At 38.1% G+C, this 72,089-nt stretch overlaps 3 long non-coding RNA genes and 1 other non-coding gene across 5 annotated transcripts; 1 reads left to right on the top strand and 3 right to left on the bottom strand.

Annotated features, from left to right (window-relative positions):
* Positions 1-19,097: 19,097 nt before the first annotated feature.
* On the bottom strand, positions 19,098-24,045 carry LOC131218339 (uncharacterized). Of its 2 annotated transcripts, none has more exons than XR_009157652.1 (4): positions 23,624-24,045; positions 21,884-22,022; positions 20,234-20,713; positions 19,098-19,169 (listed from the first exon to the last, which is right to left on the bottom strand). It is a non-coding gene; the product is annotated as an uncharacterized LOC131218339 (long non-coding RNA). The 2 variants fall into 2 exon arrangements; XR_009157653.1 differs by lacking the exon at positions 23,624-24,045 and adding an exon at positions 22,984-23,188 and having other exon boundaries at positions 21,884-21,999.
* A 6,736-nt stretch (positions 24,046-30,781) lies between these two features.
* LOC131219030 (uncharacterized) lies at positions 30,782-66,223 on the top strand. The gene is made up of 3 exons (XR_009157969.1): positions 30,782-31,042; positions 64,257-64,351; positions 65,589-66,223. It is a non-coding gene; the product is annotated as an uncharacterized LOC131219030 (long non-coding RNA).
* On the bottom strand, positions 46,186-46,292 carry LOC131219625 (small nucleolar RNA R71). Its single transcript, XR_009158274.1, has one exon. It is a non-coding gene; the product is annotated as a small nucleolar RNA R71 (small nucleolar RNA).
* LOC131219031 (uncharacterized) lies at positions 58,954-61,902 on the bottom strand. The gene is made up of 3 exons (XR_009157970.1): positions 61,799-61,902; positions 59,342-59,400; positions 58,954-58,979 (listed from the first exon to the last, which is right to left on the bottom strand). It is a non-coding gene; the product is annotated as an uncharacterized LOC131219031 (long non-coding RNA).
* Positions 66,224-72,089: the final 5,866 nt, after the last annotated feature.

Here is a 72,089-nt window from a genome sequence, read left to right as displayed (position 1 = left end):
ACAAGTGGAAGACTGTAATCAGAGTATAAAATATATAAATCATTGTAGGTCCCCAAAGTATGAACGTATTTCCAAGTTAAATAGTTACAAGTACTGTTTCAAGATACAGAATGTCCATAAGAAATGATGGTCCACTACAAGTATAAGCCCTGAGGTCCCGTCGATTAGAATGGTGTATATGAACCCGCCTGAATACTGCATATATGAGAATGCCTCCTCGTCATCCTCAAAATCCAGCTCTGCCTCGCAGGCTACACCATCATTTGATCCTACAACAGGGTCTGGTTGGTGTTTAAAACACTGTCCCGTAACATGGGAGTGAGTGATCAACTCAGTGGAACAATAAATCAAAGGTTAACATGTTATCAATTAAGTTAAGTAGTAATGATAAAATAATACAATCAAACATCCCTAAGTACTCTGATTAATGCAGGAATGGTATGTACAAATGATGCATGCCCTCTCCTGCACTCCCTCTGCGATCTTCATCTAACGGTTGCGCATGTCAATTACTACCTCAGTGCTTTGCCCAACGCCAAACGGCACATGCAGAGCGGCGCATGAACATGATTACCAAGTTCTTATTAGTCCTTTTCATACAGTAGAATTGGGAAGCTAAGGTACCTCCCTTATATCAATTCCCAAATAATGATCCATTCTAGGGTCGTCAGTCCTAGCAATTCTCATACGATGTTGCGGTTCCAAGTCACTGTAAAGGGCCCGTCACCTTATTAGTGCAGGCCTAGTTTGTACTCTAGTTGCTACGGAAAGACTCATCGCCTCAACGCGGTCTCAGAGTACACTCGAGGTCACTACCACCCACACCCTACTAACTGGTAGTCTATTTTCGAAGGCTCGTCACCAACCCGACTAGGGACCACAGCCAGGCTGCGCAAGGGTAGGCCGACAGCTCGAATATAGTGTCCCATACCACCGTATTTGGCTCACGAGTTTGGGTTGCTCACTGGTCACTACGGGGAGGCTCGTCACCCCAGCGTAGGCCGATAACTCGACCACGGTGTCCCATACCACCATGCTCGACTCATGAGTATTAGCGGATCGAGGTACCAAGGTTAAAGGGGTTTTCCACTGATGAGTATAGTACTTTAGATTCAAGCAGTAGCGTCCATACATGGTGAATATACATCGGGTCAATCGGGTTACTTGACGAGCTTGATTTATTCGAGCATACGTTAAATTAATCCGCGAGGTACCATTGTCGACGATCATCGCACGACTCGGATTCACCGAACGCATCAATTATGGCGAGACTAATGCAGCCACTCAAATAGGAATTGTTACCGATTACCTGGACTACATAGTAGTCCCAATCATATTCAGATAAAGCATATGGAGACATGTGATAATCATATAAGCATTTAGAAAATATTTCCAGCATGAATCTCATTCGATCATTGTATCAAACACATTGCACATATTTCCATATATTGCATTTCATCCATAAATTTGCATAATCGAAATTTAGGTTACATGAAGGAAACTATACATATAGATAAGGTAGCTGAGAATTCTATCTCAACACCCTTATTAAATACAGTTCAATGAACAATACCTCATTCAGACATTTTATCAATCACATAGAACATGTTATTATACATGTGCATTTTATACATAAACCACGTAGTTGAAATTAAGACTACATGAAGGAAATTATATACCTAGGTAAGGTAGTTGGGAAATCCTATCTCAACGCCCTAAATAAATACAATTCATTGGACCATTTCTCATTCAAACATTTCATCAAACACTTAGTCTACACATTCCACCATATATGAAATAAATTAGTTATAACCTATATTATAGCAAATCCTTCCACTAAGGAGTTGCCACCCATACAACAAGCATGTATTCTCAAACAATAATCATGGCAAGCAGAAATCATAATTTCATATTCATTTAAGCATTTCAACAAACACATGGAAGGCATTAAAATCAACATAGTTTACATATATGTGTAATATATGTGAAACATCGCATCTAATCTCATGTGACAATAATCAAGTCAGTCATAAACCATTACTGACATTGAAGGCCTTCAAAACCATAACCTAAATGTTTATAGTCCGCACCTTTCACCGGTAAATGCGTAACGAACTCAGTTTAAACACTAAGTCTTTGTTTACGGCACAACAGCAACTTATAGCATGAAACAGGTCAGCTATTTCACCATTTACTCTACCTGAATCCCTAAAACAGATTAGGGTTGGGATTTCTTACCCGAAAATGGAATTAGAATGGCCAGTATAGCGATACAGATAGGTCAGTTCAGCACGTGGAGCGATGGGCTCGGATACCAAGAACTCTCTCGCACTTTCTCTCTCACTTTCTCTCTCTTTCCTTCTCTCTTTGCTCTCTTCTTTCTCTTAGGGTTGCAAAATCGTATGGAATGAGAGAGAGAGAGAGGGTTTAAGGCCCTTATATAGGCCCAGGACTGATGGAAATGACCCCAGGGCCAAGGTATACTTAGGTTATATCCAAATACAGATTGTTCAGTCCAACGGAGCACTTCTGGTGGCCCCTTTTCTACGTGTGGTCAGACTTAAGCTCCCTGGCCATGGATCTAGGTCAAGCTGAGTTTTCGTTCCGATCGGATTTACAGATCAGCCGTGGCGGACCAGTTTCAGTTCAACGGTCAGAGGCACTCGATTAGGGTCACAAGTACATGGCTATGTATGAGACATTTCTCCTGATTTGAGGGTGTATTTGGGTCAGATTCTGATGGCTTGAATCCTTATATTTGGCCCGCAAGCGACAGGACTCAGATTACTTAAATTCGGATTTTATTTCTAAAGATATCCACATTTCTCACACACTTTGCTCTAGGCTCAAGTTGTACATTTCTAGACATAATTAAGAGTTGATTTCTGTAGGGGTTGTCAAGTCTAGTAATGCAGTCATAATTATATAGTTTTGTGGTTATCGGACTTTCGACGTGCAGTCCAGGTCCGATACGGAGTTTTGGTGCGCTCCTGAGAGCAACCGGGTTTAGGGATGGATTCTAAATTTCAGGGTAATGTAGCGTCAATGATACTTCACGGTTTGGGTCTTGCAGATCATATTTAAAGTGATTAGTGGTAATTACACAGAGAATCTAGTTTAGCGCTAAATTAATTCTCATTTAGTTTCTAAAGGATTTGGTCCTATTTGATTTTTGCCTAAGGTGGTACTTGAGCCTTTGTAGTTTGTATAGAAAGTGATCCAAGCTATTAATACTTAACTAAATTACGCCCTAATTACAACAGAATAAGGTCCTAGGGCAGTTCTACATCCAAGGACGTCCATTGCTAAGTTGGGAAAAAAATCCGGGATGTTACAATCTACCCCCCTTAAAAACCAATTTCGTCCCCGAAATTGCCTAAGAGGAAAAATAACGATTTGATTATTTCATTTGCCTAAGTTTTATTTATTTCAAGTGTATATGCGTAGTAGGGTGTACATTGTTCATGCTAGTCTAGTACATTTTAGTCTCTACCTCCCTTAAAAACTTATTTCTTTATCTCATACTTATACCCTGATGGTTTGTTACAATGGATTTCTTTCCCTATTTAGAGTCTTGACGATGATTCCCATCTATTTGGAGTAAGATATTTATTTTCAATGGTCAACCAATACGGAGAGACAGTTGTAATGGGCTTGATCCCGATACATCGATCATCTACCTGACCAGGGTAGAAGGCTCATGTATCCCTTCTTAGTCCTGGTGGATCCTGGTCTTCTGCTCGGTCAAAGCAGTGAGTCCATTGGTAGTCGCCCAGGATTGAGAATTGGGTCAAGTCGCAAATATTTTGCAGTTGTATATTTCAGTAACTCCGTAGTCCGATCACTCTAAAAGCTTAGGGAATGCTCATCACTGAAAGGTTCAAATTTCCTATTTCTAAGGTTGCCCTTTAAGTCTTGGTCTAAGAGAGTCCTCGTTTTAATCTATGTCCAAGGAAGGAGTAAATCAATATTGTAATAGATCATCCTAAAGAGGTTTCTAATAGTATAGAATTAGCTAGATCATCCTAAGGAGGTTTCTAATAGTATAGAATTGGCTAAGGTTTCTATTAACAGTTGCAGATACACTAACTTTGTTTATTCTGACTTATCTCATAATTATTGTTAAGTCTATTCTTTAATACGAAGGTTCAGCTCCTATTTAGTGACCATTTAGTGACCTATCATTTCATCTAACCTGGATCAATTTCCTTCGATCCTAGGCCAGTGGGGCAAGGGCCAACCACACTTCCGCTGCGCCACTTTGATTAAATGGAAGCATTAATTGACCTACCTAGATTGGGCTCATAATGTTCTACCCCCCTTAACAATTATTTTTACCCTCAAGGCTCAAGGATCTATGTCCTGATCCGTATGTCGGAACAAGGTGTTATTTAGGACCTATCCTTGACATGAAATGGGATACGATCTCCCAATACATTGGTCTTCCTTCCATCGATGAAGTGTGCTATGGTATTGGTACCTATGGTTATAGAAAGAAGTTAAAATGATGGGTGTTGTGGTTGATTACAGGGGTGGGGGTGAGTTTGTGGCAAGATGTCTAATTCTACCCAAGAAGGAACTTTTGCTGCGGTCCTGACTTACCCTCTTTAATCATGTCCAGTTTAATACCGTAAGATAATCTATACATTGGTAGTATATAAGGAAGTTAGACAAGACAAGTCAATGGGCAGACTATCCTTCAAGTTCATATGTAGGCCAGAATGGTCTGTGATTCGGGATCTAATTCATAACTGTCTGTTGCCCATTTAAGAAATTTCTTGGGCCTAAAGGGAAAAATCTTTATTGGCTATATATTTTCAACACCTCTCAAAGACAAAGTATAAAACTTGTGGTTGTAAGTGGTTGGGCCAACACGGAAGGAAAGTTGTGTAGTGGGTCTGAATCGGATACATGGACCTTCTGCCTAGCTATGACAGAAAGTTTGCTGTATCAGTTCTTAATCCTAATTGATCTCGACTTTCTGCTTGATCAGAGCATTGAGTTCATGGGCAACTACCAAGATTGAAAATTCGATTTAAACGGCGAATACTTCGCTCATATATAGTTCCTCTACTCCGTGTTCCCGAGTGTATCAAGTCCTTGAGAAGGCAATTCTAGGGGGTGTATTGATTTGACCTAACGTTCAATTCGATGAGTTGTTCTTGGAATGTGACTAATTTTGAATCAAAGAAAACTGCATAAGAGTTACTAAAGAAGCCTATAAGTATTAAGGGAATTCAACGAAGGAACGAGGTCTCACTCTAACTTAATCATGACAACTAACTAAGTCTATATTTCAATTACCTTAGCATAATCAGCCTTTTACATTCCTTAGTGTAACCAGTATCCTAGTCTTAACTTGGGAGTATCTGTACTCCAATAGTTATAATCCAAAGTCTATGCTCATACGCTAGATGATTTCATACCATTTCTAATATAAGAAGATGTTTTATCGCTTAGGGTCAAAAGTCGTCTACTTGAAATTGAGTTGCCCGAACTTGAATTTAACTGTGCTTGAGTACTACACATATTTCCATACTATCTAAAGAGGTCCTAGGGTTCAGGTTATTACATCAGTAGATTTCCTATACTGTCAGATTTTTCGAAATCTAGGAGTATCAACACTCAATGTCATCCTAGGGTAATTCTATGTCCTTTTTCTGAAACTTTTCATTCGCATATTATTTTAATTATTTTTCTAGTAGTTCTTCATCAAGCTTAATTCATCTCCATAAAATTTCATTATGTTTTGTATTGTAGAAAATCTCTAAAAATTCTAGAAGCAGCAGCTGTCCAAACTAATGATTTTCGGATAGTTGACCCAACGACCTACATTTAACTATCTTAACTATTTTATTATATTTTTCACTTATTTTTATATGAAACTAGACTTATCAAGCTTCAATCTGTTTTTTTAATCACCTAAATCTGAGTTATAACGAGAGAGATATGATTTTTCAAAATTGAACGTATATTGCAGAATTTTTCTGCCGAAAACGGGTCGCCGGCCCGCTGTACGGATGAGGCCTCGCCGAACCGACGAGGTCCTCGCCGGTCTCTGGACCTTCCAGTGAGGGGTCACCGGTGGGGCAAGGTCCTCCCCCCCAAGGGTGCCGGAAACATGCGGGGCCCACCTCGGGTCCCCCCGATTTGTGTCATTTGGCCCTCCGTGTCCGTGTGAGGCATTTTCAGGTCCAATTTGTAAATTAGAATGAGTTTATTTGATATGCAATATATGATTTTAGGGTAGGAGACTCTAATCTATCCAACTAACCTATTTATTTTGTTAGATTCCAAAAGTTTAAGGGTCAAAAACCTATTTTATCCATCAATTTACTATTTATGGTAAGTTTTAGTTTCGATATTGTTCTTCATCATTTATACCCTAGGATTGGTATGTATTATGAATGTTCTTAGAAAAATTTGAAGGATAGGATGGTGAAAGGTGAGATTTCGAAGGAAAAGGGTTAAAAAGGGACTTAATGCTTTGGGATTGAGTTCTGGAAAGTTAATTAGGTGTTATGATCAATTCATTGCCTAAGGACATCTATTTTTCGGTTTAGAATTTGTCAACTAATGATTCAAACTCGTCAACTGACGGCCTAGAGGCGACTTAGGTCGATTCACGTGATCAAAGATACATTATGGACTAAATTACAATATTCAGTCTCGCCTGTCGGTGAAACTTAGGATTCTAATGTGGATTCTAAATTCCATCGCCCCCTTCCTAAATCAGAGTGCGTCAAAGTGCGTCGTGTTACCAAAACCTAGGTCTAGTTTAATCCAAATCATGCTCTGATACCATCTTGTAACACCCTGAAAATCGGGGGTCGAGCAGGTGTCTAACTCCCGAGTTCCAACGCATCACTTATGCAATGTACATAATGATGATTTGATGTTGTCCATGTTAGTGCATAAAACATGAATGAGATTAAGCTAAATCAGCAGATCATACTCCAGGGACAGTTAAATTTACACAAGGGGAAGACTGTAATCAGAGTATAAAATATATAAATCATTGTAGGTCCCCAAAGTATGAACGCATTTCCAGGTTAAATAGTTACAAGTACTATTTCAAGATATAGAATGCCCATAAGAAATGATGGTCCACTATAAGCATAAGCCCTGAAGCTCCGTCAATCAGAGCGGTGTATATGAACCCACCTAAATACTGCATATATGAGAATGCCTCCTCGTCATCCTCAGAGTCCGGCTCTGCCTCGCAGGCTACGCCATCATTTGATCCTACAACAAGGTCTGGTTGGTGTTTAAAACACCATCCCATAACGTGAGAGTGAGTGATCAACTCAGTGGAACTATAAAGCAAAGGTTAACATGTTATCAATTCAGTTAAGCAGTAATGATAAAACAATACTATTAAACATCCCTAAGTACTCTGATTAATGCAGGAATGGTATGTATAAATGATGCATGCCCTCGCCTGCACTCCCTCTGCGTCTTCATCTAACGGTCGCGCATGTCAGTCACTTCCTTAGTGCTCTGCCCAACGTCAAACGGCACATGCACTGCAGTGCATGAACGTGATTACCAAGTTCTTATTAGTCATTTTTATACAGCAGGATTGGGAAGCTAAGGTACCTCCCTTATATCAATTCCCAAACAATGATCCATTCTAGGGTCGTCAGTCCTAGCAATTCTCATACGACGTTGCGGTTCTAGGTCACTGCAAAGGGCTCATCACCTTATCAATGCAGGCCTAGTTTGTACTCTGGTTGCTATGGAAAGACTCATCGCCTCAGCGCAGTCTCAGAGTACACTCGAGGTCACTACCACCCACATCCTACCAACTACTAGTCTATTTTTGAAGGCTCGTCACCAACCCAACTGGGGACCACAGCTAGGCTACGCAAGGGTAGGGCAATAGCTCGAATATAGTGTCCCATACCACCGTATTTGGCTCATGAGTTTGGGTTGCTCATTGGTCACTACGGGGAGGCTCGTCACCCCAGCGTAGGCCGACAGCTCGACCACGGTGTCCCATACCACCATGCCCGGCTCATGAGTCTTAGCGGATCAAGGTACCAAGGTTAAAGGGATTTTTTACTGGTGAGTTTAGTACCTTAAATTCAAGCAGTAGCGTCCATACATGGTGAACATACATTGAGTCAATCGGGTTACTTGACAAGCTCAACTTGTTCAAGCGTATGTTGAATTAATCGACAAGGTACTGTTGTCGACGATCATCGCACAACTCGGATTCACCGAACGCATCAATTGTGGTGAGACTAATGCAGCCACTCAAATAGGAATTGTTACCGATTGCCTGGACTACATAGTAGTCCCAATCATATTCAGATAAAGCATATGGAGACATGTGATAATCATATAAGCATTTAGCGAACATTTCCAACATGAATCTCATTCGAGCATTGCATCAAACACATTGCACATATTTCCATATATTGCATTTCATCCATAAATTTGCATAATCGAAATTTAGGTTACATGAAGGAAACTATACATATAGATAAGGTAGCTGAGAATTCTATCTCAACACCCTTATTAAATACAGTTCAACGAACAATACCTCATTCAGACATTTTATCAATCACATAGAACATGTTATTATACATGTGCATTTTATACATAAACCACGTAGTTGAAATTAAGACTACATGAAGGAAATTATATACCTAGGTAAGGTAGTTGGGAAATCCTATCTCAACGCCCTAAATAAATACAATTCATTGGACCATTTCTCATTCAAACATTTCATCAAACACTTAGTCTACACATTCCATCATATATGAAATAAATTAGTTATAACCTATATTATAGCAAATCCTTCCACCAAGGAGTTGCCACCCATACAACAAGCATGTATTCTCAAACAATAATCATGGCAAGCAGAAATCATAATTTCATATTCATTTAAGCATTTCAACGAACACATGGAAGGCATTAAAATCAACATAGTTTACATATTTGTGTAATATACGGGAAACATCGCATCTAATCAATGTGACAGTAATCAAGTCAGTCATAAACCATTACTGACATTGAAGGCCTTCAAAACCATAACCTAAATGTTTATACTCCGCACCTTTCTCCGGTAAATGCCTAACGAACTCAGTTTAAACACTAAGTCTTTGTTTACGGCACAACAATAACCTATAGCATGAAATAGGTTAGCTATTTCACCATTTACTCTACCTGAATCCCTAAAATAGATTAGGGTTAGGATTTCTTACCCGAAAATGGAATTAGAATCGCTAGTATAGAGATACAGATAGGTCGGTTCAGCACGTGGAGCGATGGGCTCGGATACCAGGAACTCTCTCCCACTTTCTCTCTCACTTTCTCTCTCTTTCCTTCTCTCTTTGCTCTCTTCTTTCTCCTAGGGTTGCAAAATCGTATGGACTGAGAGAGAGAGGGTTTAAGGCCCTTATATAAGCCTAAGACTGATGGAAATGACCCCAGGGCCAAGGTATACTTAGGTTATATCCAAATATGGACTGTTCCGATCCAACGGAGCACTTCTAGTGGCCCCTTTTCCCCGTGCGGTCAGACTTAAGCTCCCTGACCATGGATCTAGGTCAGGCTGAGTTTTCGTTCTGATCGGATTTACAGATCAGTAGTGGCGAACCAGTTTCAGTTCAACGGTCACGGGCACTCGATCAGGGCCACAAGTACATGGCCATGTATGAGACATTTTCCCTGATCCGAGGGTGTATTTGGGTCAGATTCTGATGGCTTAAATCCTTATATTTGGCCTGCAAACGACACGACTCAGATTAAAATTCAGATTTTATTTCTAAAGATATCCACATTTCTCACACACTTTGCTCCAGGCTCAAGTTGTGTATTTCTAGACATAATTAAGACTTGATTTTCGAAGGGGTTGTCAAGTCCAGTAATGCGGTCATAATTGTCTAGTTTTGTGGTTATCGAACTTTCGACGTGCGATCCAGGTCCGATACGGAGTTTCGGTGCACTCCCGAGGGCAACCAGGTTTAGGGATGGATTCTAGATTTCAGGGTAATGTAGCATCAATGATACTGCACGGTTTGGGTCTTACAAATCATATTTAAAGTAATTAGTACTAATTGCATGGAGAATCTAGTTTAGCGCTAAATTAATTCTCATTTAGTTTTTAAAGGATTTGGTCCTATTTGATTTCTGCCTAAGGTGGTACTTGGGCCTTTGTAGTTTGTATAGAAAGCGATTCAAGCTATTAATACTTAACTAAATTATACCCTAATTACAATAGAATAAGGTCCTAGGGCAGTTCTACATCCAAGGACGTCCATTACCAAGTTGGGAAAAAATCCGGGATGTTACAGAACTGCTGATATTCTCTGATCTGCACCGTCCATTTAATTTGTAACATTAAGAAACTCAAATAATGGTCAAAATATTCGAATCTAATGGACCACAATAGTCAAACCAATAGTTTTCGTAAAAGCCCATGATTTGTCATCTTTACGCAGTGTGGGCCACTGACGGCTCGATACGTTCCACTATACAATTTTTCAAATAAATCCATCATCCATGAATAATTCCAACGGATTAGATTCGATTTATGATGGGACCATAGACTTGGACCAAGTGATCGACGATTGATCTACTGCGTTTGGAACCGTAAGCGAACTTCCACCTTTTTGTGCCCCTAATATGTACATACATGCATATTATTCGGTACTTCTGCCTTTTTAGCATGCCTAATATTCGGTACGAACTAAGATGTGTGGGGTCCACAGTGATATATATGTCATCTAAACTGACCATCGTACTGTAATGACCGTGTATAAAGGCATTAGCATAGAAATAAGTTGACCAGGCTGATGTGCAGCCCACGTAGTTCTCAATGCCTTATAGTGGTTATTTCGGTGTGATCAACTACGCCTGTAAGGTTCATATTTTTTGATAAAGATTAGTACATACTCTAACAACCAACAATCGGTGTAGATCGATCGATAATTTACATAAGATTTGTCCCACAACCGATTGATAACCAAATCTTATGAGACATACAAGCACAGCACAAATACAATGCCGACCTCACCTTTCATCGTTACCTCTATTTACGTGTCGAGTGCATACTAGTCCGTAAAACAACGATCCATAACTGCAGCGATTACAATGAAAATGACGATATATATCGTCATGTCAACTGCGACACATCGAACATTAACACAATGACCTGTATAACATAATAACCACGATACGGAGTTCTGGGCTGAGGACTCGAACTTCAAATAGGATATGGTGAGGGCTTTCATTATCACAACTTACTCAAAGTCATATCTACCTTGCACAATGACAAACACGACCCTTCATAGATGACAACCACGATCCTTCATGTGGGCAAGAAACGACCAAGGAACATGATCGTTGTTGGCTCTGTTTTTTTTTCCATGTTTTTCATGTGAAATTGATGTGGTTGTTATGATATATGGATCGTGGTTGTCAAAGTTACATGGGTCGTGGTGTCCGTTGCTATTGGTCGTGGTTTTCATGTTTTCAGATCATTCTTGTCGTATTACATGGATGGTTGTTGTCATGCTACAAAATAACGAGTTCTTTTGTAGAGCTTTAACGTCAGCCTGGAACTCGGAAGAAGCCAGGTTACATCAGCCTAGAATCTCGAAGAAGCCATTACACACCAGGTTCGTTGACACCAAGTAGGTGCTCATCCATAAGATATCAAGTTCTTTTGAAGGCCTTTTACATCAGCCTGAGACTCAGCAATGCAGCGGCAAAAGAATTCAGACTATAAGGTCGTGGTTAGACACATACAAGCCCAGTGATCGCGGTAGAGGCAACATATATTGGTCGTGACTATCGTTGCATATTGGTCGTGGTTGTAATGTAGTAAAGGTCATGGTTGTCCTGATTTATGGTTCCCGAATTTAATTATATATGGGTCGTGGATGTCGTGTAATAAAAATCATGTTTGTCATGTTATATGGTTCGTGGTTGACGTGAAGTGTTGACCATAGTTGTAATTCGATATGGTCGTCGTGTTATACGAATCGTGGTTGTCATGTTGCATGGGTCGTATCGACATTTTTAATGAGTCGTCTTGTCAATATTTGGGTCGTGTTTTAAAAAAGGCACTGACTGAAAGTAAGCAAGACGCATTAACATGACAATCACGACCCATGAATCACAGAAACCACAACCTATTGTTACATAAACTATTTCCATATTTGGGTCGTGATTCAAATGCATAAATGCTCATGATAATCATCAATAACTTGGGTCATGATTAACATAATACATGGGTCGTGACTGTCATTGTGTTTGGGTCGTGGAAGCACGACCCTGAATGATATATCATATGGGTTGTTGTTGTCTTGTTATCTTGGTCGTGTTGTCATGTTATTAAATTTGTCGTGGTTCAAGGTTTGTAGTGGATCGTGGTTCTTGTCCATGTTGAATCGTACTCGACAACCGCAAGCGAATGAGGATGACGACCATCCAACATGGAAACCACGATCAATCTATCATGAGAAAAATGACGCGTTGGTAAGTTCATGATCCATTGTTGATGACAACCACAACCAATCAACTTGAAGAGCCTTGCACAACACAACAAACTATCCTACGTTGTCAATGGGTCGTGACACTCATGAGAGGTGGACTGTGGTTGTCATGTTGTATGGGTTGTGTTTCTCATTCTATCATGGTTGTTTGCGACGATCCAACACGAACGGAAACCACAAACCATATTAATGATAGTGAAATAGGACAAATTTAACGTGACAACCATGACCCAGATAAACTACGATGATTACTTCACGTAAACCACCATCAGAATTAAACGACGACAACGACATATGTATCAATCCATTCAGGGTCCATGTACCATACACATAAGACCCATATAATGACAGTCATGACCCATGTTTCATGTCAACCACGACCCAATGTGGACGATAATCACGAGCCACAAATAGGAAGATGGGTTGTGTGAAAAATCAGTTTAGGAACTAAGATCTTAACATATCAAATGACAACCACGTTCGATGCTTCGCATCAACTACGAACCATATAACACGACAACCACGATCGGTATAACAAGACAACCACGGCCCTTGATACCGACATGCAGGGTCCAAAATCATAACAGCCAAGACATATACAACATTGCAACAATGGCCCATATCAAACAATGCCGTGAAACTTTGATCAATAGTAAGTCGTGATTGTACATTGCGTTGTGTCGTGGTTATAATGAATTGTGGATCGTTGTTGTCAAATGAGAACATTGACCCATATCCAGTGACAGTCACAACCCATTATTCATGTGAAACACGACCCATGTCATCTTCACGACCAATCTTCTATAGAAACCACCCTAGGTGCCGGTTGAAGAGAATTGTTTATGGTAAGACAGCCACGACCGATCTAACATGACAAATATATCCCATATTGCATTACAAACCATGACCAATATAAAACCAATACCCATATAACACAGTCACTGCTAAAAGAGAAGCTAAAGCTTGCACTCTAACTTCTGTCACTGCCAGAAGAGAAGCTAAATCTGCTGACAAACACGACCATAATTACAATAAAATATGAAGAATAGTTCTCTTCAACGGGCACCCAGCGAGCTGAAAAACTTGGTTGAGAAGGTGTCTTCAGAATTTCCTGTAGAAGCCGTTGATATTCAGGAAGATCTTCAACATCCCTGAGGAAACAGAAGGGATCACCCATAGAGGAAGAACGAGAGAACAACTCAATGGCTCCTTCGAGTATCTGCTAATTACATTGACTGAAAGAGCAAAGAAATCCATCAATGCTTAAGGTGTTCCAATAGGATTCTACTTCAGATTGGCTTGTGAAAATAATTTCAAACCCAAGCACCACTTTTATAGGCTGGTCAAACATTCCGAAGGGTCCTGCTGTTTCTAACGGGATTATGGGGAAGTAGCGTAATGCGATTTCCTGAAAAGGAATGTGGCGCTGGTTCTGATAGGTTGATCTGATTCCAATGAGAAGGGTCGTGGATAAGACCCATATAACACGACCCAGTGTGTATGAAACCACGACACTGTCGTGTGATCATGGTTAACATGCACATTGGGTCGCGGTTTTTATCCACGTTGAATCGTGAATAAGAACATTAGAAGAATGACCCATATATGACCAGAACCACGATCCATATACCTATTATAACACCATATTGCCTGAGTCGTGTTTCTCGTAAGAACGTCGTGTTTGCTACAACCACGAACCATTACAATTGTGAAGCACTACCATTTTAACACGACAAACACGACTGAGATCGACTACGACTAATGCTTCATGCATATTTCAAAATGACAACAACGATCTACGTATCAATCCATTGCCGGTTCCATGTATCATGACAATAAATATCTATACAATGTTAGTCACGAATCGTGTTTCATGAGAACAATGACCTGAGGTGGATGATTAAAATGAGCCTTTATGTATCTGAGCACGAACACATGGCAATCATGTACACACAATAGGTTGTGGTTTTCATGATATAATGATTGTGGTTGTCATGTAAATGGGTAGTGCAAAAAAATAGTGATGTGGTTGTCAACAGTGACACATGAAACAAGGCAACATGACCATGTAAAACGATTAACACGAACCCATTTCAAAATGACAACTACGAACCATGATACACAAAAATCATGGTCCGTATAACAGGCAAACCACAACCCTTTAGTAATTACATGAAGGATTCAAATTTCATCACCGCAATGACCTATATAACATTACAACCATTACCCATATCAAGGGATAGAACGACTCATGAGTGGGTCGTGATTATGCATTGCGTAGTGTTGTGGTTATTATGAATAGTGGATTGTCAAAGTTAAATTACAACCACAACCTATATGTCGTGACAAACACGACCCATTGTTCATGTGAACCACGACCCATGTCATCTTCACGGCTAACCTGCCATGCAATCCATGACCAAAATCTTATCTGGGGCCCGTTCGAGAATATTGTTGCTATTCATATAACATGACAAATACATCTCATATTACATTACAAACCACGACCCCCCTTAGGATTGGAGTATCACTGTCACCCAGCTATCATAGGTCTCTCCTAGTCGACTGGGCGGCAAATCAATTACCAATACTCTTACTCGCCTTCCCGAGTCGTTCATCAACAACTACACCTCGGTCCATTATACGCTAAGCTCTCAAGTTTACTCGATTTGTTGGCTCTGATTGTCGATTTATACTTTCTACCTCTTTTCTTTCTCGGGTGCGGCAAATGTCTGTTGATTCAGGAGAGGCTAAAGGTGATGACTAGGATTGAAAGGAAAATGCTATGCTGTAAGAGCTCCTGAAGACTTCTGCCGAGGAACAGGCCAATCTGAAGGGCCTGGTAGGAGAAGGCTAACTAAGGGACATGATGCTCCTGGAGAAGGCCAATTCAGTCTCGTTTGGACTCGGCTGAGTCCGAACTGGCAACCATAAAGGCTCATCTTCAACGGTCGGAGGAGGATACTACGCAGGCGGCTAAACTGGGGCAGGCTATGCTTGACCCATATAACATCAACATCACGATCCATTGTAAAGTTAAACAAATGATCCATGACAACTACAATCCATACAACATGACAACCATGACCCATATAATACAGTGACTTTCAGAAGAGAAGCTCGGCATGCAAGCCAAGACTCTTCCACCTTAGTTTGCAAATGGGGATATTATCATCCTCCTCACTCTCATCTTCGATGGTAAAAAACTACGACCCTTTCCTTCGGATTCAGAGCGACAGTCGGAGATAAGCAGCAGGAAATGGAATGGACAGGGCAGAAGAAACGTAAGAGTTGACGCACAGGGCAGAAGGAAATGTAAGTAGCTAACCTTTTTCCGATGGCTAGGTGCCCATTGAAATTGTCGAGTTGGCAGAGTTCGAAAGTTGTCTTCAGAACTTCTAGTGAAGGCCATTGAGCTATATGCAGATCGTGAACATCCCTGAGGAAGGAGAAGGGATCACGAATAAAGGAAGAACGCGATAGGGACTCTATGGTTTCTTCAATTATCTACTCCATTATTTTGAATAAAAGAGCAGATAAATGCATTTTTGCGGTTTGACTCCCTTTCGCGTGACCACTAAAGTACCTAGGCTTCTTGACTTTGTCCTTCCTTCACCTTGGCAGATGCCTACCCGCAATTGAAACAGAATAAAATACTAACCTCGTAGTGGAAGAGGGTTTCAGATGAGCGAAGTGATGAGGAGAAACAACGTCACTCTCTGGCCGTTCGGTCCCTGGATCTTGGCTTCTCTAGGAAAATAAGAGAAGAGGTAAGAGAGGCTCTTTCGAATGTACATAAGTGCGACATTTGCCCCTTCTGAAACTCACGGTGCAGGTGATTGGTGGTTTGTGGGCCCCAGCATGATGTATGTGTTTCGTCTAGTCCGTTCGTCCGGTTTAAAATATCATTTTATAGCCTGAACCGGAAAAAGAGAGTGATAGAACTCTCCGGTGGACCACACTGTGGGGAAATTATAGTTATTAGATATCCACCATCAAAATCCCCCTAGGCCCTCCGTGATTGGATCATGCTCGTTTTTTGTCTCGTGCTATAAAATGATCTATATAAATATATGGACGGTGTGGAGAAATGCGTACTTAGTGGTGGAGCCTATAGAGCGTCGAGCACCAGCCATTGGATGGTGTCCTAGGGAGTCGCCGATCCGTCCGTTTCTTGGGGGTTAAGACAGGGGGTGACTTCTCCTTTACGCCAGGACCGTACAAGTCTTGAACCAAGGTCAGGGGCATTTTTGTCTGAAAAAAATTCCAAAAGTTGTCAGAAGGCCCTTTGGGGAATATATGGAGTGTCGTAGCGATCGAGGTAATTTGTCCAAACTTTGAGGTGAGTACAATCAATTTCCCTTTTTGTAATTGGCTCGGTCAATACCCAGTTGACTGCTCCCCTTAGGTCTAATGCACATCATGCACAATAGCCCAAGGTGCACATGCACATTGTGTGGGGTTTATCGTGATGCTCGTGATAAATCTACACCGGTCATTTGTTTAGGGGTCCCGATACAGGGGTCCTAGCCCAGTTTGGGGCACATGTGAGGTCCAGGTGGGCCCCATGACTTGATTCAGGCATCGTTTATGCATTTCCTACGGATTTGTTGGTCGGATCAGCCCGAAATTGAACGTCAACAATTAAAATGGTCCAAGGGACTATTTAAGCTAAGACACAATGGTCTGATTATGGATATATGGCCTGTTCTGATTTTGTAACATTAAATATTATGTTACACTACATTTAATAATATTATTTACTATTATAATTATTATTTTTACTATTCTTATTATTATTTTCACTATCATTTTTATTATTATTATTATTATTATTAAATTTGTAGGGCTCACCTCTAGTTTAGAATTACTCCTCTAGGTGAGTAGATCGCTTTGAGTTATGTACCTCATCCTTCAACTAATTTTAACTATTAAATGAGCCACACCAAGTGAACGTCCACTTATTACTTTCAATATCCTCATGATCCAAATAATTCAACGGTTGGATTTAGGCTGGAATGTACGTGAACGCTTGCTTAAGCTAGACTTGTATTAGATTACATGGTAACACTCAAGTACTGGAAAGTATGGGGTGTTACACCTATCGAGCAGGTTTTAGGTCCTAGTCCAACGTGGGTCGGGCTCGAGCTTGAGCCCGAGCCCATAATAGATGGGGCTGTCAATGGCTACTTAATGGACCCGTCCGATTGTAATAGGTCCAGGTCCAATTTTTTCGGACTCGTTTAGATATCGGCTTGGGTCTACCATCTTGAGCTCAGTTAAAATCGGTCAGTTTTAGCTAATTTTACAATTGATGTTATATAACATGTATTTAATAGATTCTAATAAGAGGATAAGGTTTGCTACGTTCATAAATAAAATAAAATAAAAACAGATTAGTAATTATACCGTCTTATATTATTTTATTTATTATTTATGTTATATTTTCAAACAACTTCCAGCCATCCATGGTTGGTGGGCATGCTCTGGAGTTGGACAGTCTAGATTAATGTATAAGTATCCATGCATGTGGTGGTTTTTAGTATATTATAATTTTGTAGTATCTAATGAAAGCTTCCAATTTAGTTGAGACCTTAGCCTTGTTTTAATTTGTTTTTTAATACCCAATGGACCCAACCGATTGCAATGGCTGGAACATCCATTTATTTTTCTTAAAGTTAGAGCTTTTAGACTAAAATATTATAACAAAGTGAGGATTGACAACTTATCATTAAATTTAGAGCTTTTGAGTTGACACTACAACAATTGGGACTTTTACCGGCGCTCGAAAGCCCCTAAAAGCGCCGACATTTCTACTAGCGCCACTAAATGGGTATGTCGGGAAAAGAATTGGCGGCGCTAGGTGAGCTTTACCGACGCTTGTCTAAGCGCCGTTAATTATAGTTTTTTCGACGCGAATGGGCGCCGGTAAAAGTCGTTCTGAGCACTGGTAAAAGTGAGTTCTGAACCCTTTTTCTCATGCAAAAGCGCTGTAAATTTTCTACACAAGCGCTGGTAAAAGCTTTTGTATAGATTTGTAAGGCCCTAGAATTCCAGTAATTTATTATTATTATATATAATTCAATCGAAACCTGTATTTTTTAAATATTTGAAACATAAAAATGATGCCATACAAATAAAACTGAATATTAAACAAAATTTATATTACTAGACAATAAAAAAAAAATATAATATTTATTACAATAAATTGAAAATAGTTTTGAATACAAATAAATAAATAAAAACAAATCCATCTATCAAACAAAGTTCTTGCCCTCTCTTGGACTTTCAAGCTCCTGTTGCCAAGGAGATGTTTGACAGTTTCCACAATTCCTGAAGTAGTTAAGCTCTCATCAAGAGGCAGCTTCTTAAGTGATCCTAGCATTGCACTAATTGATTCTTCCACAGAACTGTCACTTGTGCCACCACTACACTTTTGAGCTTCCTGGAGCCATTGGTTGAGAAACCTATGCCCATCTAGCTGAAGAAAATGATTAAGGTAACCATTCTTCTCTGTCGCTGATAAGGTACTTGCTACAATTGACCATTGTCTCCAAGGATGGAAGTCAAGGATGGTGTACATTTAAATCTGACATCTTTGAGGGCCTTTCGGTGCACAAACTTGACCATGTTCCCACATCTAAGAGCTTCATTAATGACCTTCAATTAAAAAAACATTAAAAATCATGCACATCATTGGAAACAGGCTAGAAAGTGAGAAAATTAATAATAAAAAGAACAAGGAGGACAGATAGAAAAAGCAATAAACAAAAGTATCAATCTAGCATGTGTGTTTCCATTCATTAAAAGTAGGCTGATCCACTACAAAGCTTTTTAGCTTGAGTTTGACCTACAATTCTAGGTGTGGGCCCATTTTGATTTGTGCATGACATCTAATCTAATTAACTACCTTTGGACCTCTTCATGTTCTCCTTGGCACTCAAAAGAAACTCAGGTGGCTGTGGTGTGGCCCACCTGAGTTTTGGAATGGCTTAATTTTTAGGGTGTCCGTTTATAGTGGGGTGCAAGTCTGAATGGGTGCATTGGATGGCATATAGAAAACACGCTGGGCCCCACATCCAATTTGGAAGATTTTAGTGGTGGGCACCACACCCAACAATTTCGTATGGAACGACCTTAGGTTTGGACAGCCTAGTTTTTGGGCTCGAGGAGATGTTGTTGGGGCATGTGATGGATGGATTTGATTTTGGTGGGCCCCACATATTGCATTGTAGATTAAGCATAACCTACAAAGCTTCTAATGGAATCGGCCCCAAAAGTAGATGGTGATGTCTCCACAGTCCAAACAACCTATAGACCTCCACTGTGACAATCTTAAACATCTGATATCAACCATTGAACTTGGACCCATTGATGATTTAATTTTCTTTTATGAATTTGATGGCCATGATCTCCCAGTTGGATGGTCACGATTGTCCATTAAGTTCAATTTCCACACCATGGTCCACTCACATTGGAGCCCCTCAGGCCTCTGTTGCAGATGGAGCATAAGCCAAAAATCACACTGATTGGATGATCTTGACCATCTGACCTCGGCCAATTAGATGGTTATGATCATTCAGTAAGTTAAAATCATCACGATATGATCCATCCACATTAGGGCCACGTGTACCATCTATCCAATCACTACCATTTGAGAAACCAATATAAGTCATATATTAATCTATAGCCCTTAATTTAAAAGATTAGAAAGTTACACTTACATGTTGAGTAAACTCCATTTTCTTATAGTCATCCTAGTTCAAGTACTCTTCTTTTCCTTTCACATTTCTTATACTTTCATGCTCTGACTGTTTCAAAAACAAAAAGGGTTTCTTTCATTTTCTCTCTCTTTTCTTTTTATAAAAAATTTCAAAGAAGGCCATTGAATTTCAACTTTTTTATATGGAGCTTGAAATGGCTAGAAGGGGAGGAGAGAGAAAGATGGTGTCTACCCTCAGTTGTTGCAGAGAAGCTGGTGATTGACCCAAGAAGAGAACTGCCAATGCCATGAGGAGGGAGGTGGTTTCATACCCACCCAACAAAGAATCTAGTACAAAGCTCACCCTTTCATCCTCGGACAGGCTATTTGCTGATAGGAGTATTTCAAGGAAATCACTTTTCTTATTACCAGCAGAGTTCTCTCCCTTTGATCATCTCTCTTCAACTATAGCTTTCACTGTAGAAGATATTCTTGCTCTAGCCTGCATACACACAAACACACACACACACACACAGAGTCAGTCAAAAGTTCTGGGTAGAAAGTAAAAGGAGCAAATATCTACTTTGAAATGACACCAATGGTGCTAGTTCACTAACAGTCTTCAAATGGTGGTGATCCATGCACCCTACACATGTGATGCATGTATCAGAATCAAGATCTTTCAAATTAAGTGGCACTTTTTGGGATAGTCAACAACCTCAATATCAGACTGATCTGATGGTTAGGATCATTTGGGCAGCATCATTTTGGACTCTCAATCAACCATAATATGTCCATGGATTTCCTTACATATATGCCTAGTGTGGATAATTCACCACCCTTGAAAAATGGTGGTAAACTACAACCTTAGTCTTGTCAAATGATAAAGGAAAATGGAAGAGAGATGTTTACAACCCTGTGCCTTTCTTGCAAACACCCCATCTTTCTATTTATTGATAGTAGAGTAGTCCATTATAGGTACTATAATAGTACCAAAACTAGAAGAAAATGGTGTGTGCATCACAAAGATGGGTGTAAATGACACTTACCTAAGAAAATGGTATCTATACATGAAAAGGGTCTAAAATATTTCTACTGAAATATGATTGGAAGTACCTGAACAGCTCTTGCATATGGAGTCCCTGGAATATATAGTGGAAAGGAGATGAGTCCTTTCATAAAAGTGAGGAAATCTTCCATAAATATATATATATATATATATATATATATATATATATATATGTATATATATATATATATATATATATATATATATATTATATATTATATTATAGCACGTGCACACACACACACATATAACAAGAAAGACTCAATAAATGCTAACCCAGCTGCATCACCCACATTGGAAGCAAAAATAAAAAATAAAAAATTGCATCAGCCTCAAACAGCCACAACACCTGCAGCTTGACAAAGGGAAGACCCAGTAGCCAACGTAGAGATTCACCATAGTAGCCAAATCTTGAAACAGAGCCAGCTAATTTTAAGATTAATGGGACCCACTTGCTGCACCCAATTCTGAAAAACTAGCATGGACAACTCTTATAAAAAAGGTCATATCCCACCTGAACGGACGTGAAAGAATCCATGAAATGTTGGTATTGCAGTGTAAAAGCTAAAAATAGCTTAAAACTAAGGAATAAGAAAAATTTACCTTAGCAGTGGCGGTCATGTAATTGTTTGTTTCCCAAGATCAATCTACACAGAGATACTGGCTTATGACAGATCTATACTTGATCCCTCCAGTGCCTTATTAAAATAGTCAATAACCTGCTCCAAATCATGTAATTGGACTGTAAGTTTGAAGTTCAAATAAGATATCAGGAAAGGCTCAAAAAGTGCCACTGATAAAAGAAAATTCAGAAACCAAATCATCCAAAGGTCACATTCTGACATAGAGCAGGATGATCAGATGGCAACATTCACCAATAAACCATGGACAACTTGAAACAAATTCAAACATACACAAAGGCCATGAAATAGGCAGTAAATCCTCATAAAACAATCCTAGCTTCTAATCCATGGACACTTTTTTATGGCAATAGGACCGTTGGGCATGAAAACATTTTTAATCATCCAATAAATGTTCACTGTGTTGATAGTCAGACAATCAGATAGTGTACTTTTTGGTTCATGATGTATCTAAACTAAGAACCATTATTTGAACAGTTTAATTTGACTTGTATGGCTTGCATGCAATTTATGTAATCTGTAAGTGCCTGCATATCATCTATTACACTCTGTTACACCATCAAAAATGGGGTGCCCACAAGCAAATCTAAAGAGATGCAGTTCAGGAACAGCTAAACAAACAGCTCATCATGCTTAATGGTTGTAGAACACACAAGCAATGTCAGGAGAAAATAAAAATAAAAATTTCTGTCCACTATGAATTCATACATGCATGAAATTATGAGGTATAAAACATTAGTGTTCTTTTTTCCTTAACAAAATCTCTTTTTTTCAAATTTTTTTTTTTTTTTTTAAAAACCAGATTTAAAAACCAGAATTTTCTGTCCATTTTGGTGTTTCACTATAGTGGATTTCCCAATCCTAAGTGGAATAACAAAACTTGAGTGCTTTTGGATGCTCAATCCAAATGAATTGCAATTCATTGAATGTGAACTGATCTAAGTTTCATGAAATATTATGATAAAACATTACAAAAGTCATATTGAAGTATAAAAGATTGGTAGGAAAAGATGTAGACATCGTCATGCTATAATTTGAAAATATCATCCAAACATCTCATACCATTCATAAATGAACTTCCATTAGTGACTATTCACTATGTCACATCCATTTGCCTCACACATGCCAAGCAACTTCTACTACAAAAGAAAGACCGCAAATCAGATCTTTAGTTAAAACTTAAAAACAATGCTCTACTATTTATACTAAAACAAGTCATGAGCCTGTTACAATCTGGCCTGGCTGGTGATATTCTAGACTATAGCTCTGATGGGTCTCAATTTGGACAGAGAATGTCCCCAGATTGGAAGTTCCTAATCCTTCAATCAATGGCCTACGGGTAAACATAGAACAGAGTCAATAGGATGATGAAACAGCTAGATATTTCATAAATAAGAACATGTTCTGAATGGGGAAGCTTAAAAACTTTACACAACAAACAATGCTCGAGATCCATAAATTGAGTTTGCATTGAATAATCCTTTTTGTTGGGACCCTCCTGAAAGGCTGTAAATTTTCAAGAGTAATGAAATCTTCGTGGCTTTTGTTAAAAAAATGTGAAGAAGAATATGAAAAATGTGATTGTTGAAACCAAAACTATGGAAATGAAGAAGAATATAACAGAAATGACAGTAGTCTTTCCAAAAAAAAAAAGACAGTAGCAAAAGGAAATGAAGAAGAAGAAAGGAAAAAGACCTCTTACCCACGATTTATGCATCTTCTTTTGCAGCCTTTGAAGTCACTCTCTCTGCAAGCAATCTTCCCCTTAAACAATCAATAGTTCTTGCTTCTCCTTACATCATCTTCTCTTTGAAAGAAAAAAAATAGCCTAATTTATCATATTAATCCCACACATCCAAGTTTGCTCTAATTGATAATTGAATTTGAATTTGAATAGTACGTAGAATGATAATTGAATTTGAATCACAGGAATTAAAGCTTAACAGAGAGGAATTGAAAAAAAAATAAAAAAGAAAAGAAGACTGAGTCTGAATTAAAATACATGATATGCAATGCCAACCTCATTCAAATTAGAATAATGATACCTGATTCAAGATTTTTTTTCTTTTTTTTTCCATTTCTCTTTGTTTCCTTTAGTTCAATTCAACTGAGCATGCCTTGCATCCAAACACTCCTATACATGATTACTAACATGACTCACATGCTAACAAGGTCAACACCTTAATACAACTGTTACTAAATGTGATATCATAGTTAATGAATGTGACATGGGCCTAACTTGGACCCACTTAGATGGGTTCTTATAGTCTAAAACATAAAGGAGATTTTTTGCTTTTATTATTAAGGGAAAACAATTAATGGAACAGAGGATAATTTCAGTTCTGTTGTACATGCCTAAATCATACACCACAACAGCCATGAGATCATTTGATCAGAAGTATAACTGCAGATATCAATATTTGTTATATGTTTCCATCAACACAAAAAATGTTTATATGGATTTGTACATTGTCATAGGAGATCTGATTTCAAGAGACAAGCATAAGCAAATGTGACCACCACTGAGATAGACTAGCCTAAGGTGAAAGCTTTGCATTCATAAAAGGGCAACAAAGAACCTTCAAACACCCAATTAATCTAATTAATACCCCCTCAAACCCCCAATCTAATTCCATTAAAAAAAAAAAAAGAAAAAAAAAAGACAGAAATATGAATATTCAAAAGAGGAAAAAAGAAGATAATCGGTCTTGCATACCTAAAATGGTTTTTCCCCTCCTATAACAAAAATCCATCAAAGGAGAGACATGGTTTAAAGGCAATTTATTAAAAATAATAATTAATAATATTCACGTCCTCTTTTCAATTTTTTGTTTTTTAAAAAATCTTTTTGGGTTTAGATTCGTATCTAAATGCAACTGGACCCCAATCCGATTCCCTTAGGTCTAAATATGGGTCAAGTACTTTGGGTATCCATAATCACAATGCCCATTGGCAACCCTACATAGCTTTTCCAGACCAAACATACGAACACAATATTTTTTGGTTTTATAAATAACACTCTAGAGGTTAACTATTTTCCCTTCTAAATTTCTAATATTCTTTAAAGGCATTCTGGATTGTATCTTTTAGCACCTTACCTCTTCGATTGGTTTTGTTGATTGGTTCCTTTGAACTAGATGCTACCAAAAGAGATGCATGCTCCGAAAAGCAAAATTGGACCAAACCTTGGATCTCTCATTCGATCATACATATCGGAAGTTATGCTCTGAATCCTTTGTTTCAATCCCTTGCTTGAAGACAGGATGCCTTAGGCACCCTTTCACCAGATTGGATCAGCATCCTCTAGACTAAGCTCCGGAGTCTTTACTATCTACAGATAGTAGGGGAAGGAAAAACAGAAGCATTACAAAGAATTTCAGGTAGAGTACATCAGATCTGCTAAAGCAACAGTTGAAATATCTTTGAGTCTTACAACTCCTAAAACTATCATAATGCAAACACCCCAAAAATGAACCGTGCAAGAAGTGATCTGAAGGATGATGACACGAATTAAACAAGCATGAAGTGAACAATTAATTTCAAAACATCAGTGTAAATAATATAGTTTACTTGTAGGATAAATTTTGATCTCAAAAGCATGCTCGTGTTTATGAATGTTACTTACAAAAAAAGGCAGATCCCTAGAGTCTCCATCCTTGATTATCTGTGAAATCCACTGAATTATCTGCCTGTAAAATCGAGAAACAAAATGATCAATCAGAAAAACACAATAAGTAATAAAAGGGAAAGTTACTGCGTATAATTTATTTTTTTGTATGAAATATAGAATTGAGGCCATTTACATATTCTTCAGAGCATTGAATTTGATAACACAAAATTCAAAAACGGAAGTGTATTGTCCCATGCATATACCTTTGTGTAGACATCACTAATCGAGATGCGCTCCTTTCCGGGCATACTTAGAATTTCTAAGGACAATATGTAAACTTGCTCATCATGCTGGAACCGAGTCTACAAAAATAAATGATAAAAGTCAAATCATAAGAATCCCATAAAGAAACTAGTGTCATTGAAATTGCAGGCCTTTTCATAATCATAATTGATGATGTGTCAGATTATATGACCAAATCATGGTTTTTGTGTAATGCCCTGAAATTCGGGGGTCGAGCATAACTCAGCTCCCGAGTTCCAAAACATCACTTATGCAACATATTTAATGATGGATGTATGTTGTCTATATTAGTGCATAAAACATGGAATAGATTAAGCCAAAACACAGATATAATTCAGGGATAATTGAATAAAGCAAGCGGAAGACTTATAGAAATACATGTGTACAAGTGTGAATCCCTGAAGTACATTCACCAACCAGGTCGTATGAAAGGGTTACTTATCAAAATTATAAGTATCAAATTACATCATTTAAATCCCAAAATAATCCCAGAGCCCCACGCATCAGAACAAGGCTCACTAGAACCTGTCTGAAAACTGCATATAAGAGAAAGCAGCCTCATCATCATCCATCTCCCACTCTGCCTCAGAAGTCGCATCCACATCTGCAACATCAGAACCTAAGACAGAGTCTGGTGGGTGTTTAACACCGCCCCAGAATGTGGGAGTGAGTGATCAACTCAGTGGAACAATAAGGCACTGGTTAACATGTTATCAGTTCAATCAAATAGTAATGATAAAGCAGAACAATTAAATAAATTCTAAATACTCTTGTTAATACAAGGATGTATGCACTATGATGCGTGCCCTCACGCGTACACCCTCAGCGTCTTCATCTTACGTTACGCATGACATTGCCTCAAAGTGCGCCACATCTACGAAGCACATGCAAATGCGGTGCATGGATATGATTACCAAGTTATTATTAGTCCATTTCATACAGCAGGATTGGGAAGCTAAGATACCTTCCTCATATCACCATCCAAACAGTGATCCATTCTAGGGTCGTCAATCCTAGACATCTCATACGATCATATAGTTGAGGTCGTAGTAAAGGGCTCGTCACCAATCAATGCACGCCTTTCACGCCTTTACTACCACAGTTCGGCTCGTCACCTCATTGCGGTATCCAGGTATGCTCGAGGTCACTACGAAGGGCTCGTCACCAATCAATGTAGGCCGACAGCACGAATATAGTGTCCCATACCACCATAATCGGCTCACGAGTTTGGTTGCTCACTGGTCACTACGAGGAGGCTCGTCACCCCAGCGTAGGCCGACAGCTCGACCATGGTGTCCCATACCACCATGTCCGGCTCATAAGTCTTAGCGGATCAAGGTACCATGGTTATTAGGATTTCACTGGTAAGTTCGGTACCCTAGATTCAAGCAGTAGCGTCCATACATGGTGAACATACATCGGATAATCGGGTTACTTGACGAACTCGACTAGCACGAGTGCACATTGGGTTGAGCGACATAGAGTGCGCAAACACTCCGCGTGGCCAAACCACTGCCGACAACTCTAATACGGCTCGGGTTCGTCTAATACGTCCTACGTGGCGAAAGCAATCTCAGCCATGAACATAGGGTCAATTACCGATTTCCTGGACTAATGCATAGTCCCAAACACATTACACTACAACAGATGTTCGTCTAGAATGTAAAATAGTAAAGGAACAATAACTCAAATCACGGTACATAGACATTTGAAGAATCTCAACTTAACATAAATGTAAGCATAAGTAATGCTTGAATTTAAATAACATGGAATGTAACTTGCATAAAGGAAATCATGCACATCAATATGAGTATTGAGAATCACTTCTCAACGCCCGCAATTAGTGTAATAAATTACACTTTAGATCATTCATGCATTTCTACAAACACTTAGCATACATGGAACAACATACATGACATATGTTGAAATACATGCACTTAGACAATTCCTTTTACCAAGGAGTTGTCATACATGCATCTAGCATACATACATGACAAATAATCATGGCAAACACAAATGCATATTTTATACGTATACGGTACTTTATAAATACACATAGAATAAACAAATCTCAATATAATGCATGCATATCAGGAAAGCAACGTAAACATAACATTTGTCATGCAAAATCTCATCCATAACAAGAATAAATCATTAACTGGGATTGAAAGCCTTGAAAACCATAACCTATACACTTAAAGTCCCCACCTTAAGCAAGGAAAGAACACCGAACTGATTTAGACGAGTTGTCTTCGTCAACGGCGAAAGAATACCCTAAAGCAAGGATAGAAATGAGATACAACAGCACTAAGACTAATTTAAGCTCTAACACAGATTAGGGTTAGATTAACTTACCCCAAGATGAACTCAGAACCGTCAGAATAACGATTCAAAGTGAAGGTTCAAAGATGAAGAAGAACAAGGAAGAATCCAAGATGATTCACCAACTCATCTCTCTCACTTTCTCTCTCTTTTCCACTCTCTTTCCAAGCTAGGGTTAGAGAAAATTCGTATGGAAAAGAGAGCTAGGGTTTAAGGACTATAAATAGGCCTAACTTTGATGAAAATAACCCCAGGGACAAGGTATACTTAGGTTATAACCAAAGCATGCCTCTCTCGATCCAACGAAGCACTTCTGGTGGGCCTATAACCACGAAAGGTCGGACTTAAGCTCCTTGACCATGGATCTAGGTCAAGCTGAGTTTTCATACCGACCGGCTCTTCAGATCAGCCGTGGAGGACCACACTCAATTCAATGGTCATGGGATCTCGATCAGGTCCACAAGCACAAAGATATGCCTGGGCCACCTTTCCTGATCAGAGGGTGAAATTGGGTCAGAATCCAACGATCAGATAGCTTAAAATCGTCGTGCAAGCGACACGACTCAGATTTCATAAAAACTTATTAAATTCCAACCGTTCTCACACTCCTCACTCCAGACTCAATCAAATCGACCCAGAACATCACATGGACTTGATTTTCGAGGTGATGGTCAAGCCCAACTCGGTGAACGCAACAGACTAAGATCATCGCTATCGGACTTTCGACGCATGGTCTAGGTCTGATCTAGAACTTCCAAAAAATTCCCAGAACAACTGGATTTAGCGATGGATCTCAAATTTCAGAGTAACGTAGTGCTAACTAATCTACAAGTTTAGAGCCATGCAGATACAATTTAAAGTGATTGATGCAAATTTCACAAGCAATCGAGTATAGCGCTAATTACCCCAAAAACAACTACTTAAAGAAAGATTAGCACAAAAATTTCCAAGGTCATTACATTTTGGGACTTCTGAAACATGCTCACAGTTGATGTCTGGATCAGCATGGAAAACAGAACCTGCATTGAGCGGGCTGCTTTTTCCCAACTTCAGCCTAAATTCCAAATTCAGAAAGAATTGTAAATCAACTAAAATCAGAAATTGAATTCTAACAAAATAGTACTACCAAGAACCCTTTGAAGCTAGAATATTTGCCTCAACATCTCTTCAATTTTAACACGTTTTCGATCATAATATTTACACCAGAACATGGATAAATTAAACTAAAAGAACAACGGGAGGTTTAAACAATTTTAATACCAACAATAATCTAATTAAAATACACCACATCAACATAGAGTACGATAATCAAGCATAGGGCATAGAAACAAAACCAAATAACGGTTTACTATAGCAATGCATCAAATCCTAAACACAGTTGTTGGAGATTGTCAAACCAGATAACACATTCCAATGTAAAATTACATAACAGAACCCACATTTTCATGCGCAAAATCACATTTTGATAGTAATCATAAAATGATACAAGAATACCATGCAGTTTTGAAAAAAAAAATTGAATACCTCTCAGCTTTGATTGTTATAACATGAGGTGTAAATCTGACACCTGCTGATCCTGCAGATCTGGTCTATAAAAGAAGAGAGAGAGAGAGAGAGAGAGAGAGAGAAACCCTAGAGGAATAGAGGTGGATTGAGAAAGGGGAAACAAAGAAAGGTGGTCGATTGAGAGAGGGAAAAGGGGAAATAGAGAGAGAGAGAGGGTCGATTGAGAAAGGGATAATAGTGGTGGATATGGCGAGGGCTGTTGCTGCATCTAAAGGGAGAAAGAGAGAGAGAGAGAGAGAGAGAGAATCGTGACGGAGAGAGAGTTAGAGAGAGAGAACGTCTGGGGCAGTGAGAGGGAGAGAGTCGGGAGAGAGTAGAACATGAGGGTTAGGGCTTCTGGGAGGGTATTTATACCTGATCGTTAACTGTTGCCCGATCTTAGTTAGCACCGACAGATGAGCGATACACAGCGTTGGCTAAGCCGACTTTTGTTCTAGTGTGAGTCAATGAATTTTATAACCCTACTAAAAAGTATTGAGTTCTTTTGGGGTGCTTGGGCTTGATATTTTCCTTCAACCATATCCAGGAAACATTGTGGATGGAGGAAATGGAGATACAGCAGACAACAATGAAAAAGTTTTAGTGTTTGTCTCTTTCTTATGTTTTGATTCTTCTTTATGTGAATTTTATTATGTTTATGATGTGTTTTTGTTCTAGGGAAGGTATTGTTTGCATACGGTGTTTAGTATTTATGAAATGATGAAATATAAGATTGAAATTCTGTGAATTGTAGGAACCCAAGTTATTTTTTTGATGAGATACTCCATTTTGCATTTAAGGTTGTATGTGATTTCTTAAAGAAATGGATGTTTTTCATCCCAAATCACCTACGGTGTTGTTTCAAGTAGGACGCGAAGTTCCATAAATGGTGTTGTATTTTTTCAACTCCAAAATTATTTTTTCCAGCACTATCTAGACATTCCAAATTGTATTTTTGTTACACTATCTGGATATTTCGAAATACCATTTCTGCTGAGAATCCATTACACTGGCTTTGGTTTCTCTCTAAACTTAAATATCATTTGTCTTTAGTATCACAATCCAACCGATAAGAAAGTTATTACAGATTCAATAACTTCCAATTTTTGTTTGCTTTCTTATTTTTCATTTGTTGCTAATGCAGATGTGTTCAAATACAGGGCCTGAAAGAGATGAGCTCGATTTTGAGTTCTTGGGAAACATAACAGGGCAGCTGCATACAATACAAACCAATGTATACAAATCAGGAGTTGGAGGCAGGGAAATGAGACATGTTATGTGGTTTGATCCAACTGAGGACTTCCACACCTATTCCATTCTTTGGAACAACCACTAAATAATGTAAGTACAGCCATTTGTTTTCAAGGTTGCTAGAAATGCCCATGGTCAGCAATAGGGGCCCTCTCATATGTTGGGGCCCGTTTGTAAGTTTGTCCGATTCGGCTTGATTATGCTTTAATGCAGATCCATTATACTAGCAAAAATTGTTTATATCGAAAGTGAATTAGATAGTTGCCTACTTGTAATTTGAGTAGTGTGTGTGCTGTTTGTTGCAAATTGCTAAGCTTCCGAATGAGAAGCCAATGTACATGTACTCTAGCATACACTACAAGAAAACTCACTTTTACCAATGAAAATTTTCGTCACTAAATCCACAAAAATCGTAGGTAAAAAATTTTACCGATGAAAATTTTCGTCGGTAAAAGACCGATAGTAAAGGCTTTTATCGATGAAATTTTGTTTTGTCGGCAAAGGTAAGACTTTTACTGACGAATTTTTTCATCGGTTAAAAATAAGTAAAAAACTTTTACCAACGAATTTTTTCGTATGTAAAAATATTTACAAAACTTTTACCGACAAATTTTTTCGTTGGTAAAAAATAAGTAAAAAACTTTTATCGACGATTTTTTTTGTAGGTAAAAATATTTACAAAACTTTTACCGATGAATTTTTTCATTGGTAAAAAATATTCAAAATACTTTTACCGATGATTTGTTTTGTAGGTAAAAATATTTCACGATACTTTTACCTACGAAACTTTTTGTAGGTAAAAATATTTACATCACTTTTACCGATGATTATTTTTGTAAGAAAAAATATTTCACGATACTTTTACCTACGAATCTTTTCGTAGGTAAAAATATTTACAAAACGTTTACCAACGAATTTTTTTTCGTCGTTAAAAAATAAGTAAAAAACTTTTACCCATGATTTTTTTCATAGGTAATAATATTTACAAAACTTGTCCCTACGAAAATTTTCGTAGGTTAAAACGTGGATGAGACTTTTACCTACGAAAATTTTCATAGGTAAAAAACGTGGATGAGACTTTTACCTACAAAATATTTCGTAGGCAAAAGTCTCTCTTTTTTTTAGTATTCTAGCACAAAATTCCTGATATATACCTGTCACAATATATTTCATCATATTCTTCCTGGTATACACCTGTTATATAATATATTTCATCATATTCACATTCACATCCATCTGTATATATATTTCATCATATTCACATTCACATCCATCTAAACCCAAACTATGTAAATCCATCCAAACATAAACTACATTCATCCAAACATAAACTACATCCATCCAAACACAAACAATCTTATCCACATCACATTCATCCACGCATAAATACATATAAGTTTAACATCATAAATAAAATACAAAAAATTATTCATAGCCTATTTCCTAGTGGGGCTCACAAAATTCAATGTGCTGAACACATCATTGACTGTGCACACACGCCTAGGTCCTTACTCATACCTTCATGGTAGATTTAAAATAGTTTCAATACAAGGTCACGAGTTCAAGTACCCATTGTGGCCGTAAGCGACTCTGGTGTGTGAGTGTGTGTTAAAAGAAAATGAAAGAAAGAAAATGCTGATTTATCTTTTTGGGTTGAGCCTAATGGTACTTGGTGATTTCTCATCAGGTAGAAATTATTATTAGTTGTTTTTAGAAAGGTGAGATTAGGCCACTTATAATTATATTAACATGATAAAATGTTGTATGTGAGCAGACACCACAAAATAAACAATCCTATGGAAAAAACAAAACAAATGAAAAGAGAGAGAACATATGAGAGATGATCCTTATCTCCTTTGATGGATTCAAGCTGCATGTGCCCTACCCAACTTGCTATAAGGAGAAGTTATATGGGTCTTGGAATAATGTTGGTGACAAATCTACCTTGTCTATTAATATTATCATATTGTGTTAGGACATGACTCTAAAAATGAGATAAATCCAAATCTCAAATAATCTATGCTATAAGAGATAGTGGAGATGGAAATAGATGCATTGTGATGCTTGAGTTCGAGTATGCTTGCCAACAAAACAAGATTTTCTTGTTTGTTGCCATGTGATTGGGCTACATTATTATATCAATCAGGTTCAGGTTTGGGATCGGGTTTAGGTTTGGGTTTTCAAGTTTAGGTTTAGGTCTAGGTTAGGGAGTTGAGATTAGGATTAGGTGTAGGTTTAGGTTTAGTGATTTGAGAATATATTTAAGTTTTAGGTTTAGGTTTAGGTTTTAGGTTATAGGTTTAGGTTATAGGTTTACATTTAGTTTTTAGGTTTAGGTTAAGGTTAGGTTATAGGTTATAAGTTTAGGTTATAGGTTATAGGTTAAGGTTTAGGTTATAGGTTTTGGTTTAGGTTAAGGTTATAGGTTTAGGTTTAGGTTAAGGTTTAGGTTTAGGTTATAGGTTATATGTTAAAGGTTATAGCTTTAGGGAATTGAGAATAGGTTAAGGTTTAGGTTTAGGAAATCGGGTTCGGGTTCGAGATCGGGTTTAGGTTTGGGTTTTCAAGTTTAGGTTTAAGTTTAGGTTAGGGAGTTGAGATTAGGATTAGGCGTTAGTTTAGGTTTAGGAATTTGAGAATACATTTAGGTTTTAGGTTTAGGTTTAGGTTATAAGTGTAGGTTATACGTTACAGGTTAAGGTTTAGGTTATAGGTTAAGGTTTAGGGAATTGAGTTTAGGTTATAGGTTTAGGTTTAGGTTTAGGTTAAGGTTTAGGTTTAGGTTATAGGTTTTGGGATTTGAGAATGGGTTTAGGTTAATGTTGTAAGTTATAAGTTTATGCTAATGTTGTAGGTTATAGGTTTAGATTATAGGTTTAGGTTTAGGGATTTGAGAATACATTTACATTTTAGGTTTAGGTTTAGGTTTTACGTTTAGGTTAAGGTTACAGGTTTAGCTTTAGGATTAGGTTTAGGTTATAAGTGTAGGTTATAGGTTTAGGTTTAGGTTAGGTTATAGGTTAAGGTTTAGGTAATTGAGTTTGGGTTATAAGTTATAGGTTTAGGTTATAGGTTATAGGTTATAGGTTAAGGTATAGGTTATAGTTTAAGGTTTAGGTTTAGGTTATAGGTTTAGGTTTAGGTTAAGGTTTAGGTTTAGGTTATAGGTTTTGGGATTTGAGAATAGGTTTAGGTTATAAGTATAGGTTTAGGTTAATGTTGTAGGTTTTAGGTTTAGGTTATAAGTTTATGTTAATGTTGTAGGTTATAGGTTTAGGTTTAGGTTTAGGGATTTGAGAATACATTTAGGTTATAGGTTTAGGTTTAGGTTTTATGTTTAGGTTAAGTATACAGGTTTAGGTTATAGGTTTAGGTTTAGGTTATAAGTGTAAGTTATAGGTTTAGGTTTTGGCTAGGTTATAGGTTAAGGTTTAGGGAATTGAGAATATGTTAAGGTTTAGGTTTAGGAAATCGGGTTCAGGTTCGGGTTTAGGTTTGGGTTTTCAAGTTTAGGTTTAGGTTAAGGAGTTGAGATTAAGATTAGGTGTAGGTTTAGGTTTAAGGATTTGAGAATACATTTAGGTTTTAGGTTTAGGTTTAGGTTTTAGGTTTAGGTTAAGGTTATAGGTTTAGGTTATAAGTTTAGATTTAGGTTATAAGTTTAGATTTAGGTTTAGGTTTAGGTTTAGGTTATAGGTTATAGGTTATAGCTTTAGGGAATTGAAAATAGGTTAAGGTTTAGGTTTAAGAAATCGGGTCGGGTTCGGGATCGGGTTTAGGTTTGGGTTTTCAAGATTAGGTTTAGGTTAAGGAGTTGAGATTAGGATTAGGTGTAGATTTGGGTTTAAGGATTTGAGAATACATTTAGGTTTTAGGTTTAGGTTTAGGTTTTAGGTTTAGGTTAAGGTTATAGTTTTAGGTTATAGGTTTAAGTTAGGTTTCGGTTTAGGATATAGGTTATAGGTTATAAGTTATAGCTTTAGGGAATTGAGAATAGGTTAAGGTTTAGGTTTAGGAAATCGGTTCGGGTTCGGGATCGGGTTTAGGTTTGGGTTTTCAAGTTTAGGTTTAGGTTTAGGTTAGGGAGTTGAGATTAGGATTAGGTGTAGGTTTAGGTTTAAGGATTTGAGAATACATTTAGGTTTTAGGCTATAGGTTTAGGTTTAAGTTTTAGGTTATAGGTTATAGGTTATAGGTTATACGTTTTGGTTTAGGTTAAGGTTATAGGTTTAGGTCTGTGTGAACTTACCAGCAGATTGGATCTCAAATAACTACCATGGTGGATCCCAGGAAGGAATCAACGGTCGGGGGCACTGTCCCCACTGTGATGTTTAGTTTTAGGTATTAGTTTTAGGTGTAGGTTTAGGTTTAGGGTTATACTAGGGTCTACTCCAATAATTTCGAGCTAAAACATAAACACGGCCTGTCCAAATGGCCAGGCGACTCCAATGTTGTCCATAGGAAATGGATAGCTTCATCATAGTCATAATAGTGGTTCTCACTTCCAGGGACCCCCCTCTCAACATCTGGATAGCTCCGACGCACATCCGGGTCTGCTCCATCAATTTCAAGCAAATACATAAACACGGCCTGTCCAAATGGCCAGGCCACTCCAATGTTGTCCATAGGAAATGGACAGCTTAATCATGGTCATAACAGCGGTTCCCACCTTCCAGGGACCCTCACTCAACATCCGAATAGCTCCGACGCACATTCAGGTCTGCTCCATCAATTTCGAGCTAATACATTTAAAAACAACATAAAAAGGTAAGTAAAACAAGAAACATCCATATGAAGATATTGAGGGGAATTGCTAGTGTATCTGTATTGCTTCTATGTACTAAGTTGATTTTGAGTTGATTATGACTAAGATGTTGATATTACATTATATGTGATGAGGGTTGCATTACTAATGTATCTATATTCCTTTAAAGCGATCAGTTGGACAGTTATGGATGACCAAATGGCAGGCCAACACATGTACAATTTGCTGGTCCTAGTAAAATTAGTTGATTGAACATTGTGTATTTCCTCTATTCAAAATGGTGTCCATTAAAAGCAATTATTAGAAGAAACTCACAGTTTAGTGGGCTTAGAACTTCTTTTCTCTTGCTTTCCAATTTCTCCTTCATATCAGAAAGAGACTCAAACTGACTCGCAAAACCCGAGGTATTCCCGAGGAAAACAAACTCATCTAGTTTTCTCTTTGCAAACCTGCAAAAATTAGGCCACATATTCAAATACACCATGCTATGGCCTTACATTCACAGTTGAATACTCCAATGTCCACATAATGGAAATTATGAAAAACAAAGGTATATTTGTTGCATTTTGAATCTGTTGCACCTTATTGAAAAAAAATGTGCATATTCAATAAATAGCCCAAATTAGATGCTAGAACATGTTATAATTAAAAATTCATTATGAAAGAAATTCAAATATTCCAAACAAAAAGTAAAGATGGATGAGGGAGAAACTTTCTCAGGTTCATGGTAACTGAGTGGAGTCTTAAAACTAAGTCGAGTCGAAGAACTCAACTTGTAGAAGCTAGGCCCATATTCTTTTTTATTTTTTACTCTCTTTTTTTTTCCGCACTTCCTATAGCTTATATTCTTCTTGGAAATTTAGAAGTTAAATTAATTGACTCGTAGAGTTCCAAGTTGGCTCAGCCTAGTTAACCAGTTCTATTTTTCAAGCCTTTTTGAGCATGGGTATCAACCAAGAATTGTGAGGTAATGAAATACCGTGAAGAGAGTAATAGGTAATTGAAATAAAGGCAGCTTGTCAAGGATGCATTAAATGGCAACCCGTAAAATGAATTAAGAGGATAGAGAATTCAAAAAGTAATGTACCTAGTCTTTTTAAGAGGACAGAGAATTCAAAAGGTAGACAATGGCATATGATCAATTAGTTCTGAATTCCATATTGAACGCAACCCCATTTGCTAACGACTTCAGTTATTCCAAGTATTTCAATTAACACATTAACAAAACCAAGAACAATGACTTTTCAAGCATTGTAGTAGCATTGAAAAAGACCTTATATAGAAACTTTCATTTTAGATGGATTCAAACATTCCATAAGAATTACCAAGATCATTGAGTACAAATGCAACAACAACAGTTCTGCTTTGCTCAAACCTGTGATATTCTCTGTAATTTAGTCATCATATTCATTAGTTCCAATAAAAGAAAAATTCAAAATTCAAATGACTGCATCATCATTAAATCCACAAGCAAAACAGAATTTTTGGAATCAACACTAAATATATGAAAATTACACAGTAACTGTTGAGAATGCAAAATCTCTCAGCTAAACTAAATATATGGGATAGGTGAATTGTTGCTCAACGTTTTTTAATTATCCATCTTCTCCATACATGAATGCTAACTAGTTTAGTGAGGCCAAGAAACATGCTTGGTGGATCTATCTGATGGATGGCTCTCACAAAGCAATACATGTGACATGCTGGCAAATCTTATCCGCAAGCATCATCTCTGAAGCATCTGGATAGAGACATTTATAATTGTAAAGGTGTAAGCAATGTAAATGCCAATATAAAGTGGGTCCATGGTCTCACACAAATGCCTTATACACAATACAATGGCCTACATACAATCTCAATGGGCCTCATACAATCATAATGGGCCTTGCACAAGGGTCTCATACATCACAATGGGCCGCGTCACATGGGCCTAATACACATCACATGGGTCGCATCACATGGGCATATATACATTAGATGGGCCACATCCCATGGGCCTCGAATACATCACAATGGGCCACAACCCATAGACCTTAAATATATCACACTGGGCCTCAACCTAAGGGCCCCAAATACATCATATTGGGCCTTAATGAATGGGCTGCAAATACATTATATTGGGCCTCATACAAGGGCCTCATATACATAACATCGGGCCCTTCCAAATGGGCCCCAAATACGTCACATCGGGCCTCATCAAATGGGCCCCAAATACATCACAATGGGCTATGACCCATGGGCCTCAATATACATCATAATGGGCCGTAACCCATGGGCCTCAATATACATCAAGTGGGCCATATTAATGGGCTGCATCAACGGGCTTCACATACATCAAGTGGGTTGAATCAGTGGGCCGCACCAACGGGCCTCATATACATCAAGTGGGCTGTATCACATGGGCCTTAATGTTGGGCTTTATTTTCATTAAGTGGGTCCACCATAACATTTATTTTCCATCTAGTCTGTTTATAAGGTCACATGGACCTGACTTAAGAGGAAAAACAAATTTCATACTAATCCAAAACTTCTGTGACCCAAAAATCGGGTTTCAATGGTAGTCGTTCAATCCCACTATTTTCTGTAGTGTGGTCCACCTGATAACTAGATCCGTCTTATTTTTTATCTCAGGCCTTGAGACGAGATTGCTAAATAGATGGACGATTTGGATGGAACACATCCATCAGTGGTGGGTCCACTAGCATGTCAAATGGATGGATGGTTTGGATGGAATAGATCCATCAGAGTGGGGTCCACGTACATGGCCCACCAAAGACCGGCTCACCACATGGATGGACATCTTAGATGTAATACATCCATCATTGGTGGGTCCCACACATCTAGCGTGCTGGACGGTGTGGCAAGACCCATACATCACGGTGGGCCCCCATGTCTGAAAGTGCCTTGGTTTGTCAATTTGCGTGAGCGTTGAGTCAGCAAGACAAAGGAGTTCCATATGAAGATTGATCAAGCGACTGTCTCAACAGGATGTGTGCCCAAACTCACCACAGGTAAATCTTAGCCTAACATCCCATGTCCCAAAACACTAGGTAATCAAAACTCTTAAAATTTGGAAAGATCTTAGGTTTTGGTTAGAAAAAATTTTCAAAACTTCAGGAAAATCTTTTAGCTTTCTACCTTTGTCGATTTATCGATACATGGTTCGATAAAATCGAACCTTGTCATGATGTCCTCAAATCTCACTTGATATTATCGGAATGAAGACATAAGATTTCCAACAACCACAAAAATCTCTGGACAGAATTATCAATGTATCGATAGAGGGTTCGATATCATCGACATTTGAATCTTGAGTCCATTGAATAGACTCGATAAAATCGACATCAGGTCTGTTGTGTCCAAAGTTCTACTAAGGCAAATCATGTAAATCCTCGATATATCGAAGAGCTCCTCGATATCCTCAGAATTCAAATATCAATGATATCGGAAGCCCTTCGATGATATCGGATTAGGACACAATTCTATCCAGCATGATTTTCAGGTTGTTTCTCTCGGATTGAGGGTTGCTCGATAAAATCAATATTCAAATATCGATCATATTGAGGCTGGTCGATGTCATCAAATGTGGACACAAATTGTCCAGTAAGCTTATAGGAAAATTTCTTGGAATTATCGATGAATCCACACTGCCCTCGATATCATCGATATTCAAATTCTGATGATATCGAATGATGCTCAATAATATCATACACCTGAAATTTTTTCAAAGGCGAGTCTCTCACATTTTCAAATGTCGAGGAATTGAACCTCATGTCGATGAAATCGGAGTTTAAAATTCGATGACATCGACACTCGTTCGATTTCCTCGACCAGCTAGCAAAAGTGTTTAACATTTGAGTTCATATCATCGAGCAACTAGTTGATGCTATCGAGAGTATACGCTCGATGATATCGACCTTGCTCGATGATATTGAACTATGTCAAAAATGTAACCATTTTATATCCATTAGAACCTTTTGCCTATTTAATGAGAGCTTGCCCTTGGTTGTTGGAGAGACAAAAACAGAGAGAGATTTTGAGTGTTTAACCTTACATCATATACCGTAAGCCTTTTCTCTCATGGAAATTCATCCTCCAATCCACCCTTATCATTGACATTCAATATAGTGGATTGGTGAATGAACTTCCGCATTTAAAGATCCTTCAGCTACCACCTTAATGGAAAATCATTAAGCTGGGATGCCTTGAATGCATAGATGATTGAAATCGCTCTATCTCCCTTACAGGAAAACATTTAATAGAGTAGGATTCCATCATAACCTTGACCCAACCCGTCGCCATGTATTGGTACATCTTCTGAGTTGCAGATCAAGGAAGCTGAAAACTCTTCATCATCAAAGGAGAAGATCTTCCTCAACATGCTAAATGGGGCTCATCTACTTATCTGTAAGTCATTAAGAGTCCAGAGAACCCTTGTAATCATTCCTTCTTAAGATTGGGTCTAAGGTGTTTCTCATCCCTTGTAAGTTCTTATAGGAGGCCTCTGGCGAGAGTGTACGTGGGGGTGCTCTGTGTTGACCCTTGTCAATGGAAAGCATAAACCGGTTAGAGGTGAACCTGTTGTGAAACCTCCGTTAGGTTCCTTGTGTGGATCCCTGGCCAGTGGGGCCTAAAAGTTAGGGTGCTTTGTGTTAACCCTTGCTCATAGGAGCATAAACTGTGTTGTGTAGATACGTTGTGTCAGCCTAAGTGTAGGTTGTACTGGTTAGAGGTGAACCTGATTAAAAACCTCCGGTTTGAGGTGAACCTGTTGTGAAACCTCCTTTAGTGAGATCTGGTACAATCAAGGGTTGAGTGCGTTCACCGGAAGTGGAGTAGACAAGTAGTCGAACCACTATAGAAATGATTGTGTTTGTGATTGCTATTGCCTTTCATTACTTATGTGATTTCCTAAAATACTTTCATACTTGATCTGAGATCACACCTCACACACACAGTCTCATCCATCATAAACTGATTTTCATATTGTTTATCTCTCAAATAGTTTTATGATTGGATCCTCTACTAGGCTTAGAAGCAAGTAGAGTTACTCTAATGCATGCTTATGTTTAAGATTAGAGTAATAGGATTTTAAATTGTCATAAAATACTAAAAGGTCCTATTCACCCCCCCCCCCCCCCCCTCTCTAGGACATATTGGCATATTCCTACTTCAACTAAAGCGGTCATTACCATAATTTCAATTAGTGTTAGAGTGGGTCTCTCTTAAGGGCTTCACTGCCTAGAGAGTGATCTTAACTGAAGTTGGTAATATGGCCAAAGGAGAGGGCTCATCGTTCACTAGACCTCTAGTATTTGATAGATCTAATTATGTATACTGGAAGGCTAGAGTGCATTACTTTCTGATATCTTTAGATCATGATGTTTGGGACATTGTTGAAAAGGGATACGTGCCACCAACCGAACAAATAGTACTTGAGAATGACACAACTATCACTAAACCAAAAGCCAAAGAAAAGTGGACAGCATTCGATAAAGAAAACCAAACTGCTGAGGCTAAAGCAATGATGCAATCTACTGTACTGTGTCCCAAGATATTTTTAATCAAATCAGTATGTGTGGGACAACCAAAGAAGCAAGGGATCTGTTGGAAACAACCCATGAAGGAACAAGCACTGTGAAGAGATCCAAACTACAACTCCTAACATCACAGTTTGAAAGTCTCAGAATGAAAGAGTATGAGACCTTCATGGAGTTTTTCACAAAACTGAATGTCATTTGCAACTCCATCGCTAGATTAGGTGAGAAAGTTCTGGTTCCAAAAATCTGTAGAAAAATACTAAGATCATTACCGGAACGGTTCAATCTTAAAGTAACAACCATTGAGGAGTGTAGAAACATAAATGAAATGAAAGTAGAAGAACTAGTAGGTTCCCTACAAACATTTGAACTACAGTTCAAACAAACTCCTAAATCTAAGACTACTGTCCTCAAAACCTCAAAAATACAACAACTGAGGACATTGAAAGTGAAAGAACTGGTTATGTCCATATGCTGAAGTGCCTATGCATTGCATCCAATTTCAACACAAATTCAAATCATTGAATCTCATCTCAACACTAAGATGCGACATGGCATTAAACATATAGGCATGTATAAATCATTGAAAATGCAAGTGATGGTCATCTAATAAAAAATGATATGTTGAAGAACTTGGGAAGAAGCTAAGCGACAAATTAAATATCAACCATCATACTATTTGCTGATGAAAAATTTAGCAGATCTTTAAAAGAATGAACTGGTTATACCAATCTGTCTTCCTTGAGTGATGCTTGCATATAGCTGTTTGATGCTGTACGTGCGGAAGGTAGGCCCTTTTCAATTCTTGTTGGAAATACTCATTGTTTGGGGTGGGTGTTGAGGGAAGAACTTTCAAATATTTTCTAAGATTTGATAGAGATGCCAATATCGAGGCTCCTGCAATAGCTGAAGGATCTCTTGACCTTGTTTCAAGGTGAATTTCTTCAATAGGTGCACTCTGGTTTCTTGTTATTCTAACTGACGAAGGAGCAGTTGGAGTAGTTAAGTTCTCATTTTCCAGTTGCTGAAAAATCTAAAATTTTGTTAAGGAATCTGCAAAATAAATCAAAAGTCACGTATATCATTGCCATGATTGGTATTTATTTGCAAACTAAGTAATACAACATAGTAGTAACAAATAGGTATAATAATCCATATAAGCAAAATCAATCATAAATCACGTATATCATTCCCATGATTGGTATTTATTTGCAAACTAGGTAATACATCATTGCCTTCCTTTGATTCATGTTGGCCACTGGTTTCTCTTCTCCTACTATTTCTCCTGTAATCTGTCATTAAGAACGTCTTTCAGCAGTATAAGAAAATGACAATAGATGGTAGTAGCAAGAGAAGAAAGGCATCTACTTACTTCTTGCACACGAGAGTCCTCAGTATGATCCTATAAAGAAAACTGATCAGGGTCAAATATTGCATATCAGACCCCAGTAATTACCAGATTTTACGTATATGATAATGCTTAATGGAGTATTTTAATTGTATTTTTGTTACAGGATGAAGTCAGGAGCGTTAATTGAAAATTGATGTTAAAGGCATGGATTTCATGATCCAAAGTCTCCAGAGCAAGGGATGGACTCCAGAGAACCAATAATGAAGATTTTACACGCCTGAGATCTGAGGAAAGCAAGCCAAAGGGGCCCGAAAAGGGTCCAGAATGCAAGATCACATGGTTCCCGCTATCCAATCAGTTCGAAACTTCATACATGGGATGAGGGCCGTAAATTAACCGTACATATTAAATTTCAGCCATTGATAATCTCAGGAAGTGGTCTAACGGCCAGATCAGCCCCTTAATTCATTAAGTGGGGTCCGCTGGATATCTGGATATACATCAATTTTGGTCCTGACGGTTTAAAGAAGATGAGCAATAGGATGGACGGATTGGATTTCTCGAAATCATCACAGTGGACCCATATGTATAATGTATGCACATGTGCACTATCGGAGCACCGAATGCACCTAAGTCGGTCAGCAGCGCTGACCCGACTTTCCTTTTCAAAAACGGAAAATTCCGTTTCCAGCGCGCGTAACGGACGGAAGTCCGTTTTTACGGACCGCTGTGGGCCCCACCGGTAGCACGTACGGTTGATCCAAGCCGTCCATCGTGTAGAGGGCTTTGACAACTACAAAACCATGTTTTCATCTTGTGCCCATGCGTGCACACGTGCGTGATACAGAGGCCACAAACAGGCTGTCTTGTGACGTTCAAAACTGATTTTGTTCTGATTTCTTCTCTGGGCTGCGTCCACGCAAATTCAAAACCATCCATATTTGAACGAAATCTCGTCCTCTATCCAATGGACGGGGTGGATTTCTCCGAAAACGCTTATGTGGGGCCCACCGAGCATCACAGCGCCGGACGTGCGAAGGCTTACGCACGTCCGCGAAGAGCTGACTTCCGGGCGGTTGTGGCCCACCATCTTCGATCAGATGGAAGATCTGATCCGTCCATCGTGTAGAGGGCATCGAGAGCTTCAAAACCATGTTGATATTCCTCGCCCATGCGTACACACGTGTGCGGTGCAGAGGCCAAAAGTAGACTGCCCCGGGACGTTCAAAACTGATCTTTTTGTATTTTCTTCTCTGGGCCGCATTAATGGACCTTCAAAACTACCTATTCTTGACTGAAATTTCGTCCTGAATCCAATGGATGGGGTAGATTTTCCAGAAAATGCCTCTGTGGGGCCCACCGATCACGGCTGCGAAAAATTGCACTTCGAGTCCTTCTACGACTCTGCCACCGACCCCAGCCATCCAGCAGCTATAAAAGGGGAGTTTTGGACGTGGGAAAGGCATTGAGAACCAGGGGATTCCAGATCTGGAGCAAGGGAGAGAAGAAAGAGAAGAAAGAGAAGAAAGAAGAGAGAAAGAGATTGTTTGGTTTGACGTTTCTTTTATGAATTTTATTTAATATTTTTTATGGATTTTATGGGTCACTAATCTCTCAGCTAGGGCTGAGATGAAGCCCCTAATTTGATTAGCTCTTATATTGGTTGATTTACTTTGAATTTCAATTAATTTGTTTCTTTCTTTAAGTGGACTTTATGGGTTTAAATTCTATACTTCTCCATCTATGAACTTGATTAAAGTATATATATGGATGTTGTTTGGATGCTTATTATAGGTGCTTGTGTCTGATCAAGAACAAGTTTCCTATAGAGGAAGAAACAGGGTGCTTTAATGAATGTACATTCCATGTACCCGACCAAGGATATGGGATATGTCATTCATGGCATTGCTTAAAGGAATTAGACAGTTTGTATGCCCGATTAAGGACACAGATTGTGCTTTCTCTGTATAAGTGGTATCAATCTAGATCAAGGTGAATCAACAGACAAAACAAGGGTTAGGATAATTAGGGGTGGATTCGAAAGTCCTAGTGCTCTCTCTCTCTGATTAAATTTTCTTCCCTGTTCTTAATTAATTATTTTTCATAAAATTGTGCTTAGTAATTCATTCCATTATTTGTTGGATTAGTTAAGGAGAATCATAGATTTGAATTGTGACGACCAGTCCTCGTGGGAACGATCTCGTAATACGTATCTGCATCTGATTCGTATACTTGCGAGTTTAAAAATCATTTAAATCGTGTTGGTTTAAATAAAACATCAAGTTTTTGGCGCCGTTGCCGGGGACTGTTTTGTTCCAATTGGATTTAGGATTCTCTCTTATCATAATTCATAGTCTTAGGTTTTTTACTAACTCTAGGTTAAATTTTTTTGAAACTAACCTATTTCCTGTTTTGTAGGGACCTGACATAAACTACTAATTTGGTAATCTCTTTCCAAATTTTCTATTTTTTTTCTAATTTCTATTTTTAGAATTAAGGTTTTATTTTTATTATTTTTTATTTTTTATTTTAGAAAGTTTCTATTTCTAGGCTATTTTATTTTATTTATTTATTTATTTTTTTTATTTTTTTTTTAGAAATTTCCTATTTTCTAATTCTAGATTCTGATTCTTCTTTCAAGTAACTTTCTATTTTCTAGTTTAGGTTTTATTATTAGAAGAGTCTTTAGGTTTTATTTTTTTAGAAAGTTTCTCTCTTATTTTCTAATTTCCTATTTTTTAGAAATTTTTCCTTTTTAGAAACTAACTTAGCTTTTATTTCTAAGATTACAAACTTTCTTTTTTTAGAAATTAACCGTTGCTTAGGATTTTTTTTTTCTAGCATTATTTTAGTAAATTTAATTTATTTTTGTTTTCTTTTTGTTTACAGGAATTAAGGAAGGAAGCTGCTAAATAACATTGTCTTCAAAAGAAGGAGCTCTCAAATCTTCAGACATTCATCATCTCCTTTTCTCGGGTTCTTCTTTCCAATTCTCGTTTGTATAGCTTTCTCTTGTTTTAGGAATTCATAACTTTTTCCTTTAGTTTTATTCATTTTAGGTTGCATCTTAGTTTAGTTTTCTTTCTTATTGCAATAACATAGTTTATGCTAGGACGTAGATCTCTGAATATAGAACTAGCACCGTTTGATCCTGAGATTGAAAGAACAATTCGTGAAAGATTGAGAAATAATCCTGTTGAAATGGCGAATGAGACTGAAGTTAAAGCTCTCAAAGATTATTCAGCTCCTGTCCAATTTAATGCGCCTTCATGCATAGTGTTGCCAACCACTACGGCAGCACACTTAACTTAAACCCGGAGTCATACAATTGTTGCCATCCTTTTATGGATTGGACAAGGAGGACCCATATCATCATGTGAAAGAATTCTTAAACATTTGCTCCACCTTTAAGTTCCAAAACTTCTCAGACGATTCGATCCGCCTACGCCTGTTTTCTTTTTCTTTGAAGGATAAGGCGAAAGCATGGTTGAATTCTCTAGAAGTTGGATCTATCACTACATGGGACCAACTGTCTAAGAAGTTCTTAAACAAGTTCTTCCCCGTTCACAAAACCAATGCCCTCCGTAGAGAAATTACTAACTTCACACAAAAAGAGGGCGAGCACTTTCATGAATGTTGGGAAAGATGGAAGGACTTGCTTCTTAAATGTCCTCACCATGGTTTTGAGAAGTGGCAACAAGTTCAATACTTCTATGACGGTCTAACACCACAGAACCGTCGCATGGTTGATGCCACCAGTGGAGGGTCATTCATAACCAAAAGTGATGTCGAAGCGTGGAACTTCTTTGAAACCTTGTGCGAAAATTCCCAGCAATGGGATTATTCAAATAGAGGTGACAGAAGTCCCCAACCACAAAAGAGAGGTGGTGTATATGAGATAGGAGTCATGCCAGAGCTGAGCGCCAAGCTTGATAACCTGACAAAGAAAGTTGATGCTCTGGTATTAAATAATGGACCACCACAAATAGCTCAAGTCGAGGCATATGCCACATGTTCTAGTCCGTCCCATCCTATGCGGTCTTGTCCATCTGGTGCAGCATTCCCAGAACTTCTCTCTGAACAAGTTCATGCTATGAACACTTTTCAAAAATCTGGGAATGATCCTTACTCAAACACCTATAATCCAGGGTGGGCTAGACATCCAAATTTCTCTTGGGCAAAAGGACCACAACAAGGAGGACCATCTGGAAATCCTCCTATGCAACCTTACTCCCAAGTTGGCAGTCAACAACCTCAACAGTTTCCACAATATCAACAACTGCCTACACAATCAAGGAAACCATCTCTTGAGGATACACTCCATCTTTTCATACAGAGTTCTCTCCAATTCCAAAAAGACACCCAACAAACCTTACTGGCCAACCAGCAAAGCTTACATGCAAATGCACAATCCATTGCCAAGCTGGAAGTACAACTGGGTCAACTAGCTGCCACATTGAGTGAGAGAGAGAAGGGCAAGCTCCCTAGCCAACCTGAGGCTAATCCAAAGGGACAGTATGAGATTGGCTCTAATTCCAACCAAGGGCAATATCATGAACAGGCCAAATCGATCACTACCCTTAGGTCAGGCAAGCAGATTGATAACAGAATAGAGATGCCTGGGGATGAATCAAATTCTAAAACAGAAGATCAAGATGAAGCAGAGAGCCATACCAATGCATCCAAAGTCCAAAAGCTCTCTAACTCTCCAAGAGCCACTAATGTGCCACCTTATGTGCCCAAAGCACCCTTTCCTCAACGTCTGGCACCAATAAAGAAAAGAAATAACTTTGATGAAATCTTGGATGTGTTTTAAAAAGTGCAAGTCAACATCCCGTTGCTTGACGCTATCAAGCAAGTCCCTGCTTATGCTAAGTTTCTTAAAGATTTATGCACTCAAAAGCGTAAGCAAAATGTTCATAAGAAAGTCTTCCTTGCAGAGCAGCTCAGCTCCATGATTCAACATAACACCCCTCCTAAATTTAGGGATCCAGGAGCTCCCACCATTTCTTGCGGCATAGGAGATCATAAGATCGGGAAGGCATTACTTGATTTAGGGGCGAGTGTCAATTTGTTACCATATTCGGTTTATGAGCAGCTAGGACTTGGTGAGTTGAAACCGACTAAGGTAACATTACAACTAGCCGATAGATCTGTCAAGGTGCCCCGGGGTGTTATTGAAGATGTGTTAATCCAGGTTGATAAATTTTATTTTCCAGTGGATTTCATAGTTATAGATACTCAGCCTGTCCAGAATCTTCATAGTCAGATCCCAGTCATTTTGGGTCGTCCATTTTTGGCCACATCTAATGCTATTATCAATTGCAGGAATGGAGTTATGAAATTGTCCTTTGGTAACATGAATATTAAACTCAATGTTTTCAATGCAGGACAACAACCCTCAGATTTGGATGACATATTTGAAGTGGACATGATCGAGAGCCTTGTGCAGGACTCCTTCCGTACATCTTTTGAAGATCCTCTTGAGACCTTCTTAGCACAATCGGGCATGGATTTTGACATTGATAGTCCCATCCATGAAGTCAATGCATTGCTCGACTCTACTCCTATATTGGAGACTGAAAAATGGAGAGCGAAAGTGGAACCTCTCCATCCCTCTGAGACCCTTCTTGACAGCATAGCTTCCGACTCTGAGAAGACAAAGGCGAGCAGGCTGCTTAATGTTCTTAGAGCATATAAGGCAGCAATTGAACGGAAGATAGTGGAAATACAGGGAGTATGCCCCACGATATGTATGGATCATGCTGTGGAAATGTCGCATAACATGTAAAGGAAGAGTGATCCTAATATATAAGAATTCGTTCGAGCAGAAGTCCTTAAATTATTTGACGACAGTGTCAGTTGCCTTATTTCAGATAGCACAGTTCATGGGAACTCACATCACTTGTCTGGGATCGGTTAATGAAAGTGTTGAGGTAATTTCTTTGGCGGACCCCGGTTATAAAGATTATTTCATTCATGGTCCGTTCTTGTCTGGCTGAAGACGTTAAACTTAGCGCTCATGGGAGGCAACCCAGCCTTTTGCTTTATTGTATTGCCTAATTTTCATTCCATTTCACTTTTCTCATTCATTAGTTCAATGTTTGTGGGTAGCATTGCCGCAAACCCTCACGAGACTACAACTCGTCCACTAGGGGTAACCTAGGGGTTTAAAGGCTTGTTGCATGCGCTAAATGCAATCGAGAGCACCTGCGAAAGTGGTATAGGTAGGATCTTCTTTTCTTTTTGTTATTTTCGCTTCTGTTAATTTCTCTCTTGCCCTAACTTGCTCTTACATTGATAATTTTGGGAAGCCTCTTGATTCTCCGTCCAGGTACTATCTTTCCCTCATTTCTCTTTTATTATTCGTTGTCCCATGTGCATCGTATGATTATTTCTTTTACATTGAGGACAATGTAGATTTTAGGTTGGGGGTGGGAGATTAGGTAACCTAATCAGTATTTTCTTGGTCTTGAGCAAAATTTGTGAAAATTTTAAATTTTTTCTGAATTTCTATTGAATTCAAAGTGATTTTGAAGGATAGTTGTGATTTTACCATTATAAGCTACATGATGTTGGTAACTAATGACTCTTGGATTCGGCCATCTGCTTGATTTCACAGTCCATTTTGATTTGTTAATCCATGATTAGACGTTGTGAACATTGATTGAGTCATGATTTCACATATCACATCTCGCTTACACATTAAGCTTTCGGTTCGATAACTGAATGATTAACTTGGTAAAAAGAAGAATTAAAAGGCTAAGTCACATAATCTTCACCATAGGTTTGCTCCTTATAGGTATAGATTTGATTCTCCATAGTTGACTTATAAAAAATGAGGCGACGAGTTTTCGCCATAGGTTTGCTCCCTATAGGTAAGAATTTGATTCCCCTCATTTACGTTACTGCTCATAAAGAAAATCAAAGGTTGGTAAAATTAAAAATAAATCTGTGAGATAAGTGTTGGTTTCAAGCTTGGTTGTCACGAATTACCAATGATATCATGAGGTTGACAATTGGATCTCTTAATGTTTGTAAGTCGAGATTACACTTTACATTCATGGAGCTCGATGTTCAGAAATGTTCTAATTAATGGATTAATATGTTGAACTTGATTATGAAGTTTACTGTGAGCTTGATTTCAGGAGAAAATTCTACTTACCATTCATGAATCTTAGAATTTTCACATCTCAGCTGTCTGTTCACAAGTTACTTGAGTTACAGGAATCATCTTTTATTTCTAAAATTATTTTTCGCATACTTTGCTCGGGACTAGCAAAATGCTGGTTGGGGGTTGTGATCAGGGTCAAATATTGCATATCAGACCCCAGTAATTACCAGATTTTACGTATATGATAATGCTTAATGGAGTATTTTAATTGTATTTTTTTTACATGAAGTCAGGAGCGTTAATTGAAAATTGATGTTAAAGGCATGGATTTCATGATCCAAAGTCTCCAGAGCAAGGGATGGACTCCAGAGAACCAATAATGAAGATTTTACACGCCTGAGATCTGAGGAAAGCAAGCCAAAGGGGCCCGAAAAGGGTCCAGAATGCAAGATCACATGGTTCCCGCTATCCAATCAGTTCGAAACTTCATACATGGGATGAGGGCCGTAAATTAACCGTACATATTAAATTTCAGCCATTGATAATCTCAGGAAGTGGTCTAACGGCCAGATCAGCCCCTTAATTCATTAAGTGGGGTCCGCTGGATATCTGGATATACATCAATTTTGGTCCTGACGGTTTAAAGAAGATGAGCAATAGGATGGACGGATTGGATTTCTCGAAATCATCACAGTGGACCCATATGTATAATGTATGCACATGTGCACTATCGGAGCACCGAATGCACCTAAGTCGGTCAGCAGCGCTGACCCGACTTTCCTTTTCAAAAACGGAAAATTCCGTTTCCAGCGCGCGTAACGGACGGAAGTCCGTTTTTACGGACCGCTGTGGGCCCCACCGGTAGCACGTACGGTTGATCCAAGCCGTCCATCGTGTAGAGGGCTTTGACAACTACAAAACCATGTTTTCATCTTGTGCCCATGCGTGCACACGTGCGTGATACAGAGGCCACAAACAGGCCGTCTTGTGACGTTCAAAACTGATTTTGTTCTGATTTCTTCTCTGGGCTGCGTCCACGCAAATTCAAAACCATTCATATTTGAACGAAATCTCGTCCTCTATCCAATGGACGGGGTGGATTTCTCCGAAAACGCTTATGTGGGGCCCACCGAGCATCACAGCGCCGGACGTGCGAAGGCTTACGCACGTCCGCGAAGAGCTGACTTCCGGGCGGTTGTGGCCCACCATCTTCGATCAGATGGAAGATCTGATCCGTCCATCGTGTAGAGGGCATCGAGAGCTTCAAAACCATGTTGATATTCCTCGCCCATGCGTACACACGTGTGCGGTGCAGAGGCCAAAAGTAGACTGCCCCGGGACATTCAAAACTGATCTTTTTGTATTTTCTTCTCTGGGCCGCATTAATGGACCTTCAAAACTACCTATTCTTGACTGAAATTTCGTCCTGAATCCAATGGACGGGGTAGATTTTCCAGAAAATGCCTCTGTGGGGCCCACCGATCACGGCTGCGAAAAATTGCACTTCGAGTCCTTCTACGACTCTGCCACCTACTCCAGCAACAGCTATAAAAGGGGAGTTTTGGACGTGGGAAAGGCATTGAGAACCAGGGGATTCCAGATCTGGAGCAAGGGAGAGAAGAAAGAGAAGAAAGAGAAGAAAGAAGAGAGAAAGAGATTGTTTGGTTTGACGTTTCTTTTATGAATTTTATTTAATATTTTTTATGGATTTTATGGGTCACTAATCTCTCAGCTAGGGCTGAGATGAAGCCCCTAATTTGATTAGCTCTTATATTGGTTGATTTACTTTGAATTTCAATTAATTTGTTTCTTTCTTTAAGTGGACTTTATGGGTTTAAATTCTATACTTCTCCATCTATGAACTTGATTAAAGTATATATATGGATGTTGTTTGGATGCTTATTATAGGTGCTTGTGTCTGATCAAGAACAAGTTTCCTATAGAGGAAGAAACAGGGTGCTTTAATGAATGTACATTCCATGTACCCGACCAAGGATATGGGATATGTCATTCATGGCATTGCTTAAAGGAATTAGACAGTTTGTATGCCCGATTAAGGACACAGATTGTGCTTTCTCTGTATAAGTGGTATCAATCTAGATCAAGGTGAATCAACAGACAAAACAAGGGTTAGGATAATTAGGGGTGGATTCGAAAGTCCTAGTGCTCTCTCTCTCTGATTGAATTTTCTTCCCTGTTCTTAATTAATTATTTTTCATAAAATTGTGCTTAGTAATTCATTCCATTATTTGTTGGATTAGTTAAGGAGAATCATAGATTTGAATTGTGACGACCAGTCCTCGTGGGAACGATCTCGTAATACGTACCGTATCTGCATCTGATTCGTATACTTGCGAGTTTAAAAATCATTTAAATCGTGTTGGTTTAAATAAAACATCAAAAACCCAGCAAAGAAAAGGTTAAAAACCATTCATTAATCCAATGAAAAGCAAAAAAGCATATCAGAAATCATTCCTTTTTTTATGATTGTGTTGGTGTTTCTCACCCTAAGACATGCCCTCCTCCTTTATGAACAACTTCAGAAACTAGTCCCACATTTTTTTTTATGGGTTTTCGTCATTTTGAAAACTTCTTCAAGGTAATTATCCTAAAACTATGGCGTAAGAAAACACTAATTTAATAACCAGATATCTGTGGGAACAATCTTTTTTTTTCCTAGGAATGATCTGTAATGGTTGGTACCTGAATCTTGTCTATGGTCTAAAGTGCTTCCCCATGTGTGAAAATTATAGCATGATTTTGATTTTGATTGGAATTTGAACCACTAATAAATGATTAACACCATCTGCTTGCGATTTGGGCCATGAACATATGGATAATGAGAAGCACATAACATGAATAATGAGAAGCACATAAGAAAATCAAACCATTAAACTATAAAAGTAATTTTTTTGGGAAAGACCTAATCCTTTTCCCATTACAGATTTTAAGAAACCCCTAATTCTAATATTATTTTTCTATAATCTGCGGATTTGTAGATCTATAAACAAAAAACCTAAATCTCCATTTGAGAGAAATGAGTACTTGTCAGGAAAGATGTGAAGGGCGGGAGTTGCTGGCTGCACTAGATCTGGAGACAATGATGGTGCCAATGGAGACGATGCGCCGAGAGGGAGTGCTAGCACGAGATGGAGAGAGAGATGAAGAAAGAGATGGAGAGAGATGGAGCACAAGATAGGGAGAGGGAGAATGGAGAATGAGAGAGGGAGAGGGAGATGGAGCACGAGACGGAGAGGGAGAGACAGATTAGAGAACAGAGAGAGAGAGAGAGAGAGAGAGAGAGAGAGAGAGAGAGAGAGAGGGAGTGAGGAAGATGATAGAGATGGAGCAGAGATAGGTTTAGGGAATGAAGATAGAGAGAAATAGTGGAGATTTTTTGGGCGCGACTCTGTTTTGAGCGCGCGCCCATTTTTTGGCGTGGATGGGGTAAGACAGACCATGGACGGTCCTATCAAGGGCTCCGTGGGGCCCACCATGATGTATTTGGTTTATCCATTCCGTCCATTAATTTTCATAAATATTTTCATTCTTTATCCCAAAATTAAAATAGATTGAAGCCTCGAGTGGACCACACCATAGGAAGCACATGTGATTTAATCTTCATGTTTCCTACCATGTGGTTCACTTGAGCCTTCAATCTAGCTGATTTTTGGTTTCATATCCTAAAATAATATTTCAAAATAGATGGATGACTTAGATAGAATATATATATATATATTTGTAGGTCCTATAGAGCCCCTTACACCACCGTCAATTATTAATGGTGTGGCAACTCTCTAGCCACGGATTAAAACCATAGTGATTGCTTATCCTTCTCGAGACAGATCATCCTTAGGCAGTGTCCTTGGGACCAGGTCCTCTGATTGAGGAGTTGATCTGATTGGTCCCAGTGTCTACAGGGGTTGCATTGAAAATCTTCCAAATTGGAAGGATTTTAGCCCTTCAATCAGTGATCCACAAATGGATAGTTAATGTGGAGCCCATACCATCAATGTTTTTTTATCACTGAACAATGGTCGTATGGATTCTGTACCATTTGTACATGCTGCAAATGATCAGGACCCTTTATTTCTTCCTTGAGCATTGTCCCCCCTAAAATGATGAAATTACCAAAATCACCATTTTGGATAATTCTATAAAATGATCTCGAAAAATGGATGAACGGTGTGGGTTGATCTCAAATTTTTAGTAAATCCAAAACTCAAGTGGACCATGCCACACAAAATAGTGTGGAATAATGATTTCCACCGTTGATACCTTCCTTAGGCCCACAATAATACTTATTTGTCATCCAACATGTTCATAATATCAAAAAGATATGAATGAAGGGAAAACAAAAACATTTTTTAGTTAATATCTTAAAATGATCCGAGAAAAGCATTGAATGGTATGAAGAATGTCAATCCATGACTTGGGTGGGCCACACCACATAATATAATGGAGAGGGGTTTGCTTAAAACTTTCATAATCATATATTAGGCCTACCTAAATATGATTCACATATCTAACCCACTCATTATGTGTGTCCCACTTGGATGAGGGGTTAGACCCAGTTTCAACCGCATTCAAAACTCATGTGGGCCCCACCAAGTGTTTTTATATTTTTTTAGATGTCTTCACATAGTTTTAAATGGTATGGCCCACCTGAGTTTCGTATACGAATGATTTTTGAGATATCTCATAAGCTAAAGGGGACACATCAAATGCACAATGTTGATGTTTGACACACATCATGATGGGCCTCACAAAACTTACTAACATTAATTCTTAGGTTCTCAGGGTGTCAATAAGTTGGGTCACAATTTTAACCAAAATATTTGGCCCATTTTACATGTCTGGTCCATTCACTCTATTTTACTAATCATTACCCTCAATTTGACTAGTTACTCACCCCGATCATGCTACATATGAGAAAGATATTAGGCAAACAAGATTGATCAACAATTTGAGTGAATTTTGATTTAAACATCTGAAGTTATTTACTCTTCAATCTAGACTGATCAAATTGTCCAAAAATGATTGATGGTTGTTCATAATATCAAAAATATATGAATGAATAGAAAACACAAACATCAGCTTGATCCAAAACTTTTATGGCCTCTAAGAAATTTTAAATGGTAGAGGTTCAATCACATTATTTCTTGTGGTGTGGTCCACTTGAGCATTCGATATGCTTCCTTTTTATTCTTTAGACCTCAAATTATCTGTTAACATGGATGAATGGAGTGGATAAAATAAATAAATAACGATGGACCCCACAGAGTTTACTCTAGTAAGGGTAATGAGTAACTCACCTAAATGTAGTGGAGAAGGGTTTCCTTAAAACATTCATAATCATATATTGGGCCTGCCTAAATGTGATTCACATATCCAACCCACTCATTATGTATGTCCCACTTGGATGAGGGGTCAGACCAATTTTCAGTTGCATCCAAAACTCTAGTGGGCCCCACCAAGTGCTTTTATATTTTTTAGGCTGCCTTCAATCAGTTTTAGATGGTATGGCTCACTTGAGTTTCATATACAGGTGATTTTTGAGATATCTCATAACCTAAAGGGGACACATCAAATCCACGGCGTTGATGTTCGACACACATCATGATGGGGCCCACAAAATTACTAACATCAATTCTTAGGTTCTCACAAGGTCAGTAAGTTGGGTCACAATTTTGACCAGAATATTTGGCCCATTTTACATGTCTTGTCCATTCACTCTATTTTACTGATCATTACCCTCAATTTGACTAGTTACTCGCCCCGATCATGCCACATATGAGAAAGATATTGGGCAAAAATGAGGCATATCATAATCTGAAATGGACCACATTACAAGAAATAGTGTTGAATGAGCGTCAACCATTTAAAACATTCTGGGGGCCATAAAAGTTCTGGATCGAGATGATTTTTGTTTTTCCCCTTCATCTAGGACTATGACATGATAAATAGATTAGATGCCAGATAAACAGTATAGTGGGCCTTACGAGGATTTTAATGATGGATATCCAATCACTATTGTTTTCATGTGGTGTGGTCGACCTGATATTTATATACCTCTCATTTTTGGGCCCCACCATGATGTATGTTTTATATCCACACCTTCCATCCATTTGGAGAGATCATTTTAGGGCAATATCCAAAGATAAATCCAGAGCTCCAGTGGACCCCAGCATAGAAAATAGTAAGGACAGTGACACCCACCTTTAAAAACTTTTAAAGGCCACGTAAGTTTTAGATCAAGCTAATATTTGTGTTTTACCTTATTTCATGTCTTTTTTAACTTTGGAACAAGTTGGATTTCAAATAAAAATTATGGTGGGCCTTAGGATAGTTTCAACGGTGTGAATCACTCTCCCCACTGTTTTTTGTGGTGAGGTTCACTACATCTTTTTATCTACCTCATTCTTTGGCTCATGTCCTAAAATAATATCTCAAAATGGATGGATGGTGTGGATACAACACATACATAATAGTGGGGCCCATGAAACTTGGTGATGTTACTTCAGTAGCCAACTCTCTACTAAACCTATATCTAAGCTGCGCCCATGAGACCACGACAATCTCTCTCTCTCTCTCTCTCTCTCTCTCTCTCTCTCTCTATCTCGTACCCTCTCCCTCCTCTCACTCTCTATCTCTCTCTTCCTCTCTCTCTGATCTCTCCACCCTGTCCTCTCTCAGTGTCTCTCGCAACCTCTCTCTCTCTCTCTCTCTCTCTCTCTCTCTCTCTCTCTCTCCCCCCTCAGAGCTCGGAAACCCGATTGGAGATCTCTTAGCTCAACTCTCTCAATCTGTCTCCTCAAAGCTCAAAAATCGGATTGGGGCTTCAACTCAAACCCTCCTGTCGTTCTCTTCCTCTCACCTTAAAAGGTAAAAACCCTAACCCATGACCCAAGCACACACTAACAAAATGAAGGTGGGCCCTAATCCCATTTTGAATTTGGGAATTTTGGTACCCTAATCCCAAATCGAATTTGATGGTTTTAAAATTGGGGATTTGGGTACCCAACTCCCACTTCGAATTTGGGGATTATAGTACCCTAATCACATTTCGAATCTGGGTGTTTTGAAATTGAGGATTTTTTAATCTGGGGGTTTTGAAATTGGGGATTATGGTACCCTAATCACAGTCATAATCACATGCTGTAATGAATCCAGCCATATTGGTAGTTCAATGGGTTTGGTGCGTGTAACCTTTTTTGACAACAGAAAGTGTGATTCATACTACATTGTGGGATAGTGACTGCTCATCATTGTTGTTGAGTATTCTAATTTATGCATTTGTTTGAATCAGTCTGCTAACAGATCTCATCCTGATTGAGGACTTTTGAATATGAGTTTGTTTCTTGATTTGTATTGCATGTCATCTCTGTTGGCCCGCCCGTTTAGACCTGAAATAATGAATGGAGCAGATGACTTTGGAGGTCTTAGACAGTGTGATCCTCAACTTGAGATATGAACATCTTTGTACAAGTGGGTGCCCATGTTTTAGTGCATCCAGAGCACTTCTCTGTTGTCATTACCATTTGATGGGCCATGCACTGTAATTCTCCTTCATTTGACAATCATAACCATCTGTGGCTGATTGTAAATAGGCTATTAATAGAGAAGTTTGAGCAATGGTCCGCTTTCAAGCGATAAAAGGGCCAAAGATTAAATTGGCTAGATTCTCAATTGGGAGGCTTTTGGTGCTACCATTTCAATGGTCTGGATCACAGGACCTTGGCCCCACCACTTGTACAAACTGAAAATCTGAGTATACTATCTATGTCCCATCATCCTATGGTAAATGATCGTATGATTTTTAATCTTCCTTAGTGTTGTTTGGATGCAACTTGCAAAAGCAAAATCAATGTTTTCATTTGGTAGGTGAAAACCAATCTGATTGATTTTTAGATGGGTGGCATTTTAATTCCTATTTCATCAGTTGATCTTGAAAACTAATCTTGAAAACTATGTTTTCAAGTGGGTTTTCCTATGATTACCAATTAACCCTTGTTTCCCATCAAAATGAGGTTTTCTTCTCCAAACATGGGTTTTGATAGTGCATGAAAGGGGCCCTTAGAGTTTGTTTGGACCTGAGGATTATCATAATACATTATAATAATGTAATAAAAAGTTTTTATGTGCGTGTGTGTGTGTGTATTATCTATCTTCTGAAAACATTCGCATTTGGGTTAACAATGTTATGTTTTCATCGATGTTAAAATTGTAACAATGGCACTTAAAAAAAACACAATCAATTGAAAAACACAATACTTATAAATTTCTTTATCCATCAACCAGCAATTGGCGTGCTTGATTTTCAATCGATACATTACTATGGTCATTTTCAATCTTTGTCTGGATGTTCGAGTTTTGAGGGTTCATTCCCTAGGTAGGATTTTTGCTGGAGAAACTGCTGGTTAGGATTGGGTAGTGCGTTGCGGGCCAGCGTTTGGCAATTTTACAGTGGGTTTGTTTTGTTTTATTTTTTGTGGTTATAGATCATGTACATCTCTCTATATCAAGATACGTATGTGCATCGGAGCTATCCAGATGTTGAGCGAGGGTCTCTGGAAGGTGGGAACCATTGTTATGACCATGATGAAGTTGTCCTTTCCTAAGGACAGCATTGGAGAGGCCTGGCCATCTGGACAGGTCATGTTTATGTATTAGTTGGAAATTGTTGGAGCAAACCCTAGTATAACCATAAACCTAAACCTACACCTAAAACTAAACATCATGGTGGGGATAGTGCCCTTGACTGTTGATTCCTTCTTGGGACCCACCATGGTGGTTATTTGAGATCCAACCAATTGGTAAGTTCACACAAACCTAGACCTGAAGAAGGAATAATACAAATATCAGCTTGATCGAAAACTTTTGTGGCCCCAATTCATTTTGAGGTCCACTTAAGCTTTGGATCTACCCCAAAACCTAAACCCAAACCTATTCTCAAATCCCAAAACCTAAACCTAAACCTAAACCTATAACCTTAACCTATAACCTAAACCTAAACCTAAAACCTAAATGTAATCTCAAATCCCTAAACCTAAACCTACGCCTAATCATAATCTCAACTCCCTAACGTAAACCTAAACCTAAACTTGTAAACCCAAACCTAAACCCAATTCCAAACCTGAACCCGATTTCCTAAACCTAAACCTTAAACTATTCTCAATTCCCTAAAGCTATAACCTATAAACTCTAACCTAAACCTTAACCTAACCAAAACCTATAACCTAAACCTAAACCTTAACCTTAACCTAAACCCATAACCTTAACTTAAACCAAAACATATGACCTAAACCTTAACCTATAACCTATAACCTATAACCTAAACCCATAACCTTAACCTAAACCAAAACCTATGACCTAAACCTTAACCTATAACCTATAACCTATAACCTAACCTTAACCTTAACCTAAACCTAAAATCTAAACCTTAACCTATAACCTAAAACCTAAACCCAAACCTAAAACCTAAATGTATTCTCAAATCCCAAAACCTAAACCAACACCTAATCCTAATCTCAACTCCCTAACCTAAGCCTAAACCTAAACTTGAAAACCCAAACCTAAACCCGATCCCGAACCTGAACCCAATTTCTTAAAACTAAACCTTAATCTATTCTCAATTCCCTAAAGCTATAACCTATAACCTAAACCTAAAACCTAAACCTAAAACCTAAATGTATTCTCAAATCCCTAAACCTAAACCTACACCTAATCCTAATCTCAACTCCCTAACCTAAACCTAAACCTAAACTTGAAAACCCAAACCTAAACCCGATCCCGAACCCGAACTTGATATCCTAAACCTAAACCTTAACCTATTCTCAATTCCCTAAAGTTATACCTTATAACCTAAACCTAAACCTTAACCTAAACCTTAACCTAAAACTATAACCTAAACCTAAACCTTAACCTAAACCTAAACCTATAACATAAACCTAAACCTTAACCTATAACCTAAACCTTAACTTATAACATATAACCTATAACTTAAACCTAAACCTATAACCCATAACCTAAACTCAATTCCCAAAACTTTAACCTATAACCTAACCTAAACCTAAACCTATAACCTAGACTTATAACCTAACCCTAAACCTATAACCCAAACCTAAACCTAAAACCTAAACCTAAACCTAAAACTTAAATGTATTCTCAAATCCCTAAACCTAAACTTAAACCAAATTCTAACTCAACTCCCTAACCTAAACCTAAACCTAAACTTGAAAACCCAAACCTAAACCCGATCCTGAACCCGAACCCGATTTCCTAAACCTAAACCTTAACCTATTCTCAATTACCTAAAGTTATAACCTATAACTTAACCTAAACCTATAACCTTAACCTAAACCTATAACCTTAACCTAAACCAAAACCTATGACCTAAACCTTAACCTATAACCTATAACCTATAGCCTATAACCTATAACCTAACCTTAACCTTAACCTAAACCTAAAACCTAAACATTAACCTATAACCTAAAACCTAAACCTAAAGCTAAAACCTAAATGTATTCTCAAATCTCTAAACCTAAACCTACAGCTAATCCTAATCTCAACTCCCTAACCTAAACCTGAACTTGAAAACCCAAACATAAACCCGATCCCGAACCCGAACCCGATTTCCTAAACTTAAACCTTAACCTATTCTCAATTCCCTAAAGCTATAACCTATAACCTATAACCTATAACCTAAATCAAAAACATAAACCTAAACCCAAAACCTAAATGTATTCTCAAATCCCTAAACCTAAACCTACACCTAATCCTAATCTGAACTCCCTAACCTAAACCTAAACCTAAACTTGAAAACCCAAACCTAAACCCGATCCCGAACCCGAACCCGATTTCTTAAACCTAAACCTTAACCTATTCTCAATTCCCTAAAGCTATAACTTATAACCTAAACCTATAACCTAAACCTAAACCTTAACCTAAACCTAAACCTTAACCTATAACGTATAACCTATAACCTATAACCTAAACTCAATTCCCTAAACCTTAACCTATAACCTAACCTAAATCTAAACCTATAACCTACACTTATAACCTAAACCTAAACTTATAACCTAAACCTAAACCTAAAACCTAAATGTATTCTCAATTCACTAAACCTAAACATAAACCTAATTCTAATATCAACTCCCTAACCTAAACCTAAACCTAAACTTGAAAACCCAAAGTGAAACTTGAAAACCCAAAGCTTAACCCGATCCCGAATCCGAACCTGATTTCCTAAACCTAAACCTTAACCTATTCTCAATTCCCTAAAGCTATAACTTATAACCTAAACCTAAACCTTAACCTTAACCTAAACCTTAACCTAAACCTAAGCCTATAACCTAAACCTAAACCTTAACTTATAACCTAAACCTTAACATATAACGTATTACCTATAACCTAAACCTATAACCTATAACCTAAACTCAATTCCCTAAACCTTAACCTATAACCTAACCTAAACCTAAACTTATAACCTACACTTATAACCTAAACCTAAACCTATAACCTAAACCTAAACCTAAACCTAAAACCTAAAACCTAAATGTATTCTCAAATCCCTAAACCTAATTCTAATCTCAACTCCCCAACCTAAACCTAAACCTAAACTTGAAAACCCAAACCTAAACTTGAAAGCCCAAACCTAAACGCGATCCCGAACCCGAACCCGATTTCCTAAACCTAAACCTTAACCTATTCTCAATTCCCTAAAGCTATAACTTATAACCTAAACCTAAAACCTAAACCTAAACCTTAACCTAAACCTAAACCTATAACCTTAACCTAAACCAAAACCTATGACCTAAACCTTAACCTATAACCTATAACCTAACCTTAACCTTAACCTAAACCTAAAACCTAAATGTATTCTCAAATCCCTAAACCTAAACCTACACCTAATCCTAATCTCAACTCCCTAACCTAAACCTAAACCTAAACTTGAAAACCCAAACCTAAACCCGATCCCGAACCTGAAGCCGATTTCTTAAACCTAAACCTTAACCTATTCTCAATTCCCTAAAGATGTAACCTATAACCTATAACCTAAACCTAAAACCTAAACCTAAACCTAAAACCTAAATGTATTCTCAAATCCCTAAACCTAAACCTACACCTAATCCTAATCTTAACTCCCTAACCTAAACCTAAACCTAAACTTGAAAATCCAAACCTAAACCCGACCGAACCCGATTGATGTAATAATGTAGCCCAATCACAATGTAACAAACAATAAAATCTTGCTTTGTTGGCAAGCATACTCGAACTCAAGCATCACAATGCATTTATTTCCATCTTCATTATCTCTTATAGCATAGATTATTTGAGATTTGGATTTATCTCATTTTTAGAGTCATATCCTAACACAATATGATAATATTAATAAAAAAAGGTGGATTTGTCACCAACATTATTCCAAGACCCATATAACTTCTCCTTATAGGAAGTTGGGTAGGGCACATGCAGCTTGAATCCATCAAAGGATATAAGGATCACCTCTCATATGTTCTCTCTCTCTCTCTTTTCATTTGTTTTTTTTCCGTAGGATTGTTTATTTTGTGATGTCTGCTCAAATATACATACAACATTTTATCATGTTAATATAATTATAAGTGGCTTAATCTCACCTTTCTAAAAACAACTAATAGTAATTTCTACCTGATGAGAAATCACTAAGTACCAATAGGCTCAACCCAAAAGATAAATCAACATTTTCTTTCTTTCATTTTCTTTTAACACACACTCACACACCAGAGTCGCTTACAGCCACAATGGGTACTTGAAGTCGTGACCTTGTATTAAAACTATTTTAAATCTACCATGAAGGCATGAGTAAGGACCTAGGTGTGTGTTCACAGTCGGCAATGTGTTCACCACACTAAATTTTGTGAGCCCCCCAGGAAATAGGCTATGAATAATTTTTTGTACTTTATTTATGATGTTAAACTTATATGTATTTATGTGTGGATGAATGTGATGTGGATAAGATTGTTTTTGTTTGGATGGATGTAGTTTATGTTTGGATGGATTTACGTAGTTTGGGTTTAGATGGATGTGAATGTGAATATGATGAAATATATTATATAACAAGTGTATATTAGGAAGAATATGATGAACTATATTGTAACAGGTGTATATCAGGAATTTTGAGCTGGAAAATTGGAAAAAAAAAAAAGTGACTTTTACCTAAAAATATTTCATAGGTAAAAGTTTCATCCACATTTTTTACCTACAAAAAAATTTCGTAGGTACAAGTCTCATCCACGTTGACACTTTTACCAACACAAATTTTTGTCGGTAAAAGTGGGAACGAAAATTTTCTAAGTTAAAAATACGACACTTTTACCAATGAAAATTTTCATTGGTAAAAGTGGTATTTGGTTTCAAAAATTTTCGTCGGTAAAACTTCACGCCAAAATTTTCAACCTTTAACATAACACTTTTACCAACGAAAATTTTCGTCGGTAAAAACATCATTCTCGACGATTTTAGTTCATTGCTAAAAATCAGGGCAAAAAATTTCTACGTGAAAAACAGAATACTTTTACCGATAAAAAGTTTCGTTTGTAAAAACTTATTCTCGACGGTTTTAGTTCGTCGGTAAAAATAAAATATTCGTTGGTAAAAACATTATTCTTGACAGTTTTAGTTCGTCGGTAAAAATCAGGGCAAAAATTTTCCAAGTGGAAAACAAAACACTTTTACTGACGAAAATATTCGTCAGTAAAAACATTATTCCTGACGGTGTTAGTTCGTTGGTAAAAATCAGGGTGAAAATTTTCTAAGTGGAAAATAGAACACTTTTACCGACGAAACGTTTTATCGATAAAAACATTATTCCCAACGGTTTTAGTTCATCGGTAAAAATCAGGGCGAAAATTTTCTAAGTGAAAAGCAGAACACTTTTACCGACGAAAATTTTCTATTTTAGAAATTAAAATAGTTTTTACCGACACAATTTTCATCGGTAAAAATATTATTACCGACGAAAAAAAGTTCGTCGGTAAAAGTGCAGTTTTACTGACGAAAAAAATCCGTCGGTAAAAACGTACGTTTTCCGACGAAATTTACTTCGTCGACAATAATTTCGTCAGTAAAAACGCTGTTTCTTGTAGTGATATGGAATGTTGTCTATGCTCCCAATTGCTAGTACATTTTTTATTGATATATTTGGTCTCTCACCATTGAAAATAATAGTAATAAGAGAACCATCTATTAGTTTCATTCTCTCATAATTTTCATAATATTTTGACGAATCCATCCATAGCCATGTACATGCCTTCTATTTTCAAAAGGACAGTCGATAGCTTCCGTACCTATTAAATGAATCATAGAACCTGTTAAAATCATGTGCCTGCATTCCTCTACTTTTAAATATTGATGATAATGCCTCAAATTTCATTTTAAGTGGCTAGATCCGTAGCATCTTATAATATGTTGGGTTCTTTAGGAACTTGCTCTGAAAGTAGACTCTACCAGTGTTCTTGATATATGTGTTCAGTGACTGAAGTCTTCTTTTAAAGGGATGGAAGTTGAGATGGCTAATACTGCAGAGTGGGAGTGAAGACCAGCTTAAGGGAGGCAGGACATGACATGCTTGTTTCATTCTTTGGAGAGTGTAGGTTTCTTTCTTTCTTTCTTTCTTTCTTTAATTGTTTTCCTTGGGTTTGAATTTCAGATTATTTAAAGATGTTTAAGTAAACATTGTGGGAGCTGGAAATAGATCATCCCATATCTGCTTCTTGATGTTTGTAGATCATTCGAATTGATATGAAATTAGCAAATGAAGATATCCTTAGTCTCTAATTGGAGAAATCTTTCATGACAATAGAAATTGGTACATGATTTCACTGTTTTCTTTTTCTTTGTTGTCTAAGTGATTTAACAAAAAGTATCCTTAGTATCCAATTCAAGAAATCTTTCATGACAATAGAAATTTAATGAATGAAAATTTACGAAAAATGTTTTTATTTTTTTTCTTTTTGGTAACTGAAACAATCTGTATTTTGTATACATTTGAATGACATTGTATCAAGAAATCATGGTTGGCCATCCAGATCATTAGTATTTTCTACAGCCCAGTGTTTACTAATGAAAAAGGGAAGTGTGGTTGGACTCGAGAAGGACCTTGTTTCATTAAGAGTAGTTACATTGAGTTTTTCTTTTTCTTTTAAAGGCAATACTTTTATAGATAAAAGGTCAAAGCCTAAAGAATTATAGAGCAGAGCAAAGAACATAAGAAAAGAAAGGAAAAGAAAGGAAAAGAAAAAAAACTCCCATCTACAACATTTGATGATATTAACCCATTTCAATAGACTTGATTTTGCCCTCTCAAACACATCCAAAATCCGGCCACATCTATTCTTCTTACATTGAGATTTAATAGCGAGTAAAAATAGACAAGGCATGCTGAAAGCACCAAATCAAAAGAAGAAGAAGAAGAAGAAGAAGAAGAAGATACTTTGGTGGCAAATTGATGGTTGGAAAGAAGATATGTCCAGTGTTCCACATGCAATGACAACAATACAAATAATTCAATTATGGGATGGTTTGATAGTTTGTTCATTGAAGACTCATGTTGGGGTTTACTGTGTTGATGATTTGTATCACTGAAATTTGTACCCATGTTTTCAGAATGCGTCTCGAATGAATTGATAATTTGGCCCATGCATCATATAAAACCTCTTTTAATTGTCTTTAGGTTTGAATTATCATATGAATCATGAATGTTAAAACTTTTGATTTTTATTTATTTATTTAAAATTTATGATTTATATGTATATTTTTGGACTAGGCAAAACAAAGGGAATGAGAAATACAAAGCCTAAAAATGAGACTCTGATTCCGTGAAGCAGGAATAAAGAGGTTGGACGCTCTCATCTCTGGTAAGATCTCAACTGAGACACATCTTTTAGAAGAAAAAGGTGAACTTTTAAAGGAAATCGAGGTTCTTTGCAACCAAGTGGATCATAACCAAGAAGTAAGTAGGTTTCCTATGGAAAATCTACGGCCGAAGGAAGAACTTATAAGGCACGGCCTTTACATTTGCTTACCATTTATACGATTGTCATTTTTTGCATTTTTATTATTTTCTTGGATTAGGATATATGTAGGAAGCTTCTTGTTACTCACTTTCAAATACCTAGTATTTGGCAATGTCAATTGTGAACAAGAAGCAAGGTGTTCCCATTCCATTCCAATAAAGCTTGATACTCTCCTACCTTGGTAAGTTTAAATTCTTATTACATGTTTATGCATCTAGAAGTGTTTTGTTGCTTTCAACCGTCAGTCATCTAATTTCCTTTTTGTGGAGTATAATATTTGGAAGTCAACTCTGACCTGCTGGGCAATGTAACGATCTTGGTTTGTTGTAACTATATTATACATGTAATGTTGAATCTGAACCATTCATTTGGTTGGGCCTGATATCACAGGTAGGAAAAACACACCAAACAGAGTCCTAGCTGTCAATTAGTGGCCTTCAAATGGATCATCCCATATCTGCTTCTAATGTCAATTACAGCCTCATCTAATTTTCTGAGTAGAGATTGGAAATAGGGAACTAATGTGATCATTAAATGCTTCACAGGACAGTTCTGATTTTATGTTAATTTTAGAAAGTTGAGATACTGTTGAATATGATTGGTTTGCTTTGGTCTGCTTTATGCCTTACTGATGATTGATCCTATTGTATCTAATCCATCGTAATCATAGTAAAAACCTTTGTACTAGACAGATTATTTATCATTCCGACTCAATGCGTAGGAAAAACTGGAAAAGGAGGCCGAATATGCAGTGAATGAAGAATAGAGATTTGGATCTATTTCATTTTTGGGCTCATGCCATAAGATGATTTGTTTTCTAATTTCTCCCTTTCCTCTATTTCATCAACTAGCTTTGTTTTTGCATCCACTTGAAATGGAGCAGTTTCTAAAGCAAGAATGGGGGCCACCTTGACATCCTTCTTGCTAGTACACATCTTAGTATTTTTGCTGCCCTTAGTCTAAGATGAGCATCAGTTCAGATTCTCGAACAAAGAATAGAAAGCTAAAATCAAGAAAACTATCCGAGTGCAGTTTGCAATTCATAAGAAATCTTCAAAGAAATACATACACTGAATAATAACATGCTAACAGTTTCCCAAAAAGAAGAAAAAAAAAAAGGAACAAGTTTTCTTCTGTTGGACTATACAGATGTAGAAAGTATCAATTTGTCTCCCTTGTTCAACCTGAACAATGATCATTTGTTGCGAAAATGAATTTCACCGATTCCAATTCCGAGCAAACAATGACGATGATGATTAAGAAGAGATAGAAGTAAGTTTTAGTATCCCCTTCAAAATTTTGGAACATACACTCCAATGTACAAGCGCACATGCATTAAGAAACAACGAGGGCCTTTTAACGTGCACCTTTGTCGCATTGATGCAATTGCTATGCAAATTCTCACAGCATATGAAAATGCAAGGATCTCTTATTTAGAAACATACTCTCACATGTTTCTAGAATCAAGGTCATTCATTCATCCAAGTTAATGCTATTTTGAATATTCTACAGGGTTGGCACTAGGTAGAACATGCTAAAATGCCATTTACAGGTCAAAACAGAAAAAGAAAAAGAAAAAAGAATCTATTATCATGCAAATTAATGTTGTAGCTATATCTTCCATCTCTTCATCTTATCTTACATTTACAACAAAAAAAAAAAAAAAAAAAAAAAACCCTAAGGTTTTGGTTTGATTTTCTTGGATATCTTGATGCATGACACGAAATTAAATATGACATGCAAGATTTCAAGTTTTAGATAATACTAGTTTTAAACAATCACAAAATTCCACGTCCCACATATGATCAAACATTCAACTAGGGGAATCTACGGGGGTCCAAGCCTGCAAACACTTAGGGCTGGATCAATTAAAATTATAAACCAAACAATGCCCAAGGAGTGTAAGATTGATCTACTATTGCAAAGGATCGTTCCCTAATTCAAGATATTCACTATGTTTCAAATCGAGAAAAGTTTAGGTTTTTGAAAAAGTGGGAAAAACTTAGAATTAGAATTATCTAGGGTTAGGGTTAAGGATATAAGGCGAGAGAGGAGTAAAATATAGGAGAGAAACAAACCAGAGATGGTCCACACGTGTGGACAGCAGTCGGGTCCAGAAGCACGTGCGTGGGATCCTGCCCGCATATGTGTGGGACTCACGAATCCAAAAGGGAGCAACATGGGGTTGGTCGGCCAGGGGTGATCCTCCCTTATGCTAAATATCACGTCAATTCGATGTACGGTGAGTGCGTGGTGCTCTGCTGAAGTTTCAGCCCCCTAGTGGGCCAGAATTTGGAAAACTGTTGTATAAGAGAACTTGAGTGCCAAAAAAGGATAAATTGAAGATGGGATGGTTGTGGGAGATGAGAGATGTGGGTGTAGGGGTTGGAGACGATTTGTGATGGTTGTGGCTTTGCACCACCGTAGTTAGCCCTTCGAGGAAGGGAGGGTTTCGCACCCAATTAGATCCTTCAACTCTGAAAGATAGAGAAGAAGAAAAATGTAAAATTTAATTCATAAACTTCAATGAAAAAACCTACATGGGGTTGTCTATTTATAAGAAAAACCTAAACCCCAAAAGCCACCCTATGCGTGCACATGATTACTTAGAAATGAAGTAACAAAAATAACAACTAATCAATGCAATCAAAACCGTTTATGATGTTCCTAATAAAAATAATAACCAAAACTCAAAATCCTAGATCATCTAGGGTAGTGGACCACGATCATGAGATCCAATGGTGGAATCTCTGTGATGATTGGGTCTATTCCAATGCTCCATTGCACAACCCTCTAACTAAGAGGTCCTCTATAGAGGTTGTCGTCGATCTAGATTGATAGTGAGGCTTTCCTCCTCCTTGAGTATGTGCGTAGAGTGGGGGGTGTGCGCGTGTGTGTGATGCCCCCATTAACTCTCCAAGGCTATGAAGGCTTCACCACTAGCGAAACAAAACTTCTGAACCACTCCAAGATGTCAGGATCCGGTCTCTAAAGCTCCTCCTCAGTGAGCCACGTACAACTTGAAGCTGGTCGTGACTTCCACTTGACCAGGAACTTTTGAAATCCAGTGTTCGACGTTAATACTATCTAATGGTCCAGGATATCCTCTATCTCCTCTTTGGGTGGGGGAAGGGTATGTATGAGAGGTAGAGGCTGGGAAGATGGGTTGGGAATGGGCCATGGATAAGGAAAGATATGGGGAATCAGAATGGTTCAGCGAAAGGTTGGACAAGGTATATGTGGTCCCCTGAAATGCAATTAGATCCTCCATATTAAATGTGGAACTAATTCCCGTGGATGGTGGAAGATCTACCACATATGCATTTTGACTGTTTCGTTTTATAATTTTGAATGGTCCAGCGCTTTGTGCATTTAATTTACGAATGGCTCCCTAATGGTACCGCTCTGGCTTGATGCGGACCATCATAGAGTCCCCTAAATTGAATTCCTTGAATCGTTTATGTTGGTCTGCAGAAGTTTTGTAATGTTCATTACTAGTATTGATCTTTCGCCTAATTTTTTGATGCAATGAATGAATGTGATGTGCAAAGGATTCTGCAGACTCTGATGGCCTATGAGACAAGGACATGGGGACAAGATCAATAGGCCTCCTAGGTTTATAACCAATAACGACTTCAAAAGGACTTAAACTAGTAGATATATTGACATAATTATTAAATGCAAACTCGACGATAGGTAATACAGTGCCCACATCCTGGTGTGCTCCCCCACTAAACACCTGAGCAAATTTCCTAGGCTCCTATTGACCACCTTATTCTGACCATCAGTCTAAGGGTGGTAGGCAGAAGAACATTAGAGCCTAATATTCATCATATGCCATAGTGTCTTCTAAAAATAGCTCATGAATCGTACGTCACAGTCAGACACTATAGTTTTGTGTAATCCATGCAGTTTGATGACCTCACTAAAGAACAACTTTGCAACATCAGATGCGTCGGAGGTCTTTGAACAAGGAATGAAGTGGGCCATTTTAGAAAAACGGTCCACGACAACAAATATGAAATCATTTTTTCGAATAGTTTTGGGGAGCCTAAGCACAAAGTCTATACTGATGTCATACCAAGGGGCGAATGAAACTGGTAAAGGTGTGTATAGCCCCATGTTTTATTTTTTCTGCTTTGCCAACTGACAAGTACGACACTGCCCTATAATCTTGGCCACGTCTCGCTTGAGGCTTAGCCAATAGAACCTATCCTCCACTAGGGCAATGGTCTGGTCTCAACCAAAACGACCTGCGACCCCTCCTGAATGTAACTCCCAGACAAGAAAATCGCAGACGGAGGTGTGAGGTATACACAAGTGGTCACTCCTAAACTAATATCCATTCAAAATCAAGTACTCTCTGCTAGTTCTTGACGGACTCCCTGACAACGATGCGTACGCAACTCCAAAATCTGGGCACTTAGAATAATCCTCTTTGACATGCTCGAGGTCCGTGACTTTGACACTCATAGAATTGAGTAACGCGACTCGCCGACACAACGCGTCGACAGGTTTATTCTCTACACCAGCCTTATGCTTAACCACAAAAGTGTACTCTTGAAGGAATCAGACCCACTTGTCATGCCTAGGGTTTAATTTCTTCTAAGAGTTCAGATGTCTCAAGGTCTCGTGATCTGAGAACAAGACGAATTCTTGCAACAATAGATAATGATACCAACGGCGCAGTGATTGCACTACCACATAGAATTGTTTGTCATAAGTGGAGTATTTTTATTTTGCCTCATTCAGTTTCTCACTCAAAAAGGTAACAGGGTGCCCTTCCTGATTAAGTACTCCTCCTATGCTGACTCCTGATGCATCGCATATGACTTCAAAAACTTTTAAAAAATCCATAAGTCACGTGACTGGAGCTTCGGTCATCCTGACCTTTATCTCCTTAGAAGGCCTTCGAGGCTGCCTTAGTCCATTGAAACTCTCCTTTTTTATGCAATACGTGATGGGAACCATAATTGAACTAAAGCCTCGAATAAACCGCGTATATAAGGTGGTCAAGCGGTGAAAGTTGTGCACCTCATGAATATGGCGGGGTTCAGGCCAATTGACAATGGCTTTTACCTTCTCGGGATCCGCCGACACGCCCTCAACTGACACAACAAAACCTAAAAAGATAACACTACTAGACATAAACGCACACTTCTTTAGGTTGGCGTACAATTTCTCGACTCCAAGGATCCCACAAACATGCCTCAAATGGTTAAGGTGTCACTCCTTAGTCATGCGATAAATCAAGATATCATCAAAGTAGATGGCTAGGAACTTCCTCATGAAGGGCCTCAACACTTGGGTCATCACACACATGATAGTACTTGGGGCATTAGTCAACCCAAAAGGCATGACTAGCTACTCGTATAGTGTAACGTCCCGAATTTCGAGGGTCGAGTAAATGCTCAACTCTCGAGATCCGTCACATCACTTATACAACATAGATAATGATGGTTAAATGTTGTCTGTGTTAGTGCATTAAACATGAATGGGATTATACTAAATCAGCATATAATACTCCAAAGATGATTAAATTAGGCAAGTGAAAGACTGTGATAGATATATAAAGTGTAATAGTGGTTATAAACCCCCAGAGTATAATCACGTCATCAGGCTGAATATATACATGTTTTTTTCAAAATATACAAAATGACAAAGTGTAATGTCCAACTAATTCATATAATCCCTGTAATCCCGTCAATCAGTATATGGTCTATATAGACCCGCCTGATAGCTGTACATAGGAGAACTCCTCCTCATTGTCATAAAATTCTGGCTCCACCCATATGCCTCGTCATCATCTGCAGCTAAAACAAAGTCTGGTTGGTGTTTTAAAACATCGTCCTAGCGTGGGAGTGAGTGATCAACTCAGTGGTACTATAAGGTAAATGTTAACATGCTACCAATTCAGTCAAGTAGTAATGATAAAGCAATACAACAAGCATTTCCCAACTACTCTGGTTAATGCAAGGATGATATGTGGTATTGATGCATGCCCTCGCCTGAACTCCCTTAGCGACACTATCTCCTGGTTGCACATGCTACTCCCATTATGTCTTCATCGCCAAAGCACATGCAGTGCGGTCATGCACGTGTTAGCCGAGTTCTTAATTAGGACTATTCATACAGCAGATTCGAGAAGCTAAGGTACCTCCCTTTATATCATTTACCCAAATGATGATCCATTTAGGGTTGTCAATCCTAGTTATTCACATACGATAGGCAAGTTATAGGGCAACATCACTCCTGATTTGAAAAACAGTGGATAGGCAAGTTTAGGTCGCTACGGAAGGCTCGTCACCTTAG

Source organism: Magnolia sinica, chromosome 11 (genome assembly GCF_029962835.1).
Source record: "Magnolia sinica isolate HGM2019 chromosome 11, MsV1, whole genome shotgun sequence".
Lineage (NCBI taxonomy): Eukaryota > Viridiplantae > Streptophyta > Magnoliopsida > Magnoliales > Magnoliaceae > Magnolia > Magnolia sinica.
Note: the sequence above shows the minus strand (reverse complement) of the source record. Positions and strands in the feature narration are given on the sequence as shown.